Source organism: Cygnus atratus, chromosome 1 (assembly GCF_013377495.2).
Source record: "Cygnus atratus isolate AKBS03 ecotype Queensland, Australia chromosome 1, CAtr_DNAZoo_HiC_assembly, whole genome shotgun sequence".
In the NCBI taxonomy this organism is placed as follows: domain Eukaryota; kingdom Metazoa; phylum Chordata; class Aves; order Anseriformes; family Anatidae; genus Cygnus; species Cygnus atratus.
Window position 1 is genome coordinate 43,763,984 of NC_066362.1, and position 58,027 is coordinate 43,822,010.

General features: G+C 38.4%; 1 protein-coding gene across 2 annotated transcripts; it reads right to left on the minus strand.

The window, feature by feature from the left end:
- Window positions 1-680: 680 nt before the first annotated feature.
- IFT56 (intraflagellar transport 56) lies at window positions 681-51,039 on the minus strand. Of its 2 annotated transcripts, XM_035544310.2 has the most exons (18): window positions 50,925-51,039; window positions 50,694-50,831; window positions 50,514-50,606; window positions 42,918-43,032; window positions 35,301-35,350; window positions 33,492-33,637; window positions 32,252-32,423; window positions 31,772-31,846; window positions 30,487-30,589; window positions 29,012-29,067; window positions 27,172-27,225; window positions 26,674-26,737; window positions 20,042-20,130; window positions 12,033-12,116; window positions 9,823-9,892; window positions 7,149-7,255; window positions 3,299-3,432; window positions 681-1,967 (listed from the first exon to the last, which is right to left on the minus strand). In XM_035544310.2, exons 1-18 carry the CDS (start codon window positions 50,925-50,927, stop codon window positions 1,856-1,858), a joined length of 1,665 nt encoding a protein of 554 aa, XP_035400203.1. In that variant the 5' UTR covers window positions 50,928-51,039; the 3' UTR covers window positions 681-1,855. The 2 variants fall into 2 exon arrangements, with proteins under 2 accessions (XP_035400203.1, XP_035400204.1); XM_035544311.2 differs by lacking the exons at window positions 50,694-50,831; window positions 50,925-51,039 and having other exon boundaries at window positions 722-1,967; window positions 50,509-50,604.
- Window positions 51,040-58,027: the final 6,988 nt, after the last annotated feature.

Below are 58,027 nucleotides of genomic sequence, written 5' to 3' on the forward strand. Positions count from 1 at the left end.
TACTTCAGAAGATTCATCCAACATTTAAAATGGTCTGCAATGGATTTGGAGCTGCTCTGCAGCTCTCCTGCAGGTTAAGCTTCAATAAAGGGAGTAATTAGAAGCATTTAACATCTGCTACAAAGCCACCAACATGATTTTTTGAAGCTTTGTACCAAGACTTGCAGTATTCCTGATCTGTTTCCAAGTTAATTAAACTGGGAGGGAAGAGAAGAATGCCTTTTTCAAGAGAAATATGTTTCATATCTGCTTTCAGTGAAAAGATGTAATGCTCCTTTCACACCTTCTCTTTTGAATCAGTGTATTGTTGCCACTACCCTTGCTGAATGCCTTTATTATTGTTGCTTATCAGTTTTCTAGGTTTTACGTAAATGCAAATAGCCACAACTACCAGTGTGCTTCCAAATATCTGAATGATGATACCCACATTTTTTGCTTAAAATAGTAAAAAACACTTAACATGTTATATGGCAGAAAGGTGTATATGGAACATATACACCCAGTCTCCTTATTTTCAGCTTCAAACCGTCTTAAAATCAGGACCAAGGCCACTGGCTTGCCTTTGAATAATTACTGAACAAACATTTAACAACCAGTCATAGATTTACGCTTTTCCACAGCAAAATGAATATACTATTTCAATTCCTTCAGCATGAAGCAACACAGACCAACATTCAACTGCAGATTCAATTAAAAGCTTTAATTAAAGCACAGACAGCAGAGATTACTGTACTCAAACTCCTCCCCGATACAAAAATACTTCAGAAGTATTTTACAAATTTACAAATTGCAAATTTTGTTTTTACAAAAAAATACAAATGTTTTTCACTGCAAACCATATAATACATTTCTATGTTACAACTGTTGCCTTCTTTTAGAATTGTGTGTTTCCTAACTGCTCTCCTTAGAGCACATGAGAGTAATTATCTCCAAAAGGATAATAAATATATTTGTAACTAGGGTGGTAAAAGCTGAAGAAAATGATTCTAAACAGTTCCTTTATCCATAAGACTATGAAACTAAATGGATTACTCACATGAATTACATTAACATGGATAAATGTTTTGAGTGTTGATTTTGAGTTTTGAGTCAAATCTCAAAGCAAGATGGAACAATCCAGTAAGTCAAACCTCCGTGCCCTGAAAAAGATGCTTTGTTACTAACCTAGAAAACAAGTAAGCCATTCTGAATCTTGGCATTTGGCATTGATTAACCCGCATCTTCAGAATTAATAGTAAGAGAGAAAACAATCCTTACAGACAAAAATAAAAGAGAAGTTTTTAGTTGTTGAGATTTATCCAGAAAAGGACAGTGCTCAAAATATGGTTTGTATTTTACTCCAGGCAGGTAATATATGTTCATTCTTTACGTGTTACCAGATATCCTATTTTGGTTGTCACAATCATGCTTTCTACTTGCCACATTCCATCACTTGCTGAAGTAGACTTGTCTCAGTCATTTAACAAATTATTCTTCTCTAGAGGCCAGAAGACTTACTTTTCAAAAACCACAAAGCACTCCAGTAACTTGTGCAGAGAAATCTGGGGAACACCTGAATAACACTTTGATTTGTGGACTGTTGGAATGACTACTAAAAAAACCTGAGAAACTTAGAATGTGGAAATAGAGATTGGTACAACAGGAAAAGTACCAATCATACTTTAATGAAAAAAAGCACTTGCTGAATGTTTTGCAGTCTCACTGAACTACACCATTACTCAGCTGGGTTAACCTGCTTGATGTCCTAAAGTCCTGCAAAGAAGGAAATACCCAGAATGCACAGGAGAAACCAAGACTCACATCTTACAGCCACAAACAAAACAGTAATCGACACGGTTCATTTTATGACACTGGCTTAGACAGGGACTCGGTTCTCCTTGGCCCACTTTTTCATAATGCGAATAATGTATTCTACTTGAGAATTGCCGGTGCTTCTCAGAAGGTGCAGTACTTCCCGTAGAGTCTCTCTACAAATGTGAAAAGCAAAGATTTAAATGCGTGTGAGAACCAACTGATACAATAAACAAGCGCCCACATCCAAACTATTTTGCAAAACATGGTTCCTAGACAGAGAGGTCCATTCATCTGCGGAGCACAAATAAGTAAAAATGCACAATAGTTTAGATCCAAGGGGGGAAAAGGTCTTATATGCACTGGAACAGGGAGAGAAATTAAAAGTAAAAATCAGCAAAATGTAACTACTTAGTTTGGAATTGTGTGCGTGTCTATGTATGCATTTATATGTAAATCCTTACTCTTGCAAAAGAGTTCCCCAGAACAAAACAAAATATTATTTTTCTGTTACGCTACTTGCTAGTCTGCAGTAGGGCAACATCTAGTTTAATGGTGCCAAAGCACCTTATACCTTACAAATAAATAAGTAGCATGGAAACAAACATTACCAATAGGATAAACCAATATGAACCTGCAGTTTGTTAGCTACTTTACAGCAAGAACTTGCATGCATAATGTAAAACAGGCAAGCTATGTATATTTTACTGCTTCTACTGCAGTACTTGCCAAAAGGACACTTGAAGGGTGTTGTAGTTAATGAGATTATTCCAGCAGAGAAGGGAATACAAGGAATGTACAGAAGCCAAGATACACACCTTCCAGTCATGTACGAAATAGCAACTTTGGTCAGGGGAGAATGGCCATCTGGCATCACAGCAGAATATTCACGAGGGAACAGTTCTTAAATACAACCTCACTACTCTTTCGCATTCTCCCATTCAATGAAATGAGCCAAAACCAAAATTATCAGTAAGACATCATTTCCTGTAAGCTTTCATCAATATGGATCTCTGACTGACACAGAGTTTTCAGAAAGCAAATTTTAGCAGTCTCTCACCTATTCATTATTTAGAGAAACCGTGTCCTTCCTCAAGTGTTGAGCAAACACTTCCTTATTTCTGTTCTATGAACCTTAAAATGTCATGGGACAGTTTTCCATTCTTAGGCCCTCAACATGAAATGAGGTCTTTTCCCTCAGGATACAAACTTACTGCATTTGTAACTTAGCTCTTCCTAGTAGCATGACCAATATATTTTAGTTGCCTACAATTCATAGCATTCACTGATAAGATACTCTCTACCACATATTCTATCACTGTCGACGTGGAAGATACATTTCAAATTGAATACTGCATAAGGAACCACAGGTCAGAGTTTCTGTTCACCAACAGGTCAGTAAAGAACTAGGTGAGAATACTGACTCTCAAAGCTAAGATTCTAGTTTACAGCTAACTGGAAATAGGAAAATTGTAAAATAAATTCAGATACAACGAAGAATACTCACTTTGCTTCTCGGCCAGCTAAGATCATTTGAAAGACACCAACACAAGCACCTCTCTTGCCTTCCCAGTATTCAGGATTACTGTCCAGTCTCTCCAGAACATCAAATGCTTTGGCTGCATAGTAAAACTGACGCATCTGCATAGGAAGAGAAATATTATGTATTCCTGACTCTATGACTATCTTTCAGAAGGGGATGAAAAATTCTGAGTTTAGTTTTCTGAAATCAGCATTAAGTCATAGAAGCAATGTGCATTTATTTTCATGTCTTTCCACTGGCAGCAAGTGACACAGAACAAGCACATTTCAGTTCTATGTAGGGAAAAAGGTAGTATTATGTTATTATTGCTACATGTCTTTGAAGGTATTATAGACAAATTGCATTGTGAACTTCTATTAATTGGTTATGATCAGCACTGTTCTTGTTTTGATCATACACATTTAACAAAAGCTAGCAGAACATCTTTCCTACCTTTACTTCTTTTTTTCTCCTCCCCAACAGCATTAACTTTTAAAGTATGAGTTGCTCTATGTAGTCATACCAACCAAAGTCCTTGATACAATATCAACTCAAACTAGTCCAAACATTTTAAAACTGAACCAGTTTTCCTCATCTAGAGTTGGTCGCAAAGGTGTATTTGGATGTCTTTTGGGTTTAACTCAGAGCTAAATTTTATATCTCAGTGTACTTACAGTATGGTACAAATTATGATTCAGTGACTCTATAACCTGAAATTTTCCTAAGCATAGAAAAATTGATTGTGTACCCTATTTTTTTCTGCCTTAGGTTCTCTGCTTGTAAATGGGACCAAGAAACAAGTTGGTTGATAATAGTCAGTAGGAAAGGAGTGACTGCAGTAACTGTGGCTTTTGAAGTCATTATAACTCATGTGGACCTTATCTATGACTGTGAATGTTCTTCAGTTGGGCAAGCCCAAGTAGCAATGTTGTTTGTGTCTAGCATCTTCCCAGAAGAGCACACAGAAGGTAGACTGCACACAACCTCCTATTCTTTGGTAGCTGGAAGCCTGCATCTGACAAGAAGAAAGGATAGGCTGTGGGAGTTATATTTAGACACTTTACTCAGAGAAGCATAGGTACTACAGAATGATTCCATTTTCTTCACATACATGGTGACATTAACCACAGGTAACTTAATTGAATGGGAATAAAGGTGGTCAGTATAAACAGACATCTCAGCTAAAAAGAAAATACTGAAATACTGATCTCTCCAAACTGGCATCTGATTTAGGTCCATTAAGCAGATACCAATTTAATGTCCTCCTTCTATCTCACATAAAAGCAGGAATTGCTTCACCTTAAATCACGTACTGCTCCCTATATGGATAGGATGGCCTATTTCATGTAAAAGAAGCAAGGAATTAGCCAGAAGTCCTGCATGCCAGCTTCCTCATCAAACAACTTCTATCAGAATAGACAGCAATGGCACATCCAGCTACACCTACTCTCTGATAGCTGTTAGCTTTGCTCAATTAACACTCAGTCAGCATTTTGTTGAATGAAGCCTAGCATGATTACCTTAAGTTACAGCTATGGTGCTGTCTGCAGCCCTCCAATATAATGTATTTCAGAAACAACTGGAGAATGCTACATAGACTCAAGCAATGCAGATGTTGCCATTTCATGGGAAAGGTAGAAACAGGTGGTAGTGTAGAAAGACAAGTTCTAACGCTGCATTAATTATACATACTTCGATAGCCTTTGAAATGAAATTTCTTGGTCATCTATGGCCATATGTATACATAAATAGCCAGAAAAATTTAGTCCTGTCAGTGCATTTTTTAAAAGCTCTAGATAAATCCGAAGTGTGGAGCTGCTTCTCCTATAGCGTACAATATAATTTTGAGAAGAATTTAGGCAAAGTGATCAACTGATATAAATGCGACTTAAAATTGCCTAGAGATAGATTTTACATAAGCTCTGACTGTCAACTTTCTTTCACAAATTGCAGCCAGGGGAAATAACAGAGTGAATAGCCACTTGCTTAAGCAAAAAGACTTTTAGTGTGGGATGGTGGATGGAACACTTGAAATAATCCCCTCCGTTTTAGAAGAATGCTTTTGAAATCATAAGGTAGATTTTCTGATTTACAGTTGTGTGCTTTAGTATGCAGGTGTTGTTGCTCTTTGGAGAGCTTAGCTGAACTGAGAATCATTGGGAGGTTTTCAATAGGACTCAAGTTTACTATCTTTCCTATATGATGGCAAGTTTTGTTAATGTATCTCTAATAAGCCTATCCTAATAGCTGCTAGTTCTTGTGTATTCACTTAAATTAGGAGTCTTCACTGAAGCAGGTCCATTAAGTTTATACCTATGATCTGTGTTCTGCTCCTCTCACATCTGCCTTCTTAAAGCAATGAACTATTCTATTTTCACAATCACAAAATTACAATCTGTCTTTACATTCTATATTTAATTAAAATTAAATATAAAATGGCTGCTCCCCAAATAACTTCAGTCCACCTTCTGATACAACCAGCTCTGGCGAATACATTCTGAAATGTGGATGATCTGTGTCTCACCCCGATGATTTTTCCAAAAACCATCCTTTTCTCCTGTCACTGCACTGCTACTTCTCTAGGTCCCAAAACAGTGCAATCTTCCTGGTAGATGGTAGAGAAGATGCCTGATAGAGCATCCTGCTATTGTCTACTGACACCTTGCACAGCAGGACCCTGTACAGGGCAATCAATTTTTCTTCCTCCTACATTTACACTCCTCTCAAACCTGTTGGTCTTTATATGTCTCTATATCCATCCTAGGAAAAAGCTTACACGTTTTCTTTTACATGCTTTGCAGAACAGCATCAAAGTTGAATCTGAGCTAAGTCTCAATGTCTATAGGCACAATCTGAAGAATCAGATGCTAGGAATTGAGGCAGAATTGCATTCAGCTTCCCAAGATCTCTTCACTTACTAACATAGCTTTGTATAAACTATAATTTGGAGGTGGGCCAAAGGTATATTAGCATGGAGCATTGGAACTAGTAAACATGATCTAGAAGCTTAGTACAAGTGAGGTAGCATATATTTTATCTTGTTATAAAATGTTCAAAGCATTCCTGCTAAAGTGGACATTGGCTTGTTTAGCTTCATTTTTAAAAATGTTAGATTGCTTAGTCTAACCTCATCCCTTTCAAGTCCCCTCTAAAAACAGTTCAAAAGAACTGTAATATGTTAGCATGGATCCAGCTGTAGACAGGTAAGCCACCATTTTTACTGAGTAGTTTAATTCCTAATGACTACATGCATACACCGTGTCTCTTTGCCCCACTTGGACAGACAGAATACTGGTTGTGGGAAATCTCTTTCCATTTCCTTATCATTAACAAAAAAGAATATCCAATTGGCATTACAAGCTTTAAGGAAAAATATCACTGTCCCAGAAAAAAATGCAGCATGAGGCGCCTCTCTGAATCTATGCTAGTTTTTTTTTTTTTTTAAGTTTCTTGTCTATCAACAATGAATCGCGAGTTGTAAACTAAACTGTTGTTCTTGTTATCAATAGCTCAAGCATGCAGTAATTTGCCAATATTTTAATCAGTGGGCTGCCTATCAAGAAGGCCTGTAGGTTAAAATGTTTGCCAACTTATCTGCATTAATAACCATGCTCCTGTTGTGCAACTTCAAGTGCACAACAAGTGCAACTTCAATAGTGATGACAAAGATGTGAAGTATAAAAAAATGGCCGTTAATGCCATCAGGGAATTAACATACTGTACACCAAGCTCTAAATCACAGAATCATGGAAAAGCCCTGGTTGGAAGGGACATAAGAAATCATCTGGTCCAACTCTTTTTTTTTTTTTTTTTAATTATTAAAGAGAAGACTCACTTTGTAGCAATCATTTGCAATGAGCTGCAAAAGGTTAAAGGACTCCCCTGAGGTCTCCATCTTCAGATAGAGCTTCCAGGCCAACTGTGGTTTCTTATTCATAATATCTGCAATAACAACAAAAAGCTGGGATCATGAAAAGAATATGCCACATACAATACTCAATGGAAGATGGAATAAATGTTTCTGAATCTCTTTGCTCAATGTAAATGCATGCCTCACCCTGTGCATGAGGTTGGGAAGGGAAACTCATCCTTATCTTCTGCCTTTCTAGTGATAACAGCAGCAATTCATCAGAGAACACCAATGTCAAGAAGAATAATTATGGAGTTTACATCTCACTTGATATTTCAAAGATACAGCAATAAGCACAAATTGCATGATTTCAGATGTGAATAAGGAACAGAGTGGAAAGCATTAGAGAAGGTATTTCAAGCAGGACAATGAACTGGAGCAATCTATTTAGATGGTGAGATTTAGGATTGTGTTCTTATACACAGAAAGATTTTAATTGGCACTGAAATAAGGTTTTTAATAATTGGTGCCCACTCCAATCTAAACATTCAGTTCCCATGATTTATAGCAAACCAAAGGAGTGGTGGAAAAAAATGCCTGTACAGCCTACAAGCATAACAAAATGTGTCATTATGCATCTGCTAGAAAAACATGTCCAAATTCCTGAGATTTTGTGCTAGTTTTAAATTTCCTTTTTTGACTGGAAATTTTCAGTGGCCTTTAAACATCACTGTTAATACACAATGAGAAATAAAAGAATCTGAATCTTCTATCTCAGCTAGCAGAAATTCTGCTAGAATATCTGAATATAAATAATTCTAAAAATTGCTTTTCTGAAGAATAGGCGGCAATCATCAATAATAAACACGTAACATAAAATCACAGTATTTATAGGCACTTCTCATTTAGGAAGCTGCAAGACATCAGATTAGATTTTTCTTTCATCAGCTCTGGATAACATTCACAACAAAAAACAGCCAGGTCTTCATTTCCATATACAAACCCATCTATCTAGAGAGATGGACTACCGTGGTAATTCAATGGCTTTTTACCTTCTCTTAAGGAAGAATTTGATACAAGTAGTATAACAGGATTAAACAAAAAATATTGTCTAAGATGCATCTCTGGTGCTTTTTGCCCTTTGGAAATATTTCAGGAGTGAACTGTTTATGACTCAATACCTAATCATACTCTGACATGAATGTATTGTAACGCTTTGTAATTTCCATTGCAGCTTTTATCCAGAAGGATCTAATAGTAATTTACATACTCGACACTAAAAGATCACTATACTCATCAATGAAAGTTGCTTCTGCAAAGAATTCTAGCAGCTGTTTGGAGTGAAAAATCAAAATCTTAAGACAGATAAGAATACAGCATCCCTACCGAAACTTCAGTAGGAATTCAGAATGGTGAAAGGCACACCTGAGAATAAATAGCAACTCTTATGAAATTGGTACAAAATTTTTAATTGATACCATGGTATTAATTCTACCTCTTTTATAAAAAAGTTAGCAACTTCAACGAGTTCTGCACTCCCAGATGTATGTCAAAGAACTACTATAGCACAAAATCAAAAAGGATGAACGCTGTCTACTGAACAAGCATCAATTCCCTTTGCAATGGGAGTACTCCTATAAAAAAGTCAAATATAAAACATTAAATATAACCAGAAATGAAATGATGAAATGATTTTTAATGAAACAAACAAACAAACTGGCATGTCCTAAAATAGAATCATAGGTAGGCATCTGTAAGTGTTATGTGCCTGTCTGGGAAGACCACATTAGAGATGTTAACCACATCTGCAATATGACATAATGCCTTGAAATGTACATATTTACATTCCAAGCACAACTACTCAAAATTGTTTATGATAAGAGAACATTTTTGTATTGAGATGCTGTGAGGAAAACAAAGCCTAGGAAGTCTCAGGCTAGAGTCATTAGAAAAAGCCTGCCTCCATGCTATTTTGCATGTGATGCTGTAGATGTATCTGTACTGAGGTGTACTCTGCAATGCTTTAAAACTGGTTCAGAAATATTGAATAAAAATTGCTATAGAGCATTAAGTATATCAAAAATTTACTTTGGTCAAGGGAGGAGCAGACAAGTTTATGGAAGAAAAAAACGTGCTGAAAATTATAAAGGAAATTCCTGGGGCACTGAAGTTTGGACAATGCAAAGTATAACACAGTACGATGAAAAATACCACATATGCTTGCCTGGTGCTTCTCTTCCTTAGGCATCTGACACTGGCCACTCTGGGAATCAGACAGACCCTTGGGCCTGACCCAGCATTGCTCCTTCTATTTGGTGTTTTACTCTGAACATTTTAGATTTGTAACCCAGTCTTTTAAGACAGAAAATCTTCACTCATACAATTGAGTAGACAATTGAGAAGAAAAAGGTTCATTGGTTAGGACAAAGCTGCATTGACAGAACCGTAACAGCACTGCACTGAAGCAGTAATTGCTTAGTGAAGCCAGACATTTGAAAGGTGGAATAACCACCCACACTGTAACTAGTGCAATCAGCTTTTCACTTTCGTAGTTCTGAATCCACCTACAACATTAAATTAAATTAGGAGAGTGGATTGCCAAGACTGATGCAATAGAGGAGGATCTGTATTCTGCAATATTGAGAGTAAAGTGACTCACAGCAGCGAGCTAGCCAGCTAAGGTAAACAAAATCATTCTTTATCTTCTCACTCTGGATCAAAAGGAACACCTGCAGGAAGAAGGAAAATAAAAGATTATATTTGCATGTACTTTTAAACAAACAGAAGGCAGACCTGCCTCGTTTCAACGTGCAGGTAAGGCTCAAGCCACACAAAAAACTGCTTCATGAGAAGAGGTCAGGTATGGAAGTGTAGTGCAGGGGCATATTGCTATGTCGGGTAAGTGGAGGTCTCAAACACTGCAATGCTTATCAGGGGACTTCTGCAGCTTCAAAATGCCAAGCTGTGCAGAGGGTGCGGCCTGCTCTGAACAAGTGCCAGTGGGCGGCCATGCAACACAAACAGCACAAAGGAACACTGGGCCTGTGGGAAAAGCTATTTGGAACATGTTTGTTTAGCAAGCAATTAAATTAGCATCATCCTGAAATACCAGAAGTTTCACTATATATATAAGAGCCTTTCCTCCTTATACATGTCAGAGATCATTTTAGGTGAGCAATAAGCCATTTCTTAGCCTTTCTGTTTCAGTAAGGTTCTGAGGCTAAACATTAGTCTTTTGTAACTTACTGTACAAACACAGGTTTGTTACATTCTACATTGAAAGGGATGTGGTGTGTGTGTGTGGGAAGCTAGACATTTTAAAGCGTACTCTGGCTTTATATGCAGAAAAAAGCTACTTATGCCTCATTGTCTGTAACTATACTAGGATGCTTCTGGCAAAAAATTCAAAATACCTTTATTTATTCCTGATGTATGTACTGGAACAGTGAGTTCCACAAATTACTGACATTTTTATTGATTAAACACTGCTAACACACTAATAAAAAAAAGTAAAAAGCATTATCACTGTGAATAGCAATTTGCTACAGGTTTTATTTTATTATGCCAGGGAGGTAAACTGTTTAAGGAGTTATGTATATAAAGTGCTATATGTAGATTTAATTTACAAGTTTATGAGATGATGGGGAAGGGGTAATCCTTATATGAAAGTGTCATCACAGTCAGAGATCAGATGCTAGGACACGCTAATCAATTTAATTACATAATTCAGTTATTGAAATACATCTGCTACATAATGTAAGTTTGTACAGAATTATTTGTAAGAAGAAAAGTAGGACAAATGTGGATTAACAGCAGTTTACAGCTTTGTGTGTCTTTGTTGCTTGGCTGCAGCTGAAGTTGTCTTACAGCATTATCATTTTTATGAAGTCTCAGGTTTCAGCATAATCTGCTAGCATAGTTTCAAAAGATACTCACCTGCATTTTCATTGAGCTACCTAAAATAAACTAGGTGAATTGAAATATATATCCATTTTACCTGATAGTTTGGGATATTTTTCTTAAAGAGAGATGCAACTTCAGGTCACAGAAATTAAGGGTGTGTGTGTTGGAAAAAAAAATGGGGGGAAGGAGAAGTTGTCCAGGGACCCAAAGAGTTAAAAAAAATAAAAAAAAAAATAAAAAAAATAGGAAAAACTGGGGAAAAAAATCTATATGATTCACTTCAGACTACATGTATTTTTTCTGGTCTGTCTTCTGATAGCCTTGTGGAAAATGTTGCTTCCATCTTCATAATAGCAATTTGCTTCTGCATATTTTAGTTGTAATTAAGTTTCTACTGCACATAGACACAAAAAATGCTGTGTGTAGAAGTTAATCTCTTCCAGCTGCATCTGGATGCTGCTGAATAAGATAGTGAGCACTTCCTCTTCTCCTCCCACATCTCCCAAAGGAAGTAAATGTGGGGTTTTTGTTGTTGTGGTGGTGGTGGTGTGTGTTTGTTTTTTTTTTTAACATAAATTTCTAGGGATACCTAGCAGCTTTTAACTATTAAGTGTCTTTTATTCACCATACTTTAGTCAATCTGAACAATAGGACTGCCTGAGATCCTAGACAAAGCATAGGAAATCTGATTAAGAATGCACTCTTTGATCAATTAGACTGAGCTGCAAAGCACTCTTGTGACGCACCACAAGCGGCATGACTCCCCATATACCTCATATTACAAGATTAGCTAGATAATCTTTTCTAAACAGTGTTCACTGTGAGTTTCAGTTCCTCTAGGAAAGTCCCACAGAACCTGCTTATTTTCAACCAACATGAAGATGTAGAGAGAGAGAAAAGGAAGGAAATAGGGGAGTATGCAGGAAACATTTCCATTGTTGCTTTTTAAAGAAATTAAATACATACCTCTTCAGCTTCACTAAAATTGCCCATGGCAGCTTTGGCTTGGGCGTAGTTGAAGTTAAAAGTGTCATCATTGTAGAAATAACTCTGGAAAAAAAGCCGCACAGAAGGAAAAAAAAAATAAAATCCAACCTCCAATGGTATAGTAACATTAAAAATAACACTGTCCTCCCCCCCACCCACCAAATCTGAGTCAACAACAATCGAGACAACAGGAAGGAAAAAGAAAAACCCACATTATGAACATACGACATTTATAAACAGTGGGTAGAAAATTACGGACTGCCTTTCCATCCTACATTCGTGACTACAAACACAGCTGGAACATTCCACAGTGTTAACCATGAGAGATCTGGAGAACGCTCCAAGCTCTAAATTGCAGTGGTGGCTTTTATGGGTGTAATTTTCACTCTGTGCATGTGAAGACATGCTGTGCTGCCATGGTCTCTTTCACCTCGCAAACACTTACTTCACCACTAGGGTGGTAAATAGGCAGCTGAGTTTCTAATGGCTTAAGGAGACGAACAGTTTGCTTCTCCAAGACTTCTCAAAGTTCAACAAGAGATCCTGTGGATCTGGTTATGTGACACGTGCACTGGATGGAGGTGGAGCTGCAGTACGGGAACACACCTTGTAATAGGGCTTCCTTAAGCTCAAGTCTTGCTTACAGGCACCCTTCTCTTAGTGCAACACTAGGTTTTTCTCTCTCATGGGGCACACCTGGTTAATGATAGATCAGGTTGATCTGGCTGAATATCTTCTGAAACACAGCACGGGCCAAAGTAGGAAATAAAGCTTTAGATGCCGATTAGCCTGATGTTTGAGTTTGACCCAAATAGCTTATATTTTTGATCATGGTCAGATGTCCACATTAAAGTACAACTCAAACAACTCAAAGTCAGCCAAGCACGTTCCACATTCACCACTGTCACCACACTACTGCACCGATAGACCTAGTATAGGTTAAACTAGAATGTGATACCACAACAAGAAGTGTGACAGGACTGAGGCTCCCTGCCCAGCAGCAGAGGTGCAGGGTTTATGGAAGAACCCATGAAAAAAGCAAGACTGTTTGTCCACTGTCCATAGTAACTGCAAGAAAAGCTTTCCTGGGTACGTAACAGCAACGTGTGTGGAAAAGTACTTGTGTTATATAAAGAAAAACACTAAGAGAAAGAGAACTTGTGTTAGGAAGATTGGTTTTTAGATAACTTTTGTTTTGTTCCCTCATTAAGAGTGAGGAGAAGGTAAAAAGCACAGTTGGGACCGTGTAAAAGATATGGAAAGCAAGGGACAAGATCCTTTGCCAGGGCTCTCATCTTCTTTCATTACGTAGAGACACCTGAGGAACCTCCTCCCTTCCCTCTCGCAGGCAGTTGCAAAGGGTATGGACCCAGTCCACCCACATATTTAAGTCAAGCTAGTGCCTTGAGAGGAGAGGTGAGGGGTTGCCAACATTTGCCAAATGTCTAGGTTTCACCTAAATAGTCTATACGGAGGTGCAAAAGAGCTGGCAAATACAGCAAGCTGTGTGAAAGCATGAGGATGAACTAGTTGGGGGAAATCTCCAGCTCCGTTTGTGAAAACATTTCAGTACCCTTAGGGTGAGTTAACTGGTTTCACCATATGAGAATTACAACACTTTACTGTATTCTTCCTCAATGATAGTTTTGTATGAATCAGCACAAGTCTCAGGTTAAGCAAAGCTGGTAAGCAAGATGCTAGTTTTACTCCATGAATAGTTCCTTCTGTTCAAATACCCCTCATTGTATTTTTGAATTAAAACTGAAAAGAAGCTCTGTCAGCAACCAAACTCAAAACTGTCATTCTATCCTGGCTGTATTAGTGCCAGAGACCAGAACTGCTGCAAAAACAAGAGTGGTAGAAATGACCCCGTGTTGCTCCTAGTAAAACACATTCAGGACAGCTAGATGTTTTGTCTCTTTTTTTTTTTTTCCTGACAAATTATATTCCTGGACTTCACCCTTTTGTGGTCTTTTTACTGGCCTTCAATCTTTCCATAAAACTGTGCTCTGAGTGACATCCATTTCAATGAGTCACTCAGATACCCAGTTGAACAATGAAGCATTCGTTGTGGCCAGACCTCAGCTGAGCTTGAATTAGCTTGTCTTCTCAGATGATCCTCAGTGTTATAACGTCACCCTCAGGGCAGCTGGCAATACATTTATAATAAAGTGTCCTTTGAGACATTCTCATGCCTACAACAGTTTTAATCAATCATGGATGAAGGTGGTGTTTCCTAAGAGAGTATCATACAACTATCTTCACAGAGTGCACAGCTCTACTTAAAGAGCTGCAGAGATTCTACTCTGCATAAGTTGCATATAAGTTGCATATAAGTTGGTTTCTGTCAATGAAACACAAAGGTTACTGTAAAGTCACCTGAACCTTGCCTTTAAAATGGTACAGGAAGAACGACTTGCATCCCTGTGACGTGAAGAGCAGGAGTGACCTAGCTAAATTTGACTAGTGGCTACTCTTAGCTAGAAAATGATGAGGGTCAACTACCTCAAAAGGAAAAGCACTAGTAGGCAGAAAATGTTTGTCCCTAGTCCTTGCTCTTTATCAACTGCATCATGTCTCAAAGTACCAATATTTATAAACCCCTTCACGAAATTAAGAAATACATATTTTACTTAAGCTTGATCATTTTGCAGCTTGCTAGATACAATCTATAAAACCTTCCGAACTTGCAACCTTGGAGATGAAATATGACAATGAGTTTCACAAACCAACTGTGTTCTGAGGGACAAAATTAATTTTCTTAGGAAAGATGTTGTGAATTTACTGCAATTCCAGCAAGCCATATCTTGTTTTCAGTCTCTCATTATACAAATGGAGGTTTCAAATCTCTCATTTATTCTAATCCTTATTTTGTATCATTTTATTTTCTTACTTTCTCTATAGCAAATAATATTTAACTTCCGAATCTCTTAAGGCAATATTTCAATTTCTGATAATTTTCTGAATCACCTTTCTTTTTGTATTGCAGGAAGGAGTGTCCAGTATTTCAAATAAAAGTAAACCACCGTGGAATGAAATGCAATCACTTTTATATTGAACTTACTTTAGTTAGCTTAGTATTTTGTTTCATCCTTATAAATGCATTCACATTACAGCTGTAAAAACTAAGGGAATGGTTAAAAAAAAAAAACAACTTTGCCTAAAAATGGGTCAAAACAGCTGAGTGCTGAAGACATGTATATATGCAGAATTTGAGTGTTACATATCGTAGAAGCAAAGGACTACAGTCATTAACACACAAAATCTCTCTAGTGTAAAACAAGTCCCAGAAATCAAGTGGCCATTAGGTTGACCTGCTGTATGCAAAGATCAAAGTAGTACTGAATGGCATCACCTGGTTGATCTAAACACAGTGCTTATAATTTGCAGCTGGTACCATGCTGTGGTAAGCAATGTGCAGTCAAGCAAATTTCTGAAATCAAGTTTACACAATATGTTAGTACGCTGACACTCCCAAATCTGACTGTCATTGTTAGCTTCAATAAACATATATGTATATGTATGCTTACATATGTATGCATACATATATACAGCCGATGTTCCTTAAATTGTCTTTATTTTAAACAGCTGCATTTAAGTTTTGCTCTTGGTTTCTTCCCTAGTTACTTCCTTCTGTAAATACTTCAAACTCTGTTACATTATCCTGGAAAATATGTAACACTGAATTAACCTGGATGGCAGATCAAAGATATAGGAAAAGCAGATCATACATACCTGCATGCCTGTGGCTTTCTAAAAGGTGGTCTATGAAAGAGCCCCCTAACAGTACATCCCACCCTCTTGGACAATTTCCGTAACAGAAATGCATCTTTGAGTAAGGAAAAAAGGGGCATATACAACATTGCTTTCCTGTATGTGGAATATAAACAGACATTTGTTGTACATTATTCTTTTTTCATGATTTATTTTGGCAAACTGCTGTTATGAGTGGAGGAGTTCAGTTTGCAAGCAGAGATCCACATATATATGTGTAATAAATGTGCAGCTGTAATGATACATACCTGCAGCAAAACAGCTAATTTAAAACAAAAACAAACAAACAAAAACCCCAAAACAAAAGACCAAGCAGTCAAATAGCCCTTTCCCTCACTATCCCATGTTGGAATGGACCCACAAGGATCACTTGAGTCCAACTCTTGGCTCCAATTCTATCCAGGCCTAACAGATAGTTGTTCTACACTGTGTCTGAGTATCTAGATCTCAATCCCTGACTCTGCTGGAGAAGTCAAACAGTACTAACCAAGAAATTAAGCCTTCCATTCGGCTATACTAAAAACACATTTTGCTTGAACACTTCCAGCTCAACAACCACACAGAACTTCCCCCATTTTTCTTCTTACCTATCTACCAGCACTGCTTCTATCTGTATTGTCAGCCATGATCTCCTGTCGATCTCCAAAATCACTGAACAACATCAAGCTTAAGACCTTCTCTACCAATTTCTGAAATCAGTCACCACTAGCAAAGGACAAGCAAAACAGTAAAATACAATAAGCTGTTTCCTAGTACAGTGATAACACCTAATGCTAAAATTAAAAGAACATAAAAGCTCCATGAGAAAACAATAACAAATTTGGAAGTGCCAGAAGTAAGATCATCTGTCACCATAATTTGGCTCCACAATGCAGGCACATTCTGATATAGCCTTACTGACTGTTTCCACAGAACTGCAACCTTAATGTTGCACAGATGGATATTATGTACACATAATAAAATATTTTCTCTCAAATCTAACAAAGAATAAATACTTCTTCTTCTAGTTGATAAATATAGCAGGAATGAAAGTTTGTATACCTGTACCCGTCACTATTTCTGCCTCCCTTCCAGCAGGTTTTAAACATCAGATCTGTATTTCTGATACAAATCTGATATATATATCTGCATGGAATCTTACTAACGTATTATGAAGTAACACCGACTATCCTGTGTTCTTCCTTTTCCTTTCAAATTTTCTTTCAAACTCTTCCTACAACATTTTCCTTTATACCCTCACAAATTGTCTCACCTAATCCCCTCCCTGTTGCACTTCTTTTATCTCATGACTCTGTCCTATCCTCTGATCAACCTATTGCCCACTTTCATCCTCTTAATTTCTGTTTAGTGTCTTGTTCACTTCTGGCTTTTCCCCTTACAAGCACTAACTATGCCTTATTTTCCAGTATTAATGATGACTCCATTTGCCTCCCAAGATGCTATTATTCTCTCTCTGATTTCTTAGCTTTCCCGTATACCTTGGAGGTGGTGATTAATCTCATATAACTTTAGCCTTTTCAGGTTAAAACTAGTTGTTTAAGAACTTCTTGAAGCAAATGGAAAGAGCTGGGCATTTCTGTGGAGTGACTCATTCCATTTAAGATAAGTGTAAGATATACACAGGATGAATTCTCATCTGGAAATTAACATCTGTCCACACTGACTATAGACTGGGACCAGATGATCAGTTTTACGTCTGACTTTTAGATGGCTTAAGTTAGGCAAAACATATTTCATTGCTAGTTTCTAGTACTCCTGTTCTCCAATTACACACATACATACTCCAGTTTGGAGTGAAGGGTATCTATCTCTTCATTCCACCACAGTGGAGCCATTCCAATGGCTACAACCATTTGGGATTTTTTCATGGTCTCTTCCCAAACAAAGTTTAAAAACATTACACCTTTGTCATTCTTCACCCATCAGCTGCTTTTGGCACCAACATAACCACATGCTTTTTCTTTAGGTCTCACCCTCCTTAGAACATCATAATTCTCTCAACCAGTGCATCTCCCTAATTGTTTCTTTTTATATTCTCATTCTTCTTCCTACCAAATACAGAGTTCTTACTACTCTAGAGTTTCAAATCACTGCAACAAAATTACAATCACTTAACTCCATAATGAGACCCCAGTCTCTCTCTGGGTCCTCACATCTCATTTACAACTGTGTATCTCATGATCATGGAGCAGATTGTTCTGGAAACTATGCTAAGGCATATGGTAAATAAGGTGACTGGTGACTGCCAACATGGCTTCTCTAAAGGCAGATCATGCGTGACAAATCTGGTGGCCTTCTGCGACAGGGTTACAGAACTGGTGGATAGGGGAAAAGCAACTAGCATCACCTACCTGGACTTGTGCAAAGCATTTGACACTGTCCCCCATGATATCCTTGTCTCTAGATTGAAGAGACATGGATTTGATGGATGGACCATTCAGTGGGTAAGGAACTGGTTGGACGGTCACACTCAAAAGAGTTGCAGTCAACAGCTCAATGTCCATGAGTGCTGTTCCTTTGGGGTTGGTATTGGGACCAGCACTGTTTAACATCTTTGTCAGTGACATGGACAGTGGGATTGAGTGCATCCTCAGCATTTGTCAATGACACCAAGCTGTGTGGTGCGGTTGACACACTGGAGGGAAGGAATACCATCCAGAGAGACCTCGACAGGCTTGAGAGGTGGGCCTGTGCGAACCTCATGAAGTTCAAGAAGGTCAAATGCAAGATCCTGTATCTGGGCTGGGGCAATCCCAAGCACGAATACAGGCTGGGCAGAGAAGGGATTGAGAATAGCTCTGAGGAGCAGGACCTGGGGGTGTTGGCTGATGAGAAGCTCAACATGAGCCAGCAATGTTCACTTGCAGCCCAGAAAGCCAACTGCATTCTGGGCTGCATCAACAGAAGTGTAGTGAGCAGGTCAAGGGAGGTGATTCTTCCCCTCTAGTCTGCTCTTGTGAGACCCCACCCAGAGTGCTGTGTTCAGCTCTGGGGCCAGCACAAGAAGGACATGCAAGTATTAAAACGACTCCAGAGGAGGGTCACAAAGATGATCAAGGGTCTGGAGAACCTCTCCTACGAAGACAGGCTGAGAGAGAGTTGGGGTTGTTCAGCCTGGAGAAGAGAAGGCTCCAAGAAGACCTCATTGCACCCTTCCTAAAGGGGGCCTACAAGACAGCAGGAGAGGAGCTCCAAGAGTGTAGTGATAGGACAAGGAATAATGGTTTTAAACTAAAAAAGGGTAGTTTTAGATTAGTTATTAGGAATAAATTCTTTACTATAAGGGTGGTAAGGCACTGGAACAGGTTGCCCAGAGAAGCTGTGGATGCTCCATCCCTGGAAGTGTTCAAGGCCAGGCTGGATGGGGCTTTGGGCAACCTGATCTAGTGGAAGGTGTCCCTGCCCATGGCAGGGGGGTTGCAACTAAACGATCTTTAAGGTCCCTTCCAATCCAAACCATTCTATGACTCTATGACTCTATATGTAAGTCATAACTATTTCTATCCATCGCATACAGGTGATCTGATAATGCTGCAGTATGGTAACTGCAAACTCCTCCTTTCACTTTGAAAAATGTAACGTTGTCTGCAGTGTACCACTCAGATTACTTCTGCAAAAATAACATTCTTAGTTCACTGCTTTGGTATTGGTAATACTGCACTATCTTAGCTCTTCAGTGACTGTTTTCTCTATAACATATATTTCTCTATAACATATAAACTTTATTACTTCCAGAGTCCTTCCTGTCTTTTCTTCCTTACATACTCTCGTTCATCATACTCATGTCCCCAGTCCTTCACTAGTGAAAATTATCTCCATCACTCATTTGATAAACCTTTAAAAAAAACGTGTTTTTTCCTCCATACTGCCCAGCCCCATAAATATCCATAAATTATTTCATTGTCTTCCTTTAATTATCTCTATCTTCGTCTGTGATGCCACCAGAAAGCCTGATAATGGTTAAGTTACAAGTGTGTTGAGACCACCACGTCCACCATGCTGCACAACGCCACCTTACAAACTGCTTCGGTACATTTGGATCCATTTGCTGTATTGACCAACTATGTGCCACTGTTGTTCATGTGTTTTTGTTGTTCCTGTTGTGTTTCTGTACCTTCTCCTGTTTACATGCTGCCTCATGCAGTACAGTGTAATTCCATACATAGTGATTCTATGCATTATATTACTACCAATGCTAAATAAATAATACTAACCTTGACTGAGTTAAGGTAAATCAGGACATTACCAAACTGCCTAAGAAGAAAGAAGCAGGAGGCCATGCACTGTCTCCCTGGAATGGTATCTAAAATTCAAAAGAGAAATGCGGATTTGTAGAATTTAAAAATTATGTGGTAATGGAAATCACTGCCAAGTTTGCTGGCAACTATGAAAGCAGTTAACTTCTAAAAATAGTGTAACTTGCCTTTTCAGGCAAAGGACTACACTAGAGGTTAGAAAAGCTATTAGATCATCTTGTCAACTTTCTCTACAGCATACAATAACTATTGCAAGACTGCATTCACCAGCACATTCTACAGAGACGAATTGTTTAAGTAACAGGACTTTTTCCATGACACAATCTTTGCAGCATTATTTTAATGTGATTTATTCTGACTCTTAGGAAACAACACTTGATACAAAGCCTGAGTTTGTTATTCTAAGCTTATACCCTTTTTGCTTTAAAATTACACTCTTCACTTATCCTGGACACAGAAGCTCTACACACTTAATTTTAGTTCCAATAGGAGAACAAACTTGAGACACTGAAAACATTGTCAAAAATTTTCAATACACACACAGGTTAAAATACAGTATGAAAATTCATTTTCAGGCATTTGGGATTACCACATTGCTCACAAGATATAAAGCCATAAATAAGTCAGACGGATCAACTCAAATGAGTGTCAGTAAACTTTCCAGACATCTGTGTCATCATTAACTTTGCTGTCATGTACTCTGAAATTGTTAGCTGTGTTACTGAAACATTAATTCAAAGTAAGATTCTGATGCAAGTTTACTAGGACTAATTCTTTTTTGATCCAGCCAGCAGAGACTGCTCAGAGATGGATGAACCCAAGTAGCGGCTGGGAAGACATAAGCACAAGTAGGGTACTACATCAAATGATCATTAGAGAACATGCTGCTCTGTGCTGTTTGGGGAGGTGACAGGAGCTAAGATTCTAAGGCTACCAACAGCCCTGAAGTAATCTATTCTTTCAAGATAGTTATCATCAATCCATCCTCACCAGAAAATTAAAATATATTTTCTGTATACAGAAATATATATCTGAAGACCAATATTTTGACTCTGCACCACAGCACAAAGCATAGCTATCCACTGGAAAGCTGCAAATTCTGTCTTCCAAGGTAAGGTAATAATTATTGCTGGAAAGCTCTATATAAGATATCAAAATATATTTCAGAGGAAAGCAGAATATTCTCATTTTTCATTCTATAGCGCCAGAAGATACTGAGCTTGGGTGTCCTAATTTCCATAAAGGGACAATCCATCCTTACCCATGGCTGAATGACATCATTAAATTCTCCAATTTAAGAGAATCATTTAGTTATTTATAAAGTATTTACCTGGGAGAAGAAACTGGCCTGTGCATTCATCTGCCCTTTTTCACATGTAGGCATACCTATCGTGACATATATATGCTTTGATGGGACAGTAAGAGAAACACTTTTCCTCTGTTCCTCTATTCTTTTTTGTTGTAATGAGAATGCAGGTACCTCAGGAATGCCCTTTTTCTCTCATATTCAATTTTTGAGGCTCAAACCCCCAACAATTTAAACAAAACCCTAGAAAATGCAAGTGAACATTTAAAGACTTAAAACTGAGAATATATTTTCCAGTAAAAATGAATAACTAGAACCATGCTTTTCTTTTCCCATATATGATGAGAGATTTTCTGCGTTTCAGTATCTAGTCTCATATCCACATTTTGGCAGGGAGTTATATTATCCCAGCATACAATCCTTTAATGACGGATTTCATGAAAAAAAAAAAAGTAAAACATCTGTACATCTCATAAATATCAGCACTTAATAGTATGAATGACATGAAAACAAAAGTTTTATAGTTCTAATCCATCCCGTGTGTCTTATGCAGGAAGAAGGAAAAGTTCTCACTCTGAAAAGTTACTTAGAGTGACCTAAGAATACCTCAAAGAAAAGACTGCGAAAAGACTGCAGTCCAGAAGAAATGTCTTGTTCCTCCCATGCAACACCAGAGGTGCCTGACTTGGTCCTAACAAGACCACAGAAAATGGAAAGGGGTGCTGTTCTCCACTATGTTGTCAGTATAAATAGGGTAGTTTGTAAGACTTACGTTCAGCACCAGAAACACTGTATTTAATGGAGATGTTATTGTTCATTTACTTTCATTAATGTTCCTCTTGCCTCACTTCCTCCTTAACTTATCTCAGAAATCTGATTTCCGTTTCATTTTCTACCAAGCTGAGACACTGAGAGAAGATCACTTACAGCATGTGAATTATCTGCAAAAGTCTAGTTATATCGTCCTTTGTAATGTCAATTCTATTTCATGAGCCATTTGGGATTACGAATTTTTATTAAATATTAAAACACAGCTGCTGTTCTGTGTGCTATTTATTGCAGTTAACAGGTGAGTATTGACTGCTATGCTGTGCTTCCAGGTTTTGCTTTTTGATGTCCCCTCTCCTCTTAAATTACATAACTTACAATACATCTAAGCATTTCATCTCATGTTGGAAAGGGCTTTCACATTGAATCTGTTTGCTTTATGTTCCTCGAACCTCTGTGTCACAGATCTAATTAACAGCAAAGATTCGATTGATCAATCTAAACGACATTGCAAATACATGACACAGTATTCTTCATAAACTGTGAAGAATATTTGCGAAATAATGCAAGAATAAAAATTCTTGCAGCTTTTCATCTAGTCATAAGATTTCTACAGTTAACAAGAGCAAGTCAGAAAGATGGAAACTTGTTTTGAGAAAATATTCAACATCTTCATTTCAATCCATTCATTTTTTGATAATCCATATTGAAGTCAGGAGCCTTGTAGGCCCAGTTCCAAGAAAAGAAAGAGCATAGGATTTTCCTCACTGTAGTGAGCACAAGCTACTTTTCCACTCTAAGTCTGAAAAACAGCTAAGTAATTTGATAAAGATCTCAAACAGACAATGTAACTCCTTGCTAGGATTGGCACAGTGGGAAGTGCTGAAGTATGACGTACATGCTTGAATAGCATGGCTGGCAACTTAGCGAAAGACCAAGTGTACAAACAGTGAGAAGTCTGTTCTCCATTCTAGATGCAGCAAAACAAAGGCAGCATATTAGAAATGACCACAAATACACAACATAATGGTTAATAAGCTAAGTAACTTAAAAAACATTAAAATGATCATATGGAGTGGATTCCAAAGTTTATCTGGCTTAGAAGCTTGCTTAGTAAGAATACATGGCTATGGAAAGAATATGTTCTAATTTCATATATAATACACGATATGGTAAATAATGCAACTTCCTTTGAAGCTTCTCCCAGCATCCAACAATCTGACAGATCTGTGGTTCCTAACCACAACCGAAAACTTTGTGTTCAACAGCCAATGTACTTTTCTTCTACGATTTTCGTTATATCTTTTGGTTCTTGCAAGACTCTATATCCAAGAAGTTGTGTTATATGAAAAAGTAATTTGTGCCGTTTGTTTTTAACTACCTTGCCTGATGATTTATTTCAATGCTCTTTAGGCTTTGTATGGTACAGTGACTAATGCTTCTCTATTTATCTCCACCACATCATTTACAGTGTTCTGTACCACAATCATAACTAAACTCAGTCATCACTTTTGCAGGCCATGTACCTTCTTTTATATAATCTCTCCTTATGCAAGAAGCTATTCCCTTTTCCTTAACCTTGCTGTCCTTGTACCTTTTCTTGTTCTACCATATTCTTCTGAAATGTAAGAACAAGAATTGCAGGCAATATTCAAGAAAGGGAACTATATCTGTAACAATTACACAGTAATGATTTTTGTTTTGTTCTCTCTTTCCTCATCAATTCCTATGGCTCTGTTCAATTTTTCTGATGCTTCTGATAATTTTGCAAATATAAAGTTTTTTTTCTCATATGTACTACTTTGTATTTATCAAAGCTAAATTTAATTTGCATATTATTATCCAGCCTCATATATTCTTCCACAACTTTCATCATTGTGGAAGCTTTCATGCCTCCTACCATGAGTAATTCTGTACCATTGGCAAAGGTAGTCATGTCCTTATTTGCCTCCTACAGCTTATTAATTATGAATATGAGCCCTTTCTTTAGGGAAAAAAAGAAGGTTCTTTCAGGTGTTTGTATTAGGTTTGCTTTATCCTGTTCACTGCTACTTCACTATAATTTTTCTGTTACAAATGAGAAAGGTTATTATGTAGCTACCCTTCAAAAATTAGGTACTGGAGAATTTTTTTCATTTTCTTTGCTAAGAAATGGATTTTGAATTTGATTATACTCAGATCATTGTAACAGAACTGGATTTTGATCATAATATTTCAAATCAAGTTCTACGTAATAATCTCTGTATTGGTTAGAAGTCACCTGTTCATTTGTGTGCTCTTTCTAAGAAAGAAGAAATCTTAGAGTTTAAATTTATTGTCTCTGTATCATGCCATGTCATTGCATCTACCAGGACAGTATGGGCAGAACAGAATTCTCAAGCTATTATTTAATTATCTATAAAATCTCTAAGCTCCTTAATATGCCAGTCACTGTTCCCATCCAGGCTGGTTGGTGAATAATTTAGCCTCAATGCTATGTATATCATATTAACTGAGCGTGCAATTTAAAACAGGTTTATGTTACTCACTGATAAAGAAAGCATATTTACTTTACTTTGAGAGAAGGTTTCTGTAATGCTTAGAACCACTGGCATCATCTACTTTGTAATGCCCAGTTGGAAATTAAATCTGAACAATATCCTACACATTACCTTCCTCCCATCATGCTTTTTAAATGATTTTAGGTCTACAGCCTCTTCTAAAAGCAAGTGTTCCGCTTTATTCACCCCCTTATAAAACATCTAATATTTGTACAAAAACACTTTCGTATTTGGTTTTTATGTGTTTGCTTTCTGTTATGTCCTATCTCAACTGCACTCTGTTTATTTCTTCTTCCTTTCTACAGTTTGTTGACCTCCAGCTGTCCTTCATTTGAGGATACAGAAATCATTCTATTTTGCCTTTAAAAGAGGAGTTACCTGCTCTTCTCTATCTGTCAGCACTCTTTCACATTTTTAAAAAGGTAACAAAGGTTTTTAAATGGGAATAACAACCGTGTAAAATGCTTGCGGTACTAACATTTCCATTCAGGTTTACACAGTACCAATCCTTCCCACAGGCTGTTTCCCTTCCTGCCCATAACCCCTGAAAAGCACTTTCCTAACAAGACAATATTTCTGTTCCTTAATCATATCTTAAATCTCAGCCTCTCTGTCTTGTTTTGCAGATTGGTTTAAAATATTTCAGAATAAAATTAATACTTTTAGCTTCCTAAATTTAAATTTTGCTTTTGGGTTGTATCTTCACTATACATCTTTACAGGATATCTTTTCTCTGGCTTTCTCTGTATTATTGTTATCCATGTGTGCTATGATCACTCATCACACTTGCATGACTGCCTTAAGAGATCCAACAGCATCGTATCCATCACCCTGTGACTTTACTGGCATCACAAACCCAGTTAGCTCTACATCCAGTAACAGAGTCCTCCACCACTACAGTTCACATTGCTTCTTTCTGTTAGCTAGGATTACAACTCCAGAGGGATAAACTCAGGGCAAAAGGAATGTGTTAAGGAAGGCTCATTTATAGGATCACTTTCAGTGACTGCAAGTGTGAGAACAGAATGGCTCAGAAGTATTTCTGGGAGTTTCATCAGGGCTCTTTCTCTGTCTCTCAAACTCCTTCTCTTCAGGCACTATGAACAAAGGAGACACCATTCTGTTTCTGAGGGCCATGAGCTGCCTGCTCCATAAGCACGTATAAGTTATCTGTCTACAGAAATACTGACAATACTGTCAGAAATATTATCAGTATTTCTGCCTATAGAATAGTGGCAATGCCCACATTTGATCTGTATTTGAAGCTGTATTTCTGCTGAGCCTGTTTTCCAACTACTCTCTTTTTTGATTTGGGACTTTTGGTTTTGCTTTGGTGAGGGGGAGGGAAGACAAGGTCTTTTTTTGGCTGGTAGTTTAGTTATTCTTTGTTTTATTTAAATTTATTTAATTTACTTATTCTTGTTAGTCTATCAGTTTTTGTTGTTGTTGTGTCTTATCTTTTTTTTTTTTAAAAATTAAACCAGCAAGTTAGTCCCAGAGACTCCTTTTCTCTCTGTAGCCAAATTCCTCTCTCTCTTTTAATCCCTCACTTCCAGGGACACACTGTGCTAGGACTCTACATACTTGATAGGCTTGCAGGCTTTCATTAGCAGTCCTAGATTTGTACCTGTTAGTGTTTCTACCACGCACTTCATCCAATTATGCTGTTGTCTTCTGTTTCTATGGAGGGGATTATTAATATAAGACAAGCTGCCACAATGTCTGTCAGTGAAGACTAGCAGTTTGCAGTATAGCCTCTTTTCTGGCCAAATCCATATAGTAAGGTTCGGAATAAATTGAGCCTTCTAATTTAAACTTGCAAATTTATTTTGTACTATAAATTAGACTTTCTGTTACTCATTATAGCAACAAAAATCCTGGCACTAAGCAAGCAACAGTTAGATGAAGATATGAGGGTATATATTTGGATATCATAAGAGGGATTACGTAATGGAGAAAGAACATTTCAGACATACCACATTCACTGGCTGATTCACCCACCAACTGGAAGAACTGCTGAGCAATTTTCAGGTGATCTCTCTAAGAGAGGGAAAAAAAATCCAGCATGAGTTCCAGAGTTGATACTACAATAGACAGTAAAAATACACTTTGAGGACAGATAGATGAGAGAAACGAAGCACAATAAGCAGGCAAACTGTGGATGAAGTAAAACCAGAAAAGGTAAAATATGCCACTGTATGGGCCTAGATACACTGGAATACAGCAGAAAGCAAACAGGGTTCTGGAAGCAGGACACGGAAGCCAAATTCAGCTTGATTTATTTTCAGGACTAGTAACAGCGATTTGCAGTTCATTCATTATGGACTGAGAACTGCGGGGAGGAAGATGATGAGACTTGGAGATCTTGCAGTCTAAATGTGAAATGACTGCCCCTTTCAATCTATTCCAGTTCCTACAGATCTGTTCACATCCTACTGTTGAAGAAGCTGGAGAACCTCATGGGTTTAACTCACCGAAATCATTTCTTGTCCAAGAGCTGCATTTACCACTCCTTTGAGGATGTACTCCTGGAAAAAAAGTAAAGGAGATCAGAGAAGACAATGTGAAGATTTCACAAGATATAGAACAGTCTACTTGTACATCATTTTCTTCCTAAAGTTAACTCTATCCCAACTCAGTTTAATAGATAACTGATTATTATGATAACGAGTGCTTCAGCACAGTGTTGTACATGGTTACCCCTCAAAAATCCATTCTACTTGTTAACAAGTCACTACTGTTAAATATCTGGTCTGCAGAGAGGAAGTGTGTTTTCTGATAAAAAATTATGCTCAAAGTTGATGCACCAGAAGTTACACCAAAACATAGTATCATGCCCTCTTCACCATCATCTGGCCAATAATCAAGTGCAATGTTGTTATATTAATGCACAGATCCCACTTCTAGTATGCACATTGGTTACCTGTAATCACCACCAATCATGCACCAAAATGCATGGCATTTCTCATCAGGGTAAAAATGTCAAGAGGTTTGTGTTCATGCTATTCTACCGAAACTGGGAATAGGAGCAGAGTACATTGTAATCTCTACCATGAGCTACGATGATGACTTCTTCACAGAGCAAGATTTTCTCAGCATGTAATAGACCTACTTGTCTTGTTCAAATGTTATAATTCAGAGTTCTAGCTATCAATCTGTTGTAGTAGGTACTCCTGATAAACTCAGACAGCCCTAACAGACGTAAACACAGGAAAGGAGGAAAAAAAGACGTACAAAGACCAAAAACAGAGTGTAAGGAAACAATCTAAGAATACTAGCCTGCATACTAAGTAATCATTTCAGTACAACAACTCTCTTACAGATGCAAAATTAAATCCTACAGACCCCATGAAAAAGAGGAAATTTGAGAAGAACTGCAGGAGGATATACAAGTAGTTTTGCAAGTCTTAATCGGGAGTTCATTTCAAGTGTGAGTGAGAAAATGGAAAAAAAAAGCACAGAGATTCTCATTTTAAAATTTATCAAGTGGGTTATCAAGAACGATATAATGGCATTTATACTAAGCATGTATGGGAAAAGTGTAGGGAGAAAACAGAGGCTAAAGAAGCAATACCTGCATAAAGCTACTCAAGTAAGTATTGCTATAGTGAAAAATGCAAGAAGTAAAAAGCAACAGCAGAAGATACCCTCAGCACAGAATCACCAGATCTGTGCTCAAGGTTTAGCTTTTCCCTCCCTCCATTTAATCCTCACACACACTCATGAAAGGTCTCTTTCATGCCCAGCTATGTGATCTTTGGAAAACAAACTGCAAAAAAGAATAAATCAGAGACTGAAGATGTTGGAACAACCACAGAAGAAAATGACAGTATCAGTTTTCACTCATTGCAGTTAAAGTGAGACGGGATTAGAAAAGACATATTATTTAATCTGTTTAATTTAATTTTGCTAATTTTTATTGAAATGGCTTCAGGACGAACCACATGAGCACCTGAAGTAGCAGATCTCAGGGCTGGTAACCATCACCAAGGCAGAAGTGACAAGGAGCTGTAGTTAGAAGAGGGCTTTTGAATATGCACTAATGGTTGGCTCCGTAGAACCAAGTCTGAACACAGAGTTGTATTCTTAGTTGACCCTAGGTGTGCAGTACTAAACATGCTAAGTACTCATGTACATACATACAATACTCTATACATGAGTGTTAAGCCTAGGACTGATAGAAGGATAAATCACTACAGTTTTAAGAGTGGGAATGGGGCAAGCTGTCCTCATGACACCAGTTTTGTATGTGGCAGATTTCATACCTATTTATAACCTCTGTCTTTATGTACCATGACATCAGTTTCCAATTACCTGTGGAGCTGTAGGTTCCAGGTCTTTAATCAGGTTATAAGCCTCCTGCACATCATCTGAAATACCACATGTTAGAATGCACGTCAAACCATAGCACACTGTATTAGAACAAATCACTCTTCCTCTACAACGTTCCCCAATACACAGCCAAAGAAATAAAGCATTTAGACAGGAGGAGAAAGGTAACTATAAATCACTGTGAATTTATATCACAATGGTGATGGTTTTCTAGAACTCAAATAACAAACATGGAGTGAGTAATAGCTTCTTTATTACTACAATTTTCCTAGTAGAGATGACTTGGCCCCTTATTCATAATCCAGTGGACACCTTCTCAACAGTACAAGGTCAAGATAATAAATACATCGCTTTCCTGTCATATCTCTTCTCATATTTATTTACCCCTCAAGGAAAATAAGGTAAGATGGTTCTGGAGGGAGACTTCATCTCTTCCTTATCAAAATTTCAAAATCTAACCAGCAGCTCTTACCTGATACTAATTCTAACAAGCAAAAAACACTACTAGTACAGACGTTTAACTGTAAATTTTGAATTCAATAAACAACTTCATGTCTTCCCAATAAATAATTGAAAAGATCCTAAATGTTACAAAAATGCCTGCTGAACTGACAAAATTTTGTTAATACAGCATTATAGTCTGCCTATAAGAACAAGCCTTATCAAACAAAACGTGGGTTTTTTTTGCTAGTACATACCAGCCACGCACTGTGGGGACAGTATTCCAGGGTGACTTAAGGCAATACACATTGGAGCTGCCAGGCTACAATTCAACACCTGACCAACACGTCTGCTTTCCTACCCACCCCCTTAAGCAGTCACATAGTAAGCCAGCACAAGGTACTAGAATAGTCAAAAGTAATCTCATTTTATAAAAAGTTAGAAATAGGGTTTTTGTTTTTGTTTGTTTTTTTTTGGACTAGCTCACCTCACCAACATCCAGCCTGCACAAGCATAAATGCTGGCATGAAGGCAAGTGACAGGATCACACTACTCAGGGTAGCTGGCAGGGTATGAGACGAAGCCCTGCAGCAGCCCTGGTTTTCATTGGTGTAGACCATTAACACAGAATTATGTTCTTCAGGCTCTGACAGAAGCTCTCTAGCAAATCTAGGAGATTAAGACTGGATATCTGGCCCAAACCCCTAAAACTTACTACCTTAAAGAGATGAAAAAAATGAGATGCAAGTTTGTGTTTCAGTCACTCCAATTCAGAGCATCTTTATCAGAGACCCTGTAAGTTTTGGAGAGACAGCTGTTGTCATTAGAAGTAATGATTTCTAACATTCTTAACTGATCTAGATACACTATTAAGACTTTTAAATATTACATATTAATATTACATATTACTGTAAAGAAGAAGAAGAAAAAAAACATTTCAAGGAGTAATCAGTTGAGATCAGATGAGTAAAAGTCATCCCTGAAGCCATGAATGAGGGAGAGGAAGGTGTATTTACCTTGCCGGAGATAATAAATCACAAGATTCAGTCTCGCCTCAGGAATAACATCAACCAGAGGAGGCAGGACCTGCAAAGCCCCTTCTCCTCCTCGGAACACAACCTAGAGATAAAAGCAGAGTACTGAAAAACTGTGTATTAGAATACTGTTTATGATCTCTTAATTTAATGAAATTAGTTCTTATAGGCCTATAATAATAGCAGGAAAAGGTCAATGGGACTGGCAGTAGTGTAATCCCTGCTTTAATATAACAATAAAATTAATATGGGAGGCAATCTTTATTCTAAAGAATATTAAGCATTTAATCCATCAGCTGAGATTAACTGATTTCCATTTTTAGCAGCTCAAAATAGTGATACGTAACACATTAAACATTTTTAAGAATATGTCCTAGAATAAAAGTGAGGAGAACACGTACAAAATTGTAATTTGCTTATGATGGAAGCTTAATCAGGAACAATCAATGCTTTATACTTCAATCTTACATGACAGTTCCTCCAACAAAATCTAATATACTGATTCAATAAACTCCTGACAAAAAGACCAACACGCAAAATAAAGAATGTTAACTTCTGAAATCAATTTTAACTCTTGGTGCAAACAAGAACAAACAAACTAAACAAAACAACAAACAAACAAACAAACAAACAACAAAGAGTTAGCTTGTTGTGACTGTTCTTGAAAAATGATAAAACAAGCAACTGGCCATCATTAAATAACAGCTAGTGCCAGTTGTTCAGCAAATTAATAATACCATTGTGGGGAACACTAACAGGTGATTAGAGACTCTTACTAAAAAATACACAAATACTTTGGCTTGTATCAGTATCTTTTTCCCTATGAACTCCTTGTAAAGTACTTTTTAGATAAAGACCATATTCCTGAATTATCTGAATTCCACTGATACTGTAGTCATATTAAATAACAGTTCAGGGGCATGCATTCTGGCTTGCTTCTATAGTATTCTTATTGACTAGGCTCCACAAAATAATTTTGCAAGGGTATTCTTACAGGCCATAAATTATTCTGATATGCCTTTAGGGTAAAAGCAACAACATTCCTATTTTCATAACACTGTCTCGAACTGACAAGGAAAGAATGCCAGGGGAAAAAAACACACTAGACGGCACATTGATTATACAGGTAGGTTTTCTGGAATGGGACTAATACGGCAGCGGAGATTCAAAGGTTTGCAGTTCACAAAATATTCCCTTTTGCAAGTCATCAGGAAAACCTCTACAAATGATGGCAGACCATATGAAATCCAGGAAATACATTACTCACCAGATTGTGCTTAATGAGTTCCTTGCCAAACTCAAAAGATGATGAGGCACTGTCTGTCAAGTTCTTGAGCTCTGCCTGGATTTACATACATCAAAAAGTTTAACGAGAAAATAAAAAAAAACACACAAACATAAATGAAAGTTCGTATTAGTCCTAAATCTGACAACAACATCTCCAGCAGTGCTGGGTCACTGGAAGAGTTGTGCCTTCCCACTTCCACTTGATTCTTTTTACCAACTGGGTAATATTTATAGAAACTAGGTCAAAAGTAGACCAGGAAAACTGTAAGACCACTGTGCATGCATGTGGACTGGTGGCTTAATACCAGGGAAACTGAAATACGTGAAATTTCTAAGAGGACACAATGACATGATAAAAGGCCATTATCAAAATTACTGATTAATACAGATAACAAGGAAAAGTAACGTTTAAGTGATCTTGAACTAAAACAAAGGCAAGCAAAGGCTGTCCAACAGATACCTCAGCAGCCTTCCCATTGTAAAGTCGGAAATAGTTGCAAGCCTTAAGGTTAAGAGCAATGGTGCTATCAGGAACCTGCTGAAGATAAACAGCTAGCACTTCCTGTGATACATCGTAGTAGTCCAGTTTATAATAGCATAGGGCCACGTATACATTCAGAGCCAGGTACTCCCTGCAGAGCAGAGGAAAGAGGATTAAAGACAACATTTAAATCTACTAGATTCTATACATCTTTTACAAACACATCAAAATTGAGGTTTCCAAGAAATACTTTCTGGGTACTTTTCTACCTCCAGATTGTTATATAAATTGCAGAGATCCAGTTACAGATGTACATTAGTTTTTTTTCAACGTCAGCTATTGCAACTTTAAAGAATTACATGCAAAACTGTTGTTTTGCAAATCTTTGAAAAGGTGGTAATTCACACTAAGGAAATCCACAGAAAATAAGTACTGTACTTTTGGCCTGGCAGAATAAGATTTTCTATGCAGTATGTGCAAAAACATTTAATACTGACATAAAACTTTGAAAATATCTGAATGGATCTGAATTGGACTTCCAAAAGATGGCTATATATTCTGGGGCAGCAGTTCCTATTTTACCAAACCATACTTCCAGCCACTTGAGAATTCATTTTGTTCCTTGTTAAATTATGAACTCAGAAGCTGCAGAATATGATAGAAAAAAACGAGTGTTATGAAGGATAAATAGAATGGAAATAATTCCAGACTAAAAGAAATGTAAGGAGCTCTCTACATAAACACTAAGATTTTTACCGATTGGGTAATACAGATAGACACAAGGTCAAAAGCAGACAATATGAAATGTTACAAGCGAAGGAGGAATCAACAATCGCAAGCAAGAGTCACCAGACTGATCATCAGAGAAAGAGCGAGAACATGAGAGACAAAGCAGGTACATAACCATTTGTGATTTTAGTAGAAATAAGTAACAAAATAAAGAAGGCTCTTTTTTAAAGAAGGCTAAAGAAAATGAATTACAAGAAAATATCACTAAAACAAAGAAATACAGAACAAACTTCTTTCTTAAACATGCATTTTTCAATAATGATTTGCAATGAACAAAATTGAGGGCTCTGCACCTTGTGCACATTTTGCAGTTGGAAAGGGGCGTAGTAACTGGGGAAAATTCCTACTTTCAGAAAGCAAGCAACTAACTGGAGTTAAATACCAACAGTATCAGAAGCACTACAGTAAGGTTTAAAGAAGAGATGCCAACCGATTATCAAGAAGAATGCGCTTGTAGATATCAATAGCTTCTTGGTAGTGGGACCGCATGTAGTGGATAGATGCCAAACTAAGCTGATCTTCTGTAATGTCTTGCAGATTCTGGTGAGAGCTCATCAATTTCTTCTCATCACTGAACTAAAACAGAAGGTGTGACATTCTCAGAAGAGTTCAGCGAGAAATACGTTTTAAGTTAATTAGCTGGATTAGTTTTGCCCTTGTTGGCAAGTAGCAGGTGACTCATTTTTAACATCTGGAAGAACTCTGTTACTTCAAAGTTAATTTGACTGGTGAAGAAAGCCAGACATTAAAAGACAGACCAGCTGAAACTAGATAAATATGAGGCTAAAACTAAGTACATATTTTCCTTTAAGGTGTGATTTAGACATAATTACATGTCACTTGCATTGCTGGATAAGAGAGGAAGAGCTGAATTAATTATTTCATAATCAGAATTTTACAACACAAGATTTGACTGTTACTTTTCAATCTAGCTGATTTTTTGTTGCTTATGGATCCAAAACTTATTTCTCATTTCTCATGGATAAACATCAAAAAAACACAAGCCTGGCCAACACAAGAACTAATCTTCACAATACTTCTTTACAGCACCAACAAGTTCACTTTCATCATCGCTTTAAAATTCCAGTTTAACTAGACCATTTATTTTTAAAAGCTTTGCTGTTTAATGCATAACAAACACACAAGGGTAAAAACAAGCACCAGAGTTAAACAATCATCTTATACTTGTATTACAATAGTAAAGTTGAGGCTATTCAGCAATGACGTTCCTCAAATCACTTATTCCAGTGTTTCCCTTTGCTGGTTCTGCTAATGTCAGCAGCAGTAATTATGAATTTCTCCTACACACAAATTCTATCTTATGCAACTTCATCTAAAACATTTATCTGCTCTGTTTTTCTTTGAATCCTTTTTCTCCCTTTTTGAGACAGTCACACAATGATACTCTGGTCTAAAGGCAAGAGAACTGTTTAACAGAACTAAATGCAATGGGCTTCATATTTTCATAAAGTCTTTTATTCCGAAATACTAACTACATGAACTATGAATTATTCAACTTCTCTTTATCATAGGCATCTGTAAGAGCCAGTGCCACTACAAAAATCTTTAAAGATTACTTCCATAAACTTACAGAGATTCAAGTAAAGAGAATCTAGCATCAAAACTAACACTTGGTATTTGTATTTTCTTTCACCCAAAAGTCTCTTCAGTATCACATTACTTGTTAGGTATAATACAGGATGGCATGAAACCAAATTTAAGGGAAGACAGCTATGTGTGGTAAGCGAAATAGTCATTTAATTGTTGAAATTAAAGTAAATCTCATGCCATAAACATTATTACTTCATGGATACTGAACAACTTAAGAGGACCAGTAATAACATACGGACCTTTCTGGTCAAACTGCTAAGTATAACACAGTTGCATTAGGAAATCTTGGTACACTTCAAAGAAAAAGAAAATAGTAGCTTATACCTTTGCGATTCTGTTCAAAATCCTAGGTTCCTTCTAATTAAAAATACCATCGAGTTCTTATTTTATGACTTACATGAAATGGGTGGTAAGACTTTATATACTTGCCGAGGGCAATTATTCTGAGATCCTGTTTTCACACTTACTTTCTCCTCCACATTTTAATACAGTAGGGTGGTTGTAGAAAACCTTTGATCTCCTGCCACCACAGATATTTAGTTATTTGGCCAGGTTGCCAGCATAAATTACACATTACCAAATTGAAAAGAAAACAAAACAAAGTGTGAGTGAAGAAAAGACATTATACCTTATGTGCCAGGTGAAAGAGTAAACGGTTCTGGAGACGACTCTTAGGTGCTGAAAGGAAAATTCATTAAGTAAGTATCTCTGCAAAGAACAACATAGGATATATATATATTTTTATTATTATTAACTCCCTTTCTCAACAGCCATGCAAAAACCAATGCTTTTTTGCCTCCCATCTTCATTCCCTGTCCATTTCGTTTGAAATCCCTGATGAAAATACTTTTTAATTGGCCTCTGCCTTCCATGAGACTTACAACTTCAAGAATTATACGACCATTTCTCTGCAGGGCCTTCTGGTTAATTCTGTGTTTTTGCACAAGTGACACACAGCACAGCATCTTTTATATAATAAGAAAGCAGCAACAGAAACTCAAAGTTCTTTCTGCAACGTTTAATATTTGAAGAAAATTGAGATTCGTAATTCTAGGAATCTTTTCAACTTTCAGGGTATTGCAAATTCCATTGCTGCTGCCTTTTGGCATACATAGTTCTAATATTACTTCTGTCCTTAGGAACAAAAGGTACATGAATGAATCCTATACTCCAAGCAAATAAGATTCAAACTAACATATGGAGAGGAGTGGCTCTCTAGTGCCACTGAAGTTCACAAAATTTCTTGCTCTAGCAGGTTCAGGAATTCCATTTAATACACTTTATATGACACAAACTGTTAACTGTGGAGTTTTAAGTCTCTAGAGAGAGCCCTGTGCATCACTGAGAGTGACAAAGGTCCTTGGCCAACAGAGCTATTAACTTCTTTTGTGAGCAATCTTCCAAAAAGCCTTCCCTTGTTTCCTGTATTTTCTTCAGCCTACTCAGCTAATGAGCACTCTCATTCTTGCTCAGACCAACCAGCTGGCAACCCATGTTCCACAGAAAGGATTTACATGGAATCTTTACAAAAAGCAGAATTACTTACTGTGTTTATGAGTCCAAGAAAGTGCAGAGTTAGCAAAGCAATGGCCTGTAACACAAGGCTATAATTCTTCTGACATCCTAAACCATGAAAGAGGGCTCAAACCACCAAAACCTCTTTCTCTTCCCTCTCAAAGATGGAAGTTTCTGGTAATAAATTAGATTTTTTTGAAAAGCAGTTTAGAGAGGGATTTCCAGACTTACTTGTTCTCCACATAATAAGGAAGCTCTGTAACTCAGCAAATAATGCCAAAAAAAATCAGGCTGTTCTCATCACTGTAAGGTTCTCTACCTACTTCTGCTAGACACATCTCCCCTCTCCTCCTTTCCAAGCTGTTTTATTAAAATGTGTTCCTCCGTACCAACTATTCTAGAAAAAGAGGACAGTCAATTTTACCTTTAAAGAACTGCTAGAACAGAGGAGTACCAAAAGGAAAAGGTTGTATCAGAGTTCTCACAAAATCACATCTTGCAAAGTATTACTAACAGAGCATCAAGTAGTTAAGAAGCTAAATGGTCTTCAATCTAGAATATATGTGGGAATTCTCATTAGCCTAATCATTAAGGAATGGTAAGTTTTTCTGATCTACAATCAATATTGTGTAAGCTGCAGTAATATTATAATTGACATCATAGTACATTCCAGAAATGATTTTGTCCATTGAGTTTGAAGGTTAGAATACCTTAATTTAAATGCAAGTTCTTCAAAATGTTGGCAGCAGTGATACCACAGCAACTCCCCACGTGCCTCTGCATTAATTGATAGGTTTCAGTACCAAAGTTTCAGAGGGTTGCACATGGACCCCACATGTGCTTTTGTGCAAAACTTAAACCAACCACAACTGCTTTTCACAATTCAAAACATTTGGTCGTGAAAGACTCCAAAAATACAAGCAGGATAGACTGGTGAATTTACACTGAAAATAACATATTGTATAATCACAGTGCAAAGAGTAAAGACACCAATGTTCTTTTTTTTTGAGTAGGTTTTGTTTCTTTTTCTGAATAGGTTTTAGCATTAATTCAACTCCAAGTGACTTGCAAGCAGCATTGCCTCAAGAATCTAAACTGAGGAATCCTTGTTTCACTGGTCAACCAGCGACTGTTGTGCTGCCCTCTCAAACCTGGCATTTGATCTGACATTGAAATTATTATTTACTTCTTGGCAAAAACTAGAGTTACTCCATGTTATCCTATACCTAAAAACATGCAAAAGATAAAAACAGAGTTCTGGTGGTGTGTATGGGCATATGGAGGAGGAAAAAAACCTCCTATTTCATAAATTACATGATGCAATCCATTTGATATTCTTTAAAATAAGACACTTTTACTTGATACCAGCCAGGTAAGAAGAGGTACAAAACCCAAAAAATGTAGTCCTGTTGATATAGTAAGCAGAACCATGGAAACATTAAGTATCAGTTTCTTTTCTCTCAGTACCAAATGCATTTCTTGAGGAAGACAGAGAGACATACAAACAAGGTCATGTTAATTTCCAGGTAGACTTTGGTACTAAGTATTGGATATCGCTGTTGTCAACCACTGGAGCAGGAAATGATGCAACTGTCTCATCAGAGGTGATGATTTTTTGAGGAATGCTAGGCTCATTCTTTTATTACTACCTGCTGCTATCAAATTTCATTGTCACCAACCTATCAATGCCACAAAGAAGCACAAACATCTTTTACTATCCTACTTTTTCAAGAAGGAAACTGTTTGTTTGTTTAACTCAGCATTGAGCAATCTAAGGATCATAACAAATATGATGACAATGCTGCACTGCAATAAACTGGACCCTGCTCCAGTGCCTAGTATTGGCCTGGTACTGATGACATCATGCAGGAGCTGGACAGGCCCTCTTTCTAGTTTAGAAACACACCAGTATTTCTATGCTAGAATTTCTGTCGTGATCAGTGCTGATGTTCCAGGCACTAAAGTCATAGCTGATGTGGATCTTAAAAGTCTTCTCCTATCTTTTATGTGCTGAAACTGAACGGACACCTACTTGAAGTATTTGTTAAAATATAATAAGCAGTCACAAGTGTGAAGGAATTTTTCTTCACTAACTCTTAAACAAAAAGTGAAACTCTCTAGAAATGGCAGCTCAGACTCTTGGTGAGTTCCATGTTACTGCCACAGGCAGTAAGAGGACGATGAACATGGTCAAGAACAATCTGGCATTTGTGCCCTCTCGTAAAGGTGTAAGGCAATGTTGGTCATGCATCCAGCACTGACAAAACCTATCTAGCAAACATAATGCCTACACATACTCTACAGAAGTACTTCACATGCTGACAGGTGTTGAACTCATCCTAAACATACAGAGCTGAGAGTGGGTAGGAGTGGAACAGTGCTGAGAAGGTTCCAGCCAGATAACACAGGAACTATGACCAGAGAAAACCCTATTCCACTGTTCCTTAGCAAGAATGCCCTGCTCACCTGAACACAGTAGCTGAATGAAAGTCTCTGTGCCTCAGAACCACAGTCTTGCTGGTGGCGGGAAATCGCAAGGGTAAGGGAAAAATGTGAGGAAAAAACACGGTCCGACAGTGAAGCTCACACTTTCACACACTTGAATAGCTCAACTGTTCAAAATTTTCTTGCATGAAATCTACAGAGGAAATTCTCTGAAATTTTCCCATTCCCAAAATATTTTTATTTTCTCTCAAACTCAAAAGTTAGTTCAACTATGCTCAGTTACTTGCAATATATACACATTTCATCTCAGTTGTGCCTAAGCAGAGTAACTTGAAGATAACTGAAACAAAAACAATAAATTATTTGTTCAGTAGATTCCACTATGTGTTAGAAAGCAAAACAAGAAAATAAGGTTAGTAGTTTTTAAAGTTAAAATATCTATTTTCTGATATTTTCACTTGTGCACTTTGAAAATTCCATATATCAAACTCTGCTGTTTCAAAAAATACAGCTAAAATACAATGAAGATGAACTACTGTACTCAAGAAATACAATACTAGCAGAAAGCTGATAATTTTGCACATAGGTGAACACGCAGCCTAAAGAAAAAGAAAACCCAGCAGTTTTTCCATGCCCTCTTGCAACTGCACATTTTCACTGGTGACAACTGTCTGACACCTGGCAAACATTAGTGCATGCATAAGCAAAATGGGTTTGGAAAATGCCACTGTTCTTACTAACCCATCTCTGTTCTGCTTTTGTGCAATACTGCTCCTTCCAGTATAGACTGAAAGGAGAAGTTTCACTGTTCAGTTGAACCACATTCTGAGCTGACACAGTTGTGAAGAAGCAAAGTAATTATAAAGCTTTGCCATCAAAAAATAGAAGGAGGGGAAAAAAAAAAAAGCAAAACAACAACAAAAAAAGAAAGCTCTCATGACTGGTTAAGCAACACAACCCTGCCTGTGCATGAATCTTAAATTTAATTGTAAAATTCCATGCTTATCCTAAAAAGACTGTTTTTCATAACAGATTTAACTGCAGCCTCACTTATGTGCAAATCACATTTGCTGGCATATATTTTGCGGTTTAACGTAAGACTGTTGGTTCTTGTATTTTTCATATTGCAGTGCTAGCCAATGGCTTCTGAGGGCACAGTACAGGCTTTTAAATACTAGGATTAGGTTGCCAGGATCTCTGGCAAATGTGCCCAGCTGAGTTCCTGGTCCTTGTCATTTATTTCTTGAAGGCACATGACCTGGGAATGCAACATAAGACTATTTTGTTTTATAATGAAAAAATAGCAATTAATTATTATTTATTAAGCCAAGATGAAGACTTTCAGCCTCATTCTCCCAAGCCTGGATGGGCTCGCACACACTAAGGAAAACATTTGTTCAACCCACGCATGACAGCACAGATGCAGAAGGAATAAACAAAGCATCACTTGGCAGCTTGGCTACAGGATGACTACAAAACAACAGTAGCTGACTTGAAGTAACTCTGCCTTCATCACAAAACCAGGAACATTAGGAACTATAATATAAGGGGACAGCAGGGAAAAAGAAGAAGCCAGAAATATCGGAAAGGAATTTGGAAGAAAGCCTAGGGGAGATAAAGTACAACTATAATGAAAAACCTTCAAAGGATTCTTCTTTACTGACTTTTTCTTCTACTTCTTAGGTTTTATTTGGAGCAATTCTGGTTTATATGACTTTTGATATACACATTTATTCTTTCCTGAGAGAATGTACCATGAAGATTTAATTAAGTAATGACAAGCTGAGAGAACACTTCACATTTAGTATAAAGTAAACACAAAACCTCACTCCACAAGAGAATGCAAACTATCTATCTTGTGTGAAACACAATAATTACCTCAGGGCTTTTCACCCTAATTTCCAAATTTTTAAACATCCTGCATATTTCTCCTCAGACAGCTAACAATAATTTTCTTAAGCAGCAGCAAAAGTATGTGGCAAGAAGGAACTTCTATTTGATTTCTAGATACTTACATTTTTATGTGGAAAAACTATTCCAGAAAGCTACTCGACATTTATGTTCCATTTCATGCAGATTCCAACACTGTAGAAATTCAGAACTATAATTGAAAATAAATTATTTCTCTCTCATTTGTTTTAGCACTGTGCTGCTTTCAGGGGTTTCACATGTCAACTGCAGCAATAAACAGCAAATAGTATGCGAAAATTCAAGTCAAATAATCCTGAAACAGCAATGGTGAGCAGCCCAACACAAACGATATCTATCATTCGTATAGCAGTGTTAAAGGCTAAAAGGATAAATGATGCTCTAGAGATATCACCTGTTGTGCCCACTACCCAGGGAAATATTTTGCTTCTTCTGGATCTTTGCAAAACCACAAAAGAAGTCACACGATGTTATGGCCTCAGCTGTTACTAATCATCACTGATGCAATTGAAAGATACTAAAAGCACTAAAAGAGGATATATATTGAGTGAAAATAAAATGATTCAACCACAATGTCGGAAAGCCTAAAGTGACAGGAGTGAAAAGGGGAATATACAACACTTGTCCTTTCTCCATTGAAAGCTTCCAAGTGTTACAAATTTTCAGCTGTGACTGCCTCCCCACCAAGCTTAAGTAGACAGGAAGCATCAGTATTACAGTACTCACGAGAAAGGCTTAGCATCTCACTACAAGAACAGGCATGCTACCCTACTTAAACAATTACATAAAAATCAGGAACCAACATTACCAGTGTTAGCACTAAGCTATTTTCTGTTCCCTCCTGCAGCTACTTTCCCTATGTCACGCACTCCTTTCTTAATATTCCTGCCCTTTTCTGTTAGTGGTTAGAGTACCACTAACCGCACCACGTACCTTACCACTCGCCATGCTGCTAAGCTGATCTGAGGGGCAGGGAAACATTAACCTTCCTCACTTCCAGCTCACAGCTAATAAAGATGCATGCCCAGCTGTGCATCTGTCATCTCTAGAATGGATTACTGTAATTCGCACTATGCGAAGCTGATGACAATGAACAGGCTCCAACTGGTACTGAACACAGCCACTTGCTTTCTCCATCGTTTAGGTATAGTGACACCTCAGGATCTATTGTCCAGTTATTTTTAATTCAAATCCTAGATTGTAATCTCCTAAACCTCAAGCTTGTGGTACTTTAAAGATAAAATTATTACCTGTGAATGCTAGAATTTTACACACTTCTTGAACAACACGGATCACTTCTTGAACAATACAGATCACAAATCAACAATACAGAATACAAAGCCTTGCAGGAAAATTTTACTTTTGGAAACAAAACATTTTCAGTTGTGGGAATCAAGGTCAGAATGCTCTTTCAGAGGACTTAAACGAGATACCAGAATCTAGCTATTTCTAAAAAGTACTATAAAACTGTCCTCTTTGGAGGGGGTCCTCCACAGTAGCAGAAAATACACAATTATTTTCTCCCTATTTCCAGCCCAAGACTAGAAAACTAAAGAAAGAAACAAAAAAGAAAACAAAAGACTCATTCAGAATCTTATCCTAAAAACGCAAGAGTCAGAAGCTGACTGAGAACATCACTACTATTAATTCAACTTAGAAAGCACTGAGATACTATGGTAATGGGAAACAATATAAATCACTAAGATAAACAGAAAGTGATGGGTAACAAAATTAAACTGCAGAAACATTTTTAGGCAGTAAAAAATGCCTTGGAATCTAATTTCCATTTCTCTTTTTTCAATGATCCCATGCATGTTCAGATTAGAGTGGAACTGTAATAATGTGACTGCAGCAAACTCCACGCCTTGAAGAATCAGATCCCTAATATCTAACTTACAAGGCAATAAGACCACCTACTAAGTCACTCAAACTGTGTAAACAGAATTCTTGTCCACATAAAAGAGAATGCTGAATTCTCTCATATGCTTATTTTTTGATAGTATCACTATCCTAATTAGCTTCATCTGCACTGGCTCAGAGACATGGAATCAGTCAAAAGAAGAGTAACTTTTTGCTGCTGGTCAGCATATGCTGGGTTTTGTATTTAGAAATTAATCAGAGAACTTATTTTCCAGATGCTTCTTTCAGTTCCAGCTGCTCCACCTGCCCAAGCTATTTTTAGGGAGCAAACTGCATTATAACTCTCACGTTGATTGGAAAAAAACAAACAACAAAAAACACAGCTCAAAATTATCCTTTATTCCTCTGAAAAAAAGCAGCAGATACTTCCTCTGGAAAACACTTTTAAGTGTTCAAGTCAACAAATAGTTCTTTCCATCACAGACATACATCTCACCTTTCAAGGCTGCTTGTTCAGCTTGTGTATACATCCCCAGGAAGAAGTAGGTACATGCTAGGTTTACCCAAACATCAGGATTGCAAGCTGGTTGTTTGGTCAAGGCCTCATATTCCTGTAACAGAAGAGGGGGATGATTTGTTTTTAATTGTTTAAAAGCATAGGTGTGTATTAAATATCATTTTTTCTTCCATCATTTAACAACGTATTTAATTTTTAACAGCATATATTTAACAGCACATCAGTCTGACGTTGGTGCTGGGGAAGCTCATGGAGCAGATCATCTTGAGTGCCATCACACAGCACCTACAGGGCAACCAGGCGATCAGGCCCAGTCAGCACAGGTTTATGAAAGGCAGGTCCTGCTTGACGAACCTGATCTCCTTCTACAACATGGTGATGCGCTCACTGGATGAGGGAAAGGCTGTGATGTGGTCTACCTAGACTTCAGTAAGGCTTTTGACACCATTTCCCACAGCATTCTCCTGAATAAGCTGGCTGCTCAAGGCTTGGATGGGTGTATGCTTCATTGGGTTAAAAACTGGCTGGGTGGCTGGGCCCAAAGAGTCATGGTAAATGGAGTTAAATCCAGTTGGAGGCCAATCAATAGTGGTGTACCCCAGGGCTCAGTACTGGTGCCAGTTCTCTTCAAAATATTTATCAGTAATCTGGGCAAGGGGATTGAGTGCACCCTCAGTAACTTTGTGGACAAAACGATGGGTGCAAGCGTTGATCTTCTCAAGGGTAGGAGGGCTCTGCAGAAGGATCTGGATAGGCTGGACTGATGGGCTGAGGCCAGCTGTATGAGGTTCAGCAAGGCCAAGTGTCAGGCCCTGCACTCGGGGCACAACAACCCCAAGCAGCGCTACAGGCTTGGAGAAGAGTGGCTGGAAAGCTGCCTGGCAGAAAGGGACCTGTGGGTATTGGTTGATAGCCAGCTGAACAGGAGCCAGCAGTGTGCTCAGGTGGCCAAGAAGGCCAACAGCAAGCAACCTGGCTTGTATCAGAAATATTATGGCCAGCAGGGCTAGGGAAGTGATTGTCCCTCTGTACTCAGCTCTGGTGAGGCCTCACCTCAAATACTGCGTTCAGTTTTGGGCCCCTCACTACAAGAAGGACATCAAGGTGCTGGAGTATGTCCAAAGAAGGGCAATGAAGCTGGTGAGGGGTCTAGAAAACTAGTCCTATGAAGAGCAGCTGAAGGAGCAGGGGTTGTTTCAGATGGAGAAAGGAGGCTCGGGGAGACTTTATCATGCTCTACAATTACCTTAAGAGAAGCTATAGTGAGGTGGGGATCAGTCTCTTCTCCCAAACACCAAGTGATAAGACAAGAGGAAACTACCTTAAGTTGTGCCAGGGGAGGTTGAGGTCGGATATTAGGAAAAATTTTTTCACTGAAAGGTTTGTGAAGTATTGGAACAGGCTACCCAGGGAATTAGAGTCACCACCCCTGGAGGCCTTCAAAAAACGCATAGACGTAGAGCTTAGGGACATGGTTTAATGGTGGACTTTGCAGTGCTACATTAAAGGTTGGACTAGGTGATCTTACAGGTCTTTTCCAACCTAAATGACTCTACGATTCTATATAATTAGATTATTCAGATCACCCAATTTATTCCTAAATTCATTGTCCTTATTACAACTGTTACATTTTAATCTAAGATATGTTCAGCAGCCCTCTTTTGTTTACAGAAATGGAGCAGACAATGGGGACAAGCAACATTATAGATCTTCACTGCAGGAGCATGAATTTTGTCAATGTTTTAACAGTTACAAAGCCATCAACATAACCAACCCTTCCTTCGTCTTTTCTGATGCTTTCCTAACTCCTCCTTCAGTCAGAGGAGGAGTCATATGCACTCAGGAAATCTCTGTGAATACTTACTGAAGCAAGTGTTAAATATCCTGTTATAAATCTGTAAGTAGTGTCTTGGTATAGATTTAAAAAGTGGTCTCCAAAGTGGGGGTGCATGAAAGTTAACCCAATGATAATAATATTTTGTATCATTAATAAATAAAATGAGTATTTTCAAAATAGTGTTTAGTTCATATTTATATCTTTTTGATTTCTATTTTTGTGTATGTTTTATAATTACATAATATGGTAGTACTGTACATATCAATAATATTAGTATTGATAATACATTAGTACATTTATATAGTTTATAAATAAATAAATACACATATACAACAGGTATGTGCTCAAAAATTTTTTACTGATAGAGGTGCACAAACAAAAATGTTTGGAGTCTACTGAAGTCAGTACTGGGCACATTCAATACTTCCTTATAGATAAAAATGTAATTATAGCAAATATACTAAAGTGTGCCTAACCTCACCTTTTCTCATATGCAGATTTACAGCCAAGAGCTATCAAAAGCCACTGGATATCATATTCTGATATTTCTTACACATCCACATTCATTATACATCCCTTAAAACTGCTACATAAATTGCTTCATTTCTTGTTATTTGTGGAGAAAAAAATAAGTAAAAACTAAGAGATAAATCTTTCAATCTACTTTTTTAATGAAGCAAGAAATCACTGCAGCTACGAGTGATATTCCTAAACATAAACATCTTTGCTCTGCATAAAAATAGGTACTAAAAACACAGCCAGGGAGATCCCTTGATGACATTTTTTCCTCTGTCAGGCTTCTGTTAAATTACTAGGAAGGACCAGCCCAGTGAAAGTGCCTCCTGCTGGTGCTCCCACTCTCCATCCAGTCATGTCCAACAAGGCAAAAGCAGGCCAGGTCATTCAAGGTTCTCACAAGACCTGCTTAAAGAATGCAATCCCCGTAATTCCCAACCAGCATAAGCCTCTCATCCCTCCCAGCAACACACCCCGTTGCTGACTCCGTATTCTTCCTCCAAACATATGAATTGGGATTTCCCCCTTCCTAGGCAGTCTACCAGATTGTGCCACTATGGGAGGAAGTCTTCTTCCCCTGGGGCAAAGACACATATTATATATATATAAATCACTACAGAAAATAAGCTATGCCCAAAGGGCAGAGAATTCCAAGAACAGACATATGCTGAAAACAATGAAGTTTATAGTTTGCAAGCATAAAGAATTTTTTCTGTTGCCAAGTGAAAGCAAACTGCACTTCCGAACAGAGAAGCTATTGGTAAGGTGTGCCCTTGAAAGCCAGCCCAGTCTTCCTAGTCTTCAGGGACTAGCTGTCCTTCAGGAAGACTTTAAAATAAATCAATAAATTAATTGATCAAAAACCAAACCAAAGCAAACAAACATTTACATACAGGCCAACTTTTCCTACTGAGATCAGCTCAGTCTTGACACAGGCCTGTCACGGAGCTCTCAGAGACAGGCCCCTACTCTTTATTGGGACCATCTGGAATCTTTCAAAATCCATTCAGATTAAATGCACCCAAAGGTCTCTTTCAGCTATGGCTTCAGGGAGATTAATTAGAAAAGACAAAATGCATAAACACAAGTCATCTTCTGGCTTTGCCTTTCAAGGCAAGCAATAAATAAAGTGCTATAGCAGTACCAATGTCAATCTATGGAAACACAGTAAATAAAAGTGGGGACCATTAGTCTTCTCTACCCTGCACTTCTAGGCCACGAGCCCAGGCTATGCGCTGTTGCCCCTTCACTCAGCAAAAGGCATTCAACATTACATTCTCTCAACAACTACTTCACAAGAGCTTTCCGTCCACCTTTCCAAGAAAAAAAATAACACAACACCAACCAAACAAACAAAACACTCTAAAAGCCTTCCCAACAGTCAACCTGTGGCATATTTTTGCCAACAAGGGCCATAACAGCTTCTTGCTCTTTTTTTTTTTTTCCCCACTCTCCTCCACCTCTCTGTCTCTATCAGGGGACAAATGCACCTTTCCAAAGAAGCAGGCTGCCAGGTAGATTGTCTGTGATTATAGACACTTACTGACAATGTTGAGGGTGCTGAGCAGAATCGTGCTGGCCTCATTGCTAGTCAGGATTCTCCAAACTCATAAATGCTAGTCCTGAAGAGCTATTAAACAGGCCCACACACAGAGGCCTCTTATAGTTGCCTCAAAAGTGCTCAAAGGAGGTGTGGAGATACTTGTTTCCTGATTACAGTAATGACAGAGAAGCCTAGAGAACTTCCCAGAACCAAAAATCCATCTTTCACTTTCTAGTTCCAGCTGCCAGGAACTTGAGTGTTCATGTATTCTCATAGTCCCAGCAGAAGCACTCAAGTAAAACCAGATATTGCCCACGTGTGAACCATTACCCTATTATACTCCTATTCCTGTCATGCTTCATTATTTGACTGAAATAATCCTGAGTCAAGTCAGGTTACGTAGGAGGTCCTGTCCAAGCAAAGAGGTGAAGCAGCTCCCGATTCTCTGCTGGAAGGGAGGCAGTCAATAGGAAAACCTGCCTGAATCCCTTGCTGTAGTTTGTTTCTGCCAAAATCTCACAACGTATTGAAGGCTCTGCTCTCACACATGCAGCTGATGGGCCGAAATGGCTAAGCATTACCATATCTGGCAGCTCCCTTTCTTAGGTCCTGGATGCTTCAGTTTAAAAGAAGAGGCAGCCCAGAAACGGACTCAGACTGATGTTCTGATTCTGGCTGGTCCTTAGGTGACACTGGGAATGTTTTCAGGAAAGGTTTAAGACAAGTGCTATGAACAAGTCATGTGAGAAAGACAGATGGGGGGGTTCCCCCATTAGGAACAGAAGAGATGGAAGACTCTACAAAACTAATTAGATCTTCTCATTGACTAGGGGGGTCCTGGTTGCCATATAACACCAAGAAGTCTGTAGCCACCCACTGTTCGTAAAAAATCAATTTGTGAGTGTGAAGGAAGCTGACTGTCCCCAGGGAGGAACTACTACCATGAATGCTAGAAGGGTCCAGTGCAGGGTCACTTGTAAATAGGTGCACAGCAATAGTGATGATCCCACCAGACAAGTGTTGGTGGTATACCCGTTGAGAAAGACTTCTACCTGCTAAGAAGGGGAGAGTGTGACATTAGTCAGGCTGAAGTTAGAGCTCAGCCCGGAAACTGACAGTTGGTGTGCCTATGATAGGAAAAGAACCATATCTGACTGTGTCATCATTTTCAATATTGCTGTCATTCTCTCTGAAGGTATTCGTGGAGTTGCAGGTCTGTCTGTTTTTCACTTTTTTCCCCACCTCTCCCAGTAGATGACGGAGGCCACCTCAATCCAATTTCCAAATCTCTCCGTAAGTTGCCATGCAACCAGCATGCCTAGCTCACGTGAAAGTATCAATACAAATAAAAGGAATAACGAGTAGCTGGATTTCTGAAGAGCCTCATCAGGTATGAAGAATATAAACTATGGACTAGGACTATAATGACACAGGCTATATACATTGTCACTTGCAGGCACCTGGGATTGTGAATCATTTGGTCTGTGTGTAATGCTACTATGAGGATCAGAAAATTCTTCAGAATTCTCCAGAGACTCATTTACTGTGGTCCCAGCACACTCCAGAGTGCTCCAGGAGTTCAGATAATCAAGGAATTTGTCCTTGAGAATACACCAATGCCTCTGTAAAACAGCAGTGAAGACTCTGCATTGCACTGCGGCCTTGAAGCTGATAACTGAAAGGGAATTCAGCCTCCACAGTCAACACTCTTTCCCTTGATCACTACAAGGTTGGGAACTGCAAACACAACGTTCTGTCCCAAAAGAAACTAGGCTGAGATACACAAGCTCATTTCCCACATGACACCAAAGTGACAAAGATATCAGGATTTGTCACTGTGCCAAAATCAATTGTAAAGGAGAAAAGATAGTCCTTGTGATCTCTCACTTTAAAAGGTTTGTATGCATGGTTTATGGTTGGCTTTTTTTTTCCCCCTACTAGGATAGAAAGATGGAAAAATAGAGCGGATTGTAGTTTTTAAAAGCCTGAAGCAATAGCATCACCTAGTGGTGAATCAAACACCACAGACAAAATGGAATTTCTACAAAAATAATGCTGTTATTCTTTCATTGAAGGAAGCATTTAAAATCTGCTCTGGCTATTAAAGCACCTACTGGGTATTCCAAAGAGCAGAATTTATTTCAAAGAAATTCCAAACTATTCTTCATTTGTATGCAAACATTTTTTCCTCTTTTTAAACTTCCACTCCCTATTAACACCCTAACATTTAAATATAAATTACATAAAGCCACTGATTGTTATATTCATAATCTTTAAATGACAACTCTAAACGTGAATATTAAGTTAATGTTATGTTTTACACTATTGTTCTACATTCTATATACTATGTATACCATCAATTTAATTACACTGACCAGTTCTAACTTCTCCCAATAGACGTTTCCTTTTTAATTTTTAAAGTAAGGGGAAAGTGCATTGTGAACTTGGAAGCTATAAAAATTCTATTTCTGCCTCACACATTAATCTTGTGCACATAATCACGTCTAACTATAGTTAAACATCTAATGTTATACATAGAACAATGATGATATTTTGTCTTTAAATCTATTTCGCCATGGTTATTTTGTTTTGTTAATACTTCAAATTATCATCTGTTTTTAATACTTCTCCCAGGGAAGGCAAGTTAAAAGACTGTTAAATGTTTTGTTAAATGTTTTCTCAGAGTATAGCTATACCTTTACAGCGAATTGTAATGGAGATCTCCACCAATTGACATTGGCCAAAACAAATACGCCTTAAAATGGTGCAATACAGCCTTGTATGGATGCAGAAATTCCCACCTGTAAGAATACAGCAATGAGACAACCACCACTTAGGCAGACTGAGTTGTTTCCGAATGTTCACTAGCTTATATGCAGCCTTATGGGTATCACCAGACAAGTCTCCATAACGCTCTCTGTTCTGGGGTGCACACTGATTCCAGCCCTCAAAGGTACAAAGCACAGTAGGCAACAAAATCTGTTAACGCTTCTACAGAGAAGTATGCTGGCACAACTGCGAAAAGGCTTCCAGTGACATTGACAATAAACTGACTGCCAACAAACTGAGCTTCAATGGAGATATAAATGGATGCGAAAGAGAAAGAATTACGCCTGGAGTCATGCACAAGAAGTGACACAACAGCACTGTATGGTGCAAACATTGGTATTTTATGCATGTCTGAATAATCAACATGTCTCTTATTAACTTTAAACTTTTGGAAAATAAGAATGTCTTATTTCATTGAATTACCTCATATAAGAAAACACGCAGAAGAACAATAAAGTACATGAAATGGCCAGAGACATCAACCTCTACAGACAGTTAAAAATGTATGCATATTACAGATAATGTACATGATGAAGGCATAATTAAACCTGAAAACAAATCCATGGAAAGTTAACTGCAAAAAGTGTACTGAAAATTGAGGACATGAACTCTGACATTAGAAGGGACAAATTAGGTTACCAAGCCTACTATTAAATAAGAGTAAATAACTGCAAAAGGTCTATTTTCAATGGCAAATACCTCTTTTTCAATCCAAACTGCTTTCCTACCATATGTCTGTAATTTAACTGGCTGGCAGGACCGTTCCCTATTGCAGAACATCCTCCTGCTGTCATCCCTTCAGCCCAGGTTCCCGACTCCCTACTCGGGGAGCAAGCTTTCCTCACCTTACCTCTAGCGCTCTCTTGTAGTCACCCAAATGAAAGGCAGAGTACCCGATCCAGAGGTCGGCGTCCTCCGCCTGCTCACCCGCATGCCGTTTAAACTTCGGAGAGGAGAAAGAAAGAACGTGAGCGTTTTGCCCGGGCCCTCGGAGGGCTCCCGCCTACAGTCCCCGACGGAGAGCCGTTACCTCCAGCAAGGCGATGGCGCCGGTGAAGTCTCGGAGGGCCAGGAGCTCTTCCAGCTGAGGCACTTTCTTCCCTTTCTTCCTCCGCCTGTCTCCCGCCGCCGGGGCGCTCCCCACGGCCGGCTTGGCCCGGGAGAGCATCTGGGCAGAGAGCGGAGCGGAGCCCGGTCAGAGGGGGGTCGGGGGAACCCTCCCGCCCGGCGCCCCCCCGTCCCCGCCCGCCCCCTCTCTCACCATCCTGCCGCCGGGCCCGCGCTCCCCGCTCCGCCGCCGTTGGCGTTGCCGCGGTAACGGCGGAAGGAGGCGCAGGCCCGAGCGCGGCTGGCGAACGGGCGCCGGCTGGAGGCAGGCGCCGTCCCCCGGAGTTCCGCCGTCGCAGCGGCGGGTGTGGGTGTCGTGTAGGCACCGCCAGAGGGGGCCGGTCCCTCGCCGGGGCTCCCCGGTGAAAGAAGGGCACCGTAGGGAGCCGCCTCGCCCGCTGCAGGCGCGGAGGAGCTGGCCTTTTGATCCTCTGGTCTCCAGTTGCCTCATGCACAGAGGCACGGTCATGCAAATGAGTCTTCTGGTTGTCACCCACACCTCATGATCGCCCCGGTGCTTGGCTTGGGGGTCCTCGTCCTTTCAATAATCATCTTGCAGATCCTCTCCAGTATCTGTCCCAGTCTTACGGTCACTCTTCTACTTGGCTTTCAAGTCATTTGTCCTCCTTTCCAGTTAGACCATCTTCATGTTTGCTAGCAAATACACATGGACAGACACCCACACACAATATGCACACATTCAGTTTCTCCAGTTGCTGGCACCCAGACACACGGGTCCCTACAACTTGTGGTCTAATTCCAGTTGCTGGCACTAAAATCTCCATACACACACATGCACACAGAATAGAGAGTCCCTTCATACAAGAAAATAGTTAAAAGTGGAATTTAATATGAAGACGGCACAGCCAGAGAAGTGTACTGACCGTCATTTTCTTTAAACATGGGCAGCCCATTTTATCCCCTTATCTATCCATACTGATTCCTTCCCAAACCACCTTGATCCCTCCCTTTTCCCACCTTTAGTCCTTCCACTAAATATCCCATACTAAGTTCTGTGCAATCCCAGAACGCTTTTCCCTAACATCCCATGATAAGTCTCATACACTTATAGTCAGTACTGCCTCTCAGTCTCTAAGGTGCTCCACAGAGCTCCCATTGATCTTGATGGGCTGATCGCTCTCCTGTGACAGCCCTGGGAGGAGCTAGGTCAAGGTGGATGAGATTTTTGGGGTTCCTCACCTGTCATTGCTCCTCTGTGCTCCTTTGTTTTTGTGGTGATGAGACTTGATCACCTAACCTCACACAAGCCTGTCCCTGAAGGTGGCGCAAATGGCTCTTGTCCTCTGCCCTGTGGTGTTCGTGGATAATGAAAGGATGAGAGAATAGGATTTTTAATTGCTAGAATACTCTCGCCTGGCCATCTTCAACAGAGTCAAGGAGACACTGACCAGGACGTGCCATGGTGGAACCTCATGTTGGAAATGGGACACCAGCATAGATGGAGCTTTTGGCTGACTTGACAGGGCTGTTCATGTGCTCCAATAAAGAATCACGGTTTGCTGGATTGGTGCTGGTAATATTCTCTTGGTAGAATGCTATGTAGCCAACAGGTGATACCACATAGATGTTTATCGTTTTTTGGTAAAAACTACCATCTGGTAAAAAAATACCAGATCTGGTAAAAACTACCAGACGGTAGCCATGCCATCTATATTACCATAAACATGATCAGAGAGTATAATATAAAATGTTAGGTATGCAGTTTGCGTACATTTAAACAACATACAGTAGATGATCTCTTTGGAAAATCCAGGAAAATTTTCAAGCACAGTGGTGACCTTGTTTCTTGTAGCATTTCTGACATTGCAGTTTGCTGCAAATAGAGCAGATCTGTTCTAGTTACAGAGGAACACCATGCAATGCAATTCACAAAACTTTGTTCTTTTATGCTATCTTAATTGCACCATTAGAAATTCCAGTGAAGAGGAGCAATAAATTATGCTACTGTTGACAACTACGCAAAAACACCTGTCCATGGAGTGTTTTAATGATGTATCTGTATTTCTGGCATTTCTGCTTCCTTGAGAATAAAAATTACTTTGCACTCCATCCGAAAGAAAGAAGGCTTTTGTTGTTATTTGCTTGTTTTGGTACAAACAAATATATCCTGTCACACTGCAGTCATTTGTAACATAGTTCAGCAATAAAGAACTCTGTATTTCTTCAGAGCATGGATCCTATGTTCACATTCTCCCAGTTACTTCGAACCAGCTTGGCCCTTGAAAAATACAGAGTACTAGCAACTGTCCCTGAGAAGGTATCCTGCAACTGGAATCCTTGGGAGCACAATAGCATTGTGATGATGTCCCTTGCTTATGAATGTGTTTTCATACCACAGGCCGTAAAGGAAAGGAAATAATCTACTCTCCCATAGAGGATTTTTCTGTAAGAAATTAATTTCAAGTTAGTCAATCAAAGTGATAAAAATTAGGTACCACTGATTTGGCTTCCTTTCATAGCTCTTCTGCATTAAGTAAGGTATTATCTTTATCAGGAGGAAATTCATTTTCCATAAATAATTCTGAAATTATTTTTCAAAGATTTAAGTTTTTAATTTTTTTAATGCTGTCCAGATTGTATATATAAACTAATTCTTATAATACACATATCTGTCCTCTTATCAGTTGTCTAGGATTTTCTATTCCCTAGCCGAAAAAAAAAAAATTGTTCTGCAGGCCAGAACAGCGCTGTAAGTGTAAGATTCTCCTTGTCAAAACCCTATGAAATCAAGAAAAACATGTAGATTGACAGGGATATTGTAAGATGTCTTTTTCCTTTCAGATCTTAAACAAAGCCTCAAAGTACTTCATTTCAAACTGAAATAAAACAATAATTTTTGTAAATACCTCACAGTGATTTTCAATACTGCCATGGAACATTCTGGCTCTGTACAGAAAGCTAGGAAAAAATGAAGACTTTGGTTTATTTATTTTTTTAGTATACAAATGACAAAGTAAACTGGGTAAATAAGGGGAAACAGAAGGAGCAGAGATGTCACTGCTGGAGGTTTTGTATTTTTGACCAAAATGCAACCACACAAGCACACGGTATGATTAGACAAGATTATAATAATAACAATAATAATAATAAAAAAAAAACAACACTGAAAATATGTATTGACTACATTGCTTTCTCCCATCTTTTACATAGATTCTTTCACAATATCTTGCTGATCTAAGAATCAACATACTAAATACAGCCAAAATATTAACAGAAATGGAAGAAAGCTCTCAACTGCATCACTGGTTTCTGCCATTTCCCAGTGGCTTCCTGAATTCTTACGTGGTGGATCCAAAGCTGAGTAATGTCTGAGAGCTAACAGAAGTGCAGTACCTGTGGTTTAGCTGTGGGCACAAGGGGGACGGTGTCAAGTGAGATAAAAATAGCAGCCAAACCAGTTCCTTTTTATTTGCGTGGCACCAGTGGGATTCCAGTATCTATCTGCACTGTGAGGGGGACTTTCTTGACCAAACATTTTGTGGCGGTGGAAAGCAGCATGCACAAGTGTGAGGTGTTTCTCTGTGGCCAGCTCTCTGCTCATCAGAGGGAACTCAGAAGGGAGAAGTCTGACCTTAATGGTGCTTCAGGAGGCAATTCCCCTAAGCACTGTTTATACAAGCACACCTCTTTATTGTGTAATTTCATTGCCTCCGAAAAGATAATGTGTTCCATATGGGTTAGTTTCAACTGAACTTCAACTCACCTGCAACATGGGAAAATAAAAATGTATTCTAACTGGACTTATGGTCTATTTTTCAATTATAAAAGTGGAGACATAAAGTAGAACTGGAGGCTACATTTAATAGCAAGGATCCTTCTTAGCTGCTTCAGCATGACTCAAACAGAATTCTTCTGGCATATTCTCAGCAAGCAAAGATGTGACTCTGCCTGTCAAATCATTCCCTCACGTGTGAGGTCTACAGTAATATTAAAGGCTGAGGTGGTGACTTTGACTGTGATTTTGTGTCCAGCCTTGCTGGCTTACACACTGAGGTGTATACAGAATGCTGATAGCCCAATAGCTGGTGATTTTCTAGTCTAATCACAACTAGCTGTCAATCAAGATCACAGACTGCCATCAGAAGGGTTGCTAATTGCAAATTGCACATCTTAACTGGTAGGCCAAGGGTTTGAACACATCACAAAAATTAACTTATTTCCTGACTTCTAGAGTTGCTACCTGTATGTTGTGTGGGGGCAATAGAAGTAGGGGGTAAAATGCTAGAATTTGGCATTATGGCGCTTGGTGTGGGCTCTCTGCATATAGGAGTGGTCTAAAACCTGTTCAGAGCAGTAGGGGGTCTCCATTCAAATCTAGTGTACACTAAAGTCAGTTATGGAGGAGGACTGAAGTTGTTTAATCCTGTATTCTCACTAGCATCAAATATTTGTAGCAAGTCTGGTGTAGCATTTACTACTAAGATGCAGATCAGAGTGGGTACAGATATTACAATATTTTCCTCCTATGAAATGCCAAGATGACACTTTATAATTATAACCAAGTCAATAAATTCAGCTACTCTATTAATAATGCTGGAAAACTGCTGCAGTTCTTGCCATCACCATTGTGTTAGCTAGTGGCATTATCTTGGAGGCTGTGAGCTGTAGCATGATTAATGATCGTGTTTATTCCCACACAGAATTGCTGGGAGAGAGGAATTGGCCTATACTGACAGCAGTAAAAGGGAAGTCATACACCTGTGATCAAACACCAAGATAAGCATGAGAGAGTGTAATGGCTTTAATTTAAAACCAACCAACCAAACAAACAAAAACAACAACAACAAAAAAAAAACAGAGAGTAGAAAGTGAGGTTTAAGAAAAGAAGAGGAAGGAGGAAAAGAAAAATAAAAGGGGAAAAAAGGAAAGGCAAGAAGTGGAAAAAAATCATCAACTAAATAAAGCAAGAGGTTATGAGGTGGACTTTGTACCAACAACAATCACATGCTTCAGTTTCCGTAATGTCTGGGTAAGATCATGATTTTTCAGTAATGATGCTTCACCATGTTCTGCTTCTTGTACCTTTGAAAATGCATCTGACAGCATCTCAGGAGAAATGATTTGCAAAAGTGAGAGTAATGAAATATTCTCCTGCTAAAGCTACGAAGGCAATCTCCTGAGATGAGTAAATGGGAAATGATTCCTATAAAAGCAAGGAGCTTGAAGAGTATTTGCTTCTTTACCTATTTTTTATTTATTTATTTATTTTGATTCAGCAACGTCTGAGCCTTAATCTGCCCTGAATAGACTATCCATGATGAAAGAATGTGAAATATGTAAATTGACAGCAAAAACTAGCCTGTAGAGAGACGACAGATCATGTGTGCGTTTTAATGCTCTTGTCAGGTCTCTATTGCCCACCTCAAGACAGCAAACAGCAGTCATATGAATCAAAGACTCCAAACAGTGAAGTGAAGATCCATAATTTTGATCTGTATTTTGGTAAGGGAACCTCTTTCTTAAGTTTCCACTGATGTCTGTCTGTGGTTGTATGGACTTGTGGGAGCTGCACCTTCAGAAGTTCCTGATACTTCCAGCACCCAACCTGTCATCAAGATTCAGTCAAGTTAGTAAATGTAACTTAAAAGCTGATATTGTATTGGATTTGAGCATCACACTTAGGAAGTTTAGGTATGCAGAACCAAGAGATGACAACCAGGAAATTTTGCAGATCCGAACTGCCCCAGCACAAGTCAGTCTCAGAGCTGAAAATGTAATGAATGATTAGCTGGATCAACATCAACTTACCCAGGTCAGAAAACCATTGCAAGTGCTATGTCTTTGAAAATGCACTTTTCCTGGTCCAGGACTTGGGCTGAAATATCTACACAGTATTCCACTGCCATATGGATTTATAGGGATGCACTAGCTTGAAGATCTCGTAACTCCATCCCATCAAACAGTGTAAACATGTGAAACATTTAATAATAATAAAAAAAAGAGCTTAAGGAAACTTAAGTATGTGTCCAAGACACAAATTATTACACATATGAGCCATTTACCTTTGTAAGGTAAAACAGAACAGATAGCTTACATTCGTCACTTGACAGAGCTGTATCCTGCTGTGCCTATAACAGCGGCTAATTCTTACGATGAAATTAAAATATGTCCTGTCACTCTAGAAACAAAGTCCATTCAAGGTCAGCTTTGTGGTTCCGTTTGGCTGCTTGCTCTGCTATGGTGAATATTAGAATATTGTTTGACTCTACTGAACTGTACATTTCACTTTAAATGTCATCACTGTATTTTTGAGCTTTCAGCTATCTTGGTAAAATGGTCCCAGGCAGAAGCACTGATTTTGAGAGCTGCCTTTAGCTGCATTGTTGCTCTTGTTCTGAACTTCCTCACCAAGCTGTCATCTCTGCATCACTCCTCACATTTCTCTGTGCTAGGGTTAGCTGATAAGACCTTATATCCTAAATCAAACACGTATCAGGAGGCAAAGTAATCCCTAACCAGCACCTGTAAAGCTGTAATCCCTAACTATAGGTTAGGAGCCTGAAGACCCTCTGAAACAGTTTTTGAAACCTGGTCATCTGTTGCCCACCAAGGTTTTCTACCTCTGCAACTGCAGTAAGTACTGAATTGGTTATCCAAGTGCCATCTGCCAATGTTTTCTTCATATCACCAGCTGGTCCACTGTCAAGTCTTTTCACAAGGATCACCTGCTAATTCTTTTATGAGTAGTGGAAATTCTGTCATCCTGTCTTTATCTGACAAAGTTTGCTCTGTGATTGAATTGTCAGAACTCCTTGGTTTTCTACTCTTAAAAAGGGACAATATTTCACTGAGTTTGATATCTTGTATTAGTTAATACCACAGAATATTTTTGCTTGGCAGGAATGCCTGATACAATAAACTGTATATCAAAACAGAGATTGTTCAGTTGATTTAATGCCAGTTGCAGCTGTATCTTTGCACAAGATCTCATTTTTCTTCTCCTGTGCTGCTGATTGGAGTAATTCAGATTGACAGCAACAAAAGACTGACTCAATTGAGCCTGGTACTCACAGGAAGGGGATGGTCAGTCCTTTAGAGAAAGAATACAAAATCAGAAGTTGAGAGGGAAGACTTCTTAATCTTTGATTAAGTAATATACAAGTTAAATGGCTGAATAATATTCACTTCAAACTGTGTATGAGTTGGGAAAGGGTTAAGAGGAAGAAACTTTTCTTCATTGAGCTACGTTTGATATATGATATATTTAGCTTCATATTCTGGTATGTGGCAACATAG

What these genes read in the sequence shown, in the direction of transcription:
- IFT56 (XM_035544310.2), bottom strand. An exon ending in TTGGACAAGAAATGATTTCG is followed by an intron (nt 26,738 to 27,171) that starts GTGAGTTAAACC and finishes TCCCTCTCTTAG; the next exon opens with AGAGATCACCTGAAAATTGC. An exon ending in TAGCTGGCTAGCTCGCTGCT is followed by an intron (nt 7,256 to 9,822) that starts GTGAGTCACTTT and finishes TTGTTATTGCAG; the next exon opens with ATATTATGAATAAGAAACCA.